Here is a 72,089-nt window from a genome sequence, read left to right on the forward strand (position 1 = left end):
CATCAGATAATGGTGGAATACCAACCTGACTGTCGCCTTCCATATGGACAGAAAACCAGTAGCGATGGTCCGGACTGCCATTTCTTTTAATAGGAGAATCCATTTGGTTGTCATCCACAGTACCCTTATAGCAGAGCGGCACGTCGACAATATTCTACGCCCCGTTATGTTGCTCTTATGGGAAACTGTCCTGGGCTTACGTTCCAGCAAGATAATGCCTGCCTGCACACGACGAGAGTTCCTACTTCTTGTCTTCGTGCTTTCGAAACCGTAACACAGCAATAAATGTTCATATGGTTCAAATGGCTCTGAGCACTATGGAACTTAACATCTATGGTCATCAGTCCCCTAGAACTTAGAACTACTTAAACCTAACTAACTTAAGGACAGCACACAACACCCAGCAATAAATGTCAACGGATCTCTGTCCACTTGAGAATTTTGGGAGAATTTTAGATAGGGCCCTCCAACCAGCTGGATTTTGACTTTTGAAAGCGCCAGTTGGACAGAATCCGACATAATGTCCCGTAGGAAGACATCCAGCAACTCAGTGTCAAGCTGAATAGCTGCTTGCATGAAGGCCAGAGGTGGGCGAACTCATTATTGAGTTTCTCAATTTGTGATGCTCTTTCTTTTAAGTATATCATCCAATAATTCTAAAATTATATTCATTTCTTTGCCTGTAGATGTACACCATATCTTCCGATTACCATATCATTCGTTTAATTCCTTCGTGGTGAGGCGTTTTCCTCTTGTCTTAGAAATGGTTCAAATGGCTCTAAGCTCTATGGGACTTAACATCTGAGGTCATCAGTCCCCTAGACGTAGACCTAAGGACATCAGACACATCCATGCCCGAGGTAGGATTCGAACCTGCGACCGTAGCAGCCGTGTGACTTCGGACTGAATCGCCTAGAACCGCTCGGTCACAGCGGCCGTCTTTTGTATTATAGAGTGCATAAATATTAGTCCTGGGAATGTCATTAATGTTTAGTTGTTCACATAGCGTCAAAAATTCACACAAATCCGCTTCTATATCCTGTTATTTTATTCACGTCCAACAGTCAGTGTCTTACTCTGTTAATTCCAAAGCACCTACCCTTGACTCAGAGTACGGCTTCCAATTCCAACTAGTCCGCAGAACGCCCACTTTATTCGTATATCATTGAATTTAGGACGGAGCGTGTGACATACCATGTACGCAACGCACCATGAAATGTGACTGTCTATCTTCACCGACCCAACACTCCTGCAAACTTATTGGGCTGACTGCTGAATAAGACGTGGAAACAAGACATTGTCTCATTTGATGGTCCTTCAACATTAGTAAGGACAGCTTGTTGGTGTGCAATCACGATCTAAGGATGAAACTAAATGACTATATTGCACGACGGCGCATGTAATTAACTTCTGTGTTTTACTTGCTTTTAAAAGCATTTCGTGAGAGATAGCCATTTTTGTCGCTCCTCCAGGGCCTGTAAAGAAAAGGGATCCTCCCTAATATTACTTCTGTGAGAAATGATTCTGACCAGGTAAGCAGTTAGTAATAAAAATGATCTTCCAAATTGAAGCAGAGCCTGTCTAAAATTTTAAAGGAGTGGAAGAACACAATGCATTTGTACTTCAACGAGCACAGATTGCATCGTAGGTAATGCTGGTACAAATAAATACATGAAGTTATGACTGTTCCCTGAATTACCTTAATAATAAATATTCTTAGACTGAAACTATTACTGGTATTCATCAAAAACGGAAAGGACGGTCCTACAAAGGCTGTTAAAAAGTCAAGAATAACAAGCTCTACTCAATACGTACTGTTTTAATTGACAGTGTCAACAATACGTAACCGCTACACCAATGAAAATCAATGTATTCTTTTCTGACTGGTCGAAGATAAAGGTTTATAGATGAATCCACTTCGACATGCATATTTACCGATATGAGGATTGCACAAATAAAGTAGTAGCAGCCACAGATACTAGAAATACTCATATATATGTGGTGAAAGGGAAAGAAAACATAAAATAGGAAGTTTCGTATCACTGCACAATGTTTAGTAATGCGTACCAAGTGTAAATACTAAAAGAGCGATATTAATCTCGAAAAACAGTATTTGGACGTACATTTCAGCATACTGTGAAGAATCAAAATTAATTACAGGTCAGTCTTTGGAAATTGCTAAAGAGATTTAAAAATTCTGGAAAGAAATTACATCAGGTCAGTAACAACAATATGATGTCGTGTACGTAAATTCAGTAAGAGTGCAGTACATTTCCTACCCACGCCTTTTTTGCAAACAGAATATCGATTTGAGGGCTTTCTAACAATCAGAATGTTTGATGGAAAACAGTGTCAGAAACTGTGTTTCGTCCTCCCACGTCGGTGGCCCACAAGGGATATTCCTATAGTGTAATCCGTATTAGGAATTGAAACACTAATTATCTTATTAAAGTCATGGTGCAGTAGAATATATGTTGACTACATCCTCCTGTTAACTGTAGCAACTAGATGACAATGTAGAACCTTTTGCCAACATCACTGCGCTTCATAAACATTTATCACCGTTGTTACAACTTCGTAGTTTTTTGGTAATATAAAAAACTAGTCGATGAGGGAAAGTATTTCAGCGAAATTGTAGGTCACCGCACGTCTTCAATATCAAATATAGGTCGCCTATATTCCTTTCTCTGACTGATATCGCATGAAGTATTTTGAAACCTATGACGTACATAGGTTTCAAAATACTTCGTGAGGTATCATTTCATAATAAATAAACCATGTGCAGCTTGACAACACCACTATTATATCTTAGAATTCGTCATACTGGACTATTTCGAAGCTATTGTGGTATCAGTCTGTGAGAAGATACATTTCAAAAAATTTACTCTTTACCTTTACTTTCCGCACTATGCATCGAGAGCAGTCTGCCTAGCAAACCTGTCTCTTCACTCTTCCAAGGCCATAGCTTTCTTTACTTCTTCAGACAATAAGTTTTGACAATAACCACATTGGTACGTACATGCACTATGTTCATAGGACGTGCTGCATCCGAAAACGTTCTATGATGCTGCTGCAACACACACCCTATTCCCTTGCCTGACAACTCCAAAAACACTAACTCATTAGTGCTACAGTCACATAGTTATCGACTTATACACATACCTGTCAATACAGAATCCTCTCTCGTACACTTTTAACAAAATTTAAATGCTTTAATACTATATTTGTACCAAAGTGATACGGTATTTTTAAGTACCAGTGGAAGTGGTTTGGGGATGGGGTTTTCAATTCCTGGCAGCGGCACAGTCCACTGCTCTTCGGCCAAACGGTTTTATAACATACATGGAAGGGGAAGGATCACAAAAAAGGGGGTGATAAAAGGGGACATAAAAAAAGCAAATGGAGAGGATTAGAGTGAAGATATACACTAATATGGAGACATGCACAGGGGGAGCGGCAGTTAAAAAATCGGCATAATGTTAATACAACACAGCTGGCAATTCGTTGCACACTTAAAATCACAGGAGTCAAACACAAGTTAAAAGTCGGCCACAGTATGAAAATCACACAGAGCGAGACACTTAAAAAACAAAACCACTGGAAACGATAGAACAGCCACAAAGAACAAAAACCGCTGGTAGGGACCAGCCGAGGGACTGTAGGTCGGAGAGGAGGGAAATAGAGGGGAGGTCGTATGGGGGCGGGAGGAAGAGGAAAAGGGGGTTCAGGGGGCGCACCAAGAGGCAGGAGACGGGAAGGGCGTGAGATGAAGAGGGAAGACAAAGCAGGAGGGAGTGAAGAGACACTGAAGGCGAAAACTGGACAGGGAAATGGTTGGGGGTGGGGGTGGTGGTGCAAGTTATCATATATATCATTTCTCACCGCTGTTCATTTTTGTCGGTACGCCATATCGCCCGCATTTCTTAATCAAAATTAATGACTGCGACGTCAGTTTCAAGATTTCGTTCACCAACAGTGACGAAAAACACGCAGTTATTTTAACAGTATTGCGTTCGTTAAAAAACTTTATTTTGAAGACATTTTCATAAAATCAGTGTGGAAGGCGACACCTATTGACAATCTGATAACCTAATATGCACGACAACTGTTGCAGTTGTTTAGATTCTTTACACATACGTTGTCTGTCACACAATTTAATCCATACATGTCGATATGAAGGATTTAGAAGATGCCAGCTCTTGTCAGTCTAATATTACTCTTACGCACAACAGCGCTTTGAGATGTTTACTTGCTTTAAGGAAGCAGTGTGCACCGCGAAAATGAACTGAATTACATCAATGTCCATCATAGTAAAGAACTATTTACTTCTACAACTTGATTAATAACGTAATTTATTTAACTTCTAATTCGTCATTACTGCATTTGTGAGGTTACGTTACGCTTCTCCTAACCTCAGTATCATTAATATGCATCAAAATTCCTAAATACTGTTACTGTTATTACCAGGGTCTTATTACCACCATTTTCAGTGCCACAGATATAAAGAGTCGAAATTTTTACCATTTTTATTCAGTGGATATTCTGTGAGCAAAAAATCGTGATTATACATCATTTAATGAATACATCATTTCCAGTTTGTTACCTGGAGAGGCAGTGCTTCAATTCAGTGCCCATCCTGCCCGACTTGAAGAAATAAACGGCGTTTAGTTGTAAACCGCAGAATTTTCGAACTCTTTCAATCCTCCCGGTTTACCACCTTTCAATTGCTTTTAAAGAAAAATGCTATTATTATGCTAATTTGAAATCTTAACGTTATTCCGACAATAATTAATGTTGTAAGATTTGTGGTAACTCACTTAGAAGAGTACATGACCACTGCTAAATTCATTGACTCCGATGAAACTTTTCATTCTCTGCATTAGCCTCTCACCTTTTGATAGAACCATGCCTTTCCATAAGATAAGACAACAATTCCCAATAAAAGTAGTCTTGGCTTTGACAACTTATAATGCAATAAGGTCAAACGCCTCATAGGGCAGGATTGCATTTACCAGAACTAGTTTCTCGCTTGCACATTTATGACTTTCTCGTCAGTTCGCACATTCAGAGATATTCATATTTGTGCTAAAGAAACATAGAGGCGAAAAGTAAACGATGAACACATTGTAACTGCTAACGTTATATTTGTTTCTACTATTCAAGAAATTCGAGAGCTGTTCAATAAAGAATGGTCATAATTTTTTTTTGACAATATGCCTTTACAAATCCTCATAATTTGAATGGTCCTCCTCAGAGTAGTCTCCCATGAATGCGATGCAGTTGTCCCAGCGCTCTTGCAACTATTCAGATACATGCTCGAACCATTTTTTGAGAGGTCCTTCAAAATCGCCTCCGCAGTCTTCACCACTGCTTCTGATGATTGATAATGTTTCCCACGAAGGCGTTTCCTCATGTTAGGGAATAGAAAAAAAGTCACATGGGGCTCAATCCGTAGGGAGGGTGAAGGATGCACTTCACGTTATTCAGCAAAAACAATGGCAATTTGCGGTCGCACTTTATCGTGGTGCAGCATCCAGCCTGCTTCAGGGAAATGTGGTCTTTTGCGCCTGATACGGACTTGGTATGTTTTCTGGACATCCCTGTAGTATTGTCCAGTTATTGACGTGTGCGCAGGTACAGCATGCTGTTAAACCACTCCATGAATATAAAAGAATGACATGACCGTAACTTTCCCTGAGAAGCAACCAATTTTGCTTTTTGGGGATTGGTGATAAAGGAGATTTCCAAACTGAGCTTTGCTGTTTCCTCTCAGGATCAAAATGATGTATCCAAGATTCATCTTCAGTGATCACATTTGTAGGTAACTCCGGATCTTCCTCTAAAGCCAACATTAACTGCATGCAGACCTGCACATTTGTAAGTAACTCCGGATCTTCCTCTAAAGTCAACATTAACTGCATGCAGACCTGCACGGGAAAGTCCTTCCGTTCGGTAATCAACAGTCTTGGAACCCACCGAGCACAAACACGTGTCATGTGTAATTTTTCCATCACCAATGTGTGGGTGGCACCCAATAAAATGTTCAGTTCTTCGGAAAGTGATCTTAAGATTATTCGTCGAATCTCTCTCACAATGATAGCAGCAGTGTTGATGTTTTCTTAAGTCAGAGCAGTAACTGGAGCAAAGGATTCAACTTTCTTTGAAATTGATTGTCTCCCGTCTTTAAAAATTTTAAACTACTTTCGAGCTGTGTTGCAGGGAAGAACAAATTCGCCGTAGCCCTCCTGTAACACTGTAGAGGCCTCATACGAATATTTGTTGAGGCGAAAGAATTTCAGAGCCGCTTTTGTTCCTCGCATGTTACCACCATTACAGCGGCAGGCGATTCTGAACACGTCTAAACATGCCTGCCTCTCACAGACGGAAACCAGGAGTCCCAACAATGAAACTACTACGGCGTGTTTTTTGCACATTAAGCTAACATAATATCGAGTCATCAGGATAGAGTGCATAGGTCAACTAGTATATTTTAACAGTTAACACAACATTATCTCCGAGACAAAAATTTTAGTGCAGCACCAAAATGAGTGCTCTTGGTATAAGGAAACTTATGAAACAAGAATGAGGTATGTGTAGAGGATAAATTTAAGCTGAAGAATCTTCTATAAAAATGGTAGCAATGTGTCCAGTAATTTCAATAAGAAATCACGCCCACAGGCATTACAATTGATACAAGTAATCTAAGGTACAAGGAAGAATCAGGAAGTTTTGTCGCTACTTTTTTCCAAATTAAGGCTGTAAATGCGAAGCTAGCATATTCACTGTCAGTGGTGGACCTTTATTGGCCTATCTCGGCCATTTCTGACGGCAAAACTGTGGCATAGTGCTGCTGTCAGATGTTGGAAACGGCTATTGTGCTTCACACATCTGTGGCGTACTAGCAACGAGGTGTGATTCGTTTTCTATGGAGCGAAGGACGAACGCTCATTTAAATCCACAGGGCACTGCAGCCCAAGTACGGGCAAGTATGTATCCTTAAACTGGGGATCTAGAAACGACGGAGAAGCTTCGTCCCGCCGTAGCCATCAGTGGTTCACAACCCCACAACAGGTCACAGCAGTCCTCCTACCCCACAGCCGCCCCACACCGACCCAGGGTTATTGTGGGGTTCGGCCACCAGTGGACACCTCCCCCCCCCCTCCCCCCCCGGCCCACATCCCCGGGAACATCTCATACCAGACGAGTGTAACCCCAAATGTTTGCGTGGTAGAATAATTATTGTGTATGCGTATGTGGAAATGGTGTTTGCTGCAATCACCGACGCATTGCAACTGGGGCGCAATAAGGGGAATCAGTCCGCAATCCGCGAGGTAGGTGGAAAACCGCCTTAAAAACTATCAACGGGCTAGCCGGCACAGCGCACCTCGACACTAATCCGTCGGGCGGATTCGTGCCTGGGACCGGCAAGCCTTCCCGCTCTGGAAGCAGGGCGTTAGACCGCGCGAATAGCTAGACGGGCTTCATCATTATATACACGCAGTATATGTCATCTGCGAGCAATGATCGCGGCCTCCCTGAATGCTCGTTGTAATACAAGTCTTCAGCATCTTTTGTGAACTCACACTACCGGCACCACGAGCATCCCCCCCACCCCCTTCCTTTCTCCTCCTCCTCCTTCCATCCTCCTCCTCCTCATAATGTCAAAGTGAGATACTTTCCCTGTAGCCGGCCGGTGTGGCCGAGCGGTTCTAGGCGCTACAGTCTGGAACTGCGCGACTGCTACGATCGCAGGTTCGAATCCTGCCTCGGGCATGGCTGTGTCTGATGTCCTTAGGTTAATTAGGTTTAAGTAGTTCTACGTTCTAGGGGACTGATGACCTCAGATGTGAAGTCCCATAGTGCTCAGAGGCATTTGAACCATTTTTTTTTTTTTAACGGGTCAGCGTGTGCACCTCAAGGACATTTCTCGGGAAATTGCTATTTTGTATGGGACAGTTTACGACGTAATTCATGGTCCTTGGAGTACCGGAGGTTTCATGATGGTGTGCGCGTAAGCAGTTGGATGACATGATGAAAGACAAGCGAATGAGTTCTTCACAGAAACATCCGAAACGGTGTGCCGAGGAGTGTGGCAGTTCGCTGGAACGCACGGTTATTGGTGATGATACGGATATGCCGCATTTCATTCTGGAATTAAAGCAACAGAGCATGATGCGGAAACATCCTGATTAACCTCTAACAAAAAGTAAATGGTAGAGTGCCATCTGCCGGAAAATTGATGTTAACTGCCTTCTGGGATCCCTGTGAACCGCTTCTGCTGGATTTCAGGGCAACAGGGGCATGTTCCACACTTTAACATCTGAGGACTGCCATCAGAAAGAAGCGACAAGGAATTGTCACTGGGGAAAAGCGGTTATCCTCCACGAAAATATGGGGTCACATGTGGCGATTAGAATCGATGACAAGCTCCGGTCACTTCACAGGGAGACTCCGGACCAGGCATCACAGTTTTCAATGTGAATAAATTTCACCAGCAGCCGTATACTTAAAAATATTTTATTTTATTCAGAAACCAAACAGATTCGGCATTCCATTTTGCCGTCTTCATGCTCCATACGCTTTTATCCAAATAAAAGAACTACCCGTTTAGTGTCATAAATCTCTAGACATCGTGAATTCTAGTCGTTATACAATTGCTTCATATGACTTTATTTAACTTCTAATTCGTCATTGCTTTACTGCGTTTGCAAAGTTACGTTACTCTTCACCTAACCTTGTGTAATTGTGCAATGGAAAAGGTATTTCTAAGTTTATATAAGACTAATTAAAAATACATAGTACCAATAAAAGAATATCCTAGTTTTCGTGGTAATAACAGTTTCATTTAGACTGTTTAAAACAAAGCATACATCAAACTGAATGTAAACTAACCTAGTTTTGTAACATACGCTCAACACGCGCCTCTTCAGTTATACAGTGGACATCCAGCCTAAGATCCAGCTCATTCCGTACTTTTGTTAACATGTCCAGAGTAACGCAGACTTCTTCAACTCTGTGTCTCAATTGCGTCAAATCATTAGGTCGTGGCTGAACGTAGACACGATCTCTAATACAGTCCCAAAGAAAAAAATCGTATGGGGTGATGTCGGGTGAACATGTAGAACATAGGAAAAGATGTCTTTTATATTGACCATTACGACCAATCCAACAGCCAGGGAGTACTCTTGTACAGGCAGATGCCCATTTGGTGGGGCTCCATCTTGTTGCCAAATAAAAGTTTCAGGTCCACATTTTCATTGGGGAAAGAGCCACTCTTCCAACATATCCAGTTCAACCACCAGTTTTATGCCACTTTCAGCGCAAAAAAAGGCAATTTCTTTTCTACACTGGACTGCGGGACACCCCGCATAGAATGTTTAATTTTGGGCAATGTCTTTGATATTGCACACTGTCTTGAGTATGATCTGAAGTCCAGATACCAACATTAACAGTATTTAACTTCCCACTCGAATGAAAAGTTGCCTCACTGCTGAACGCCACTCATTCAGGAGGGTCATCTTCCCACTGCATCAAAAAAAACGGTTCAAATGGCTCTGAGCACTATGGGACTTAACTTCTAAGGTCATCAGTCCCATAGAACTTAGAACTACTTAAACCTAACTAACCTAAGGACATCACACACATCCACGCCCGAGGCAGGATTCGAATCTGCGACCGTAGGGGTCGCACGGTTCCAGACTGTAGCGCCTAGAACCGCTTGGCCACCCTGGCCGGCCCCACTGCATCACTTAACCCAAAACTTATAACGTACACCGTAGTAATCTGGCTTTTAGCATGTACCAACTGCAGCAGAAATGTACACATGAGTAAATGTTATCGTAAAGCCTTCAACACTATCGTCTTGGGCAACCGAGGTTCAAAACTTGCTTTCAGAGCAGAACACTCTCAGGACTAGGAAGATGCTCTAATACGGTCTAAATATTTCTCAGATACGTTTTGTTCTCCCGTTATTTCCCCCTTTCCCTTTACACACACGTCTAAACTTTTCGAATTCCATCGGCGGATTTTTTCCCATATGGGGATCATAACCGTGCTTTAAACGAAAGACACGTTGTACTGAAACGACAGATTAACTCCTAGTGAACTGCAGAACACTGTCAGGAGTCGCCATTTTGCGTATGTGGCGCTAAAATCGGGAAAACAACGAAACAGTACTCGCACGTGCGCTTCCCTAAAACTGTTTGAGATACTCTTTAGTTGTGATCTCGAACCAACACTCTACAACGCTTACAGTTGCCACTATTAAAATTTCCATCTGGAACATTATATTATGGACTCTCAATTTGTGGAGCGGGTCGCACATAGTTTAATTTACGTCGTTAGATGAGCATCTCCAGTGAAGGGGTGGTTAAGGCGTTGGACTCGCATTCTGGAAAATAGTGATTCAAACTACCGTCCCTCAATCCACATTTGCATTCTCTGTGTTTCCTTAAACCACCCTGTATCCATGTTTGGGAGTATTCCTTGGAAAGGTTATGTGCTGTTTCCTGACTATTTTCTCTCTCCTAAGGGTGTAGGTCAAGATAGCTTTACAATTTAAAGTAAAACTCTGATTATAAGTATATTCGCCATACGAAGTAATCCGGATTAGACAAAACAACATGATCTAATATGGAATTCTTGAAGTCATAAAAACAAAGTTTTGACATCTAATTCACATTATCTTACATACCGCTATTTCCATTACTGTCACCATAGCCACTTTATTGGAAATACCATCTGGCAGCTTGCAGTTTCACCTTTTGAAACAAAATAATTCATCCATAGAAAAACTCTGTTTCTGTTCGAATGTCAGCTGATGAGAAAACAGCTGTAAAGACTGGTGATCTCTAATAGGGTATATTAACGGTAAGTAACTGGTGTGACACAATGCTGAAATTAATACCTTCGTTTTTTGATCTACTTTTCAAGTACTTTTATACTGATGGAACATCATATATTTCATCATTTTCATTAGTATAAATAAAGCAGATATCATCCTCATATTCACAAAATGCGTTTATTGTAAAACACTTATTGTTAGGGATTTGGATAAAATGTCATATTGTGAAATTAACCTCGTACGGCAGATTTCGAATTTGTTATTTGGGTTGTCATTCTTCTCACTGGTTTGATGTGACATCTTTTCTAGCACCAACCTCTTCTTTTCACAGCAACCCCTTCACGCAACAACTTCAGGTATTTTGCTCCTTAATTCCAATGTATGATTTTCCCTCTAATTTGTTTTCTTCTACAGCCACAGTAGTAACATGGGTGTCTTAAGAATGTTCTATTATTCTGAGTTTACTATAATTGTGGATAGACAAGCCAAAATATGGTTCACAAAGTTCCATTATCATAGTCTTAATGCTGGGAGAATCCCACAACGATTTAAAATGGCTCATAACCTATCAATTCTAAAATAAGAACAATCTCGTAGCATCAGAAGAAGTTATGATCTAATAAATTTACCCATTTATATTGTAAACTATTAAAAAGTTTAATTTACAGCGGAATATAACATACATTTATACACAAAATAGTACCCCCAGAACTCAGATCAAACTGAGGAAGCTGTTATCTCGTCTTAGTTCTAAATTCGTTTATTTAAACCTGCTGATCTAACTGCAGACTAAGATACTGTGTACCTAGGTGGTCTAGAGCCATGCTTTGTCTACTACAGAGTGGGTATAAATAGAAATATTTTCAAGTTCTACATCAACAAATGTACTGTGTAGACGACTGTGTATTATACATTATAAGTTTCCTTTAACTTACGTCAATGGTCACAAATTTTTTTTCTTAACAGATAACCGGTTTCGGTCTTTAATGGCCATCATCAGATCTGTTTCATAAAAACAAAGCCCTAATGTACTGCAGCCATAGTGGCATCGTCAAATGTTAAATGCGGAATCAGCACCAGCATCGTCAAATAGATATAAATAACATCACATGCACGAGTCACGTTGTCAGTAGGGAACGTACTAGCTTCCCTCTGTACTTCTTATTAGGGCCTCATCATGTTCCATTCACATATGGAGCATGGGAGGTGTGACAGATTAAATACCTGTGTATATAGGATAATCAGTTTAAACTTTCCTACATAACATCTACAGGAGTAATAAGCAGAAAGTAGCACAATACTCCTAGATTCCTTACTTAAAGATGGTTCTTGAAATTATTATAAGAAGTCTTTCAGTGAATGATTTGGATTTGTCTTCAAGTGTCTGCCATTCAGTTTTAGCAACATTCTCATCATACTCTCCGAATGATAAGACAGATCTGTAACCATTCATGCTATCCTTGTTTAAATACATTAAGTACCCCTCAGTACTTCCTCCTTTGCTCTCTGACATATTCCTTTACACGAAGATTTTTGTATATAAGCTTTCTGAAACTTGTTGCATCCATTGTAGCTATTTGCCATTTCAGCAGCCCACAATGTAGGATCTCCCTGCATATATCCTCCTACTTAATTTTGTGGCTGGCACTACAGCTCTGGGAATATATTCCATGAGGATATTTTATGAATACAGTAGGATGTACGTCTTTATTCTTGTTGTGAATGTTGCAAATGAGTAGTTATATTTCATTCTGTGGACACTCACATCATTGACTGAAACAATGCCAGGTCCACTCATGTATTTGGTCTTATGACTTACAATCCGTTCTCTTTTGGCTTGACAGTTGAATAGTCTGCATAACTAGGCTGCATTTTCCTGTCCTATTCACTCTACATTTTAGTTCACCTAATAACTTGGCATGGATTGGGTATCCATCTTCATTCCTCCCATTCGAATTTCATACAGCAATCATTTTACGATCAACACCAGGACCCATGATTTTATTTTAGTTTCCGTCGCCAATGCTGTGTCAGATATCTCTAAAATATTATTGACCTTGCTATCATGATTCGTTTCATGTTCTTCAAACTTCTGATCATAATGCCTCCTCTATATTGGCGGCCGAAGACTTCCAGCGAAAGAAGAAAACCTCATTCTGCCAATGGCCTTGTCAAAGAGGGTGGAGGAACAGACAGAGGTTCAGGGCACTCTGTTATCCTGGGGGTGGGAAAAATCCCCTAAAAGCGGAGTAATTAGCAACAATAAACGGTATGAGGCTGCAGAAGGCAATGGAAACTATTGGATTACAGACACATAATGTGTATCCACAAGATATGTGGGCTGTAATTGAGAATGTGTCATATGATCTCTCCATTGACCAAAGATGCGGCAATATTTGGACCTCTGGGAGGGGACTGCCAATGGGGAAGTGACCATGAGAAAAAGATTGAATATTCAGCGAAAGAATAACGTTCTACGACTTGCTCTGTGAAATGTCTGATGCTTGAACGTGGTGAGGAAGCTAGAAAATCCGAAAAGGGAAATGCAAAGGATCAATCTAGATGCAGTCGGAGTCAGTGAAGTGAATGTCCGCCTCCGGTAGCTGAATGGTCAGTGTGACGGATTGTCAATCCTCTGGGCCCGGGTTCGATTCCCGGCTGGGTCGGGGAGTTTTCTCTGCCCAGGGACTGGGTGTTGTGCTGTCCTCATCATCATCCTATCATCCTCATCGACTGCAGGTCGCCGAAGTGGCGTCAAATTGAAAGACGGGCACCCTGCGAACGGCCTGCCCAAAGGGGGGGGGGGGGGGGGGGGCTAGCCATTCGATTAAATAAATAAATAAGTTAAGTGAAATGGAAAGATAACAATAATTTCTGATCATTTGAGTGAAGTGTAATATCAACAGCAGCAGAAAACGGTATAACGCGAGTAGGATTTGTTATGAATAGAAAGGTAGGTCAAAGAGTGTGTTACAGTGAACGGTTCAGTGATAGGGTTGTTCTTATCTGAATCGACAGCAAACCAACACCAACAACGATAGCTCAGGTATACATGCCGACGTCGCAACCTGAAAATGAAGAGACGGAGAAAGTATACGAGGATAATGAAATGGTAATACAGTACATAAAGGGAGATGAAAATCTCATAGTCATAAGGGACTGGAGTGCAGTTTCAAGGGAAAGAGTAGAAGAAAAGGTTACTGGAGAATGTAAATTCTGGGCAAGGAATGGGAGATGGGACGGACTAATTGAGTTCTGTAGTAAATTCCAGCTAGTAACAGCGAATACTTTGTTAAATAATCACAAAAGGATGCGGTGTACTTCGAAAAAACCTGGAGATACGGGAAGATTTCAGTTAGATTACGTCATGGTCAGGCAGAGATTCTGAAACCAGGTACTGGATTCTAAGGCGAACCGAGGTGCACATACAGACTCAAACCACAATGTAGTAGTGATGAAGAGTAGGCTGAAGTTCAAGAGATTAGGCAGGAAACATCAGTACGCAAAGACGTGGAGCACGGAGAAACTAACGTATGACAACACGTTAGAAGCTCTCTAAGGCTATAGATACAGCAAAAAGGAATAGATCAGTAGGCAGTACAGTTGAACAGGAATGGATATCTCCAAAAAGGGCCACCACTAAAGTTGCGAAGAAAAACAAAGGTACAAATAAGGTAACTGTGAAGAAACCGTACGAAACAGAAGAAATACTTCTATTGATCACTAAGAGGAGGAAATACAATAACGATCCGTGAAAATAAGGAATACACAAATACACGTCACTGGGGAATGAAATAAGCAGGACGTGCAGGGTTAATGAGACGAAATAGCTGCATGAATAACGTGAAGAAATCGAAACTGAAAGCACTGTCGGAAGGACTGACTTAGCAAATAGGAAAGTCTCAACAACCTTCGGTGAAAATGAAAGAAGGGTGGTAACATTAAGAAAGCAACGGGAATTGCACTGTTAAACGCAGAGAAGAGAGCGTATAGGTGGAAAGAGTGCATTAAAAGCCTCTACGAGTGGGAAGGTATGCTTGATACAAGAAGAAAGGAGTCGATTTAGAAGAGACAGGGGATCCAGTATTAGAATTGGAATTTAAAAGAGATTTGGAGGACTTAAATCAAGTAAAGCAGAAGGGATAGATAACATTCAATCATAATTTCTAAAATCATCGGGTGAAGTGGCAACAAAACGACTATTCAAGTTCGTGTGTATAATGTATGAGTCTGGCGACATACCATCTGACTTTCGGAAAAATATCATCCACACAATTCCGAAGACTGCAAGAGCTAACAGCTGCGAGAATTAGCGCACAGTCAGCTCTAAGGTCATGCATCCAAGATGTTGACAAGAATAACAAACAAAAGAATGGAAATGAAAACTGAGGACATGCTAGATGACGATCAGTTTGGATTCAGAAAAGGTAAAGGCTCACAACAAGCTATTCTGATGTAGCGGTTGATAATGGAAGCAAGACTAAAGAAAAGTCTAGACATTTTCATCGGATTTATCTATTGGAAAAGCATTCGACAATATAAAATGGTGCAAGATTTCGAAATTCTGACAACAGTAGCTGTAAGATATAGGGAGAGACGGGCTGTATACAGTATGTACAAGAGCCAAGAGGGAATAATGAGAGTGAACTACGAAGAACGATGCGCTCTGATTAGAAAGGGTGTAAGACAGGGATGGAGCCTTTCCCCTACTGTTCAACCTGCACATTTGCAACGTCCCCTTAGAAAAATTATACTTGACTGTGCTTAAACTGACACACAATATTTTTAGCGCAACGCAATCGGACTTTCAATAATCCCTACAAAAGACTGAAAAAAACTACAAAGGAAATTCTCTCTATAATTACGCGCTAGCAATAAACAATAGCTACACTAATTACACAAACTATAAGAAAAAAATCAGAAGATTCCAGTGAGGTATCCTTGGCTAAGGGTCGACATATGAAACGTCCCCTAAAAAAATGATACATGACTGTGCTTAAACTGACACACAATATTTTTAGCGCAACGCAATCTGACTTTCAATAATCCCTACAAAAGAATGGCTCTGACTAACATTAACCTATACCTTTCACAAATCACTTACCTCACAAAAATCTTCGTTACTCGAACTACTGCAATACAGCGAGCGCCACTACTGCCAGCTAAATAAAAGATTCAAACTACTGAAGGCACTAACTACTGATAAGCATAGTTAGCAAATGAAAGATTTTGACAGACAACAAACAATGTATTTACCTTAATAGTGTTGAAAAGTCATAATATATATAGCAGTTCATGACATCCAGTCTTACAAACGTACTGTCTCTGACGGACACACGTCCAGATCATCCGCTCTCAAAACTCCGCCATCTCTCTCCCCACATCCACCACTGCTGGCGGCTCACCTCCAACTGCGCAACGCTACGCAATGTTAACAGCCAACAGCCCAACACTACAATAGCGAATATTACAACAATGCCACCCAGCCACAGACTGCACACAGCACAGCCAGTGATTTTCAGACAGAGCGCTACGTGGCGTTACCAATATAAAAACTTAAACAGCCTGCTTACACATTGAACAAGCCATCATGAAAATGAAAGAAAGGTTCAGGAGTGGAATTAAAATTCAAGGTGAAAGGATATCAATTATAAGTTTCGCTGATGACATCGCTACGCTCAGTGAAAGTGAAAAAGAATTACATGATATGCTGAACGGAATGAACAATCCCCTGAGTACAAAATTTGGATTGAGAGTAAGTCGAAGAAAGACGAATGTAATGAGAAGTAGCAGAAATGAGAACAGCGAGAAAATTCACATCAGTACTGATGATTACGAAATAGATGAAGTTAAGTAATTCTGTTCCCTAGGCAGCCAAATAAGCAATGACGGACAGAGCAAGTAGGACATCAAAAGTAGATTAGCACTTGGAAAACGGTATTCATGTCCAAGAGGATTCTACTAGTATCAAACATAAGCCTTAATTTAAGGAAAACATTTCTGACTATTTACGTTTTGAGCACAGCATTGCACGGTAGTGAAAAACGGAACAGGAGAGACTCTAAGCACTTGGGATGTGGTGCTACAGGCGAATGTTGAAAATTAGGTGGACTGATGACGTAAGATATGAAAAGGTTTAGCGCATAATCGGAGAGGAAAGGAATATGTGGAAAACACTGACAAGGAGAAGAAAGAGTATGACAGATATCTGTTAAGACATCAGGGAATGACATCCATGGTACTAGACGGATCCGCAGAGGGTAAAAACTGTAGATAAAGACAGAAACTTGAATATATCCGGCAAATAATTGAGAGCTTACGTTGCAAGTGCTACTGCGAGTTGAAGAGTTTGGCACAGTAGAGGAATATATGGCGGGCCGCATCAAACCAGTCAGAAAACTGATTGTCCAGAAGAACAAAAACGGTATTGATCTGTTTCTGTTTTGTACTGGTGAAACACCTTTTCCTGTCTTGTAATTTGCGTTATATTTGATTACATTTCACATCTAACATTTCTTCCACTTCTTAAACCTAACTACAAGCCTTGCAGAAATTTATTTATTTATTTATTTAAACGTCACGTTCAGTAGGACCAAATTGAGGATTAAATCTCCAGGGTCATGCAATGTGTCAGTACATGAAATTATAACGTAAAAGTAATACCAGATAAAAATAAAATATTTATGAATCCGAAAAAAGTCAAGCCATAAGTTTAAGTAAACATAATCATCAATTAATTTTTCAAAGAACTCCTCGAAAGAATTGAAGGAGTGACCCATGAGGAAACTCTTCAGCTTCGATTTGAAATCGCGTGGATAACTGCTAAAATTTTTGATTTCTAGTGGTAGATTATTGAAAATGGATGCAGCAGTATACTCCACGCCTTTCGACACAAGAGTTAAGGAAGTATGATCCAAATGCAGGTTTGATTACTGCCGAGTATTAACTGAGTGAAAGCTGCTTATTCTTGGGCATAAGCTTATCTTGTTAATAAGAAATGACAGTAAGGAACATATATATTGAGAGGCCAATGTCAAAGAACCCAGACTCGTGAACAGGAATCGACAAGAGGTTCGTGAACTAACACCACTTATTGCGCGAACCGCCTGTTTCTGAGCCAAAAATATCATTTTAGAATGGGAAGAGTTACCCTCAAATATTACACCATACGACATAAGCGAATGAAAATAAGTAAAGTACACCAATTTTCGTGTCGAACTATCACTCACTTCAGATACAGTTCGAATAGTAAAAATGGCAGCATTAAGTCATTGAACAATATCTTGAACTTCGATTTCTACGACTGTTTACTATCTATCTGAACACTAATCGTATGCCAATTCGGTGAAATTAAAACGTCAGGTTTGGTTGAATTACGTGTTAGAAACTGTAAAAATTGCTTCCTACTATGAGCTAGCGTTATTTATTTTCTACAAGCCATGAACTTATTTAATGAACTGCACTATCTGAGACCCAGACAATGTTGCACACAACATCCTTTACTACCAAGCAAACAGAAATATTTTGGCGTTACTCATAATATTAGCGGGTATGTCATTTATATAAATAAGGAACAGGAGTGGCCCCAACACTGATCCCTTGGGCACCCCCCCCCCCCCCCCCCACTTGACCATACCCCACTCAGACTCCACATCACAGCCATTCTCAACACTGTGAATGATGACCTCCTGCTGTCTGTTGCCAAATTAAGAGGTGAGCCAATTGTGAGCTATTCACCATATTCCGTATTGGTCCAACATCTGCAGAAATATTGTCCGCAGCTCGTGGTCGTGCGGTAGCGTTCTCGCTTCCCACGCCCGGGTTCCCGGGTTCGATTCCCGGCGGGGTCATGGATTTTCTCTGCCTCGTGATGACTGGGTGTTGTGTGATGTCCTTAGATTAGTTAGGTTTAAGTAGTTCTAAGTTCTAGGGGACTGATGACCATAGATGTTAAGTCCCATAGTGCTCAGAGCCATTTGAACCATCTGCAGCAATATTTTGTGACCAACACAATTAAACACCTTAGTTTAATCAAAAAGTACGGCTAGCGTTTGAAACCTTTTGTTTAAAACATCCAATACCTCACAGAGAAAAGAGAATATAGAATTTTCAGCTGTTAAACGACTTCTAAATCCGAACTGTACATTAGATATCAAATCGTGTGATATAAAATGATCAATTATCCGTACATACACAGCTTTTCAGTAACTTTAGCTAACGTTGACGGCATAAAAATAGATCTTAAACTGTCTGCATTATCCCTTTCTCCCTCTTTATAAAGCGGCTTTATTACTGAATACGTTAATCGTTCAGGAAACCGACAATTCCTAAAGGAAAAGCTACGAATATGGCTAAAAACAGGGCTAACATGTGCAGCACCGTACTTTAATATTCTGCTAGGCACTCCATCATATTCATGGGAGTCCTTACTATTCAGTGGTTTAATTATTGACTCAATCTCCCTCTCACTTGTCTGTATCACAGAAGAGTATTTCAGGCATCAATTTCGGAAAGAGATATCTGATTCCCTGAAGAAACTCAACTTTTATTTAATTCTCCAGAAATGCCCAGAAAATGATAGTTGAACACTGCACATACATATGATTTATCAGTAACAGAAATATTTTTACTGCGATTTGAATTTGTATCGTTGACCTTGTGCTGCTGACCAGACACTTCGTTCAAAACTGACCATATGGTTTTAATTTTATCCTGTGAATTACCTATTCTGTTTGCGTACCACATACTTTTTGCTTTCCTAATAAAATTTTTAAACACTTACAGTACTGTTTGTAATGGGCTGCTGTAGCTTGATTGTGACTACTTCCAATATTTTGATATAATTCCCCCTTTGTTCTATATGATATCCTTATCCCACTAGTCAGCTACCAATGCTGCCTTTTTACTGTTAGTACACCGTTTAGAACGTTCTAATGGAAAGCATGAGAAATGTGTTAAGGAAAGCATTATATTTGTCATCTATGTTATCGGCACTATAAACTTCCTGCCACTCTTGTTCCTTGATGAGCCATGAAAAACTCTCTATTGCTGAATGAGATTTTCACTCTGCGAAGGAGTGTGCGCTGTTATGAAACTTCCTGGCAGATTAAAACTGTGTGCCGGACCTAGACTAGAACTCGGGACCTTTGCCTTTCGCGGGCAAGTGTTCTACCAACTGAGCTATCCAAGCACGACTCACGCCCCGTCCTCACAGCTTTACTTCTGCCAGTACCTCGTCTCCTGCTTTCCTAAATTTAGAGAAGCTGTCCTGCAAACCTTGCAGAACTAGCACTGCTGAAAGAAAGGATATTGCAGAGATATGGCTTAGCCACAGCCTGGGGGATGTGTTCTCTACATCTACAGCTACAAGAGGCTCCTCTCCATTCAAATCTGACAGTTGGTCAAATCAATTGCATTTACGCAAAGTATAACTGTCTGAAAACCTCCTCTTCGCCCTAGCTGCCTTCTTGCCAACTGCCAGTTCACATTCCCCACCACCCTTCATAGTCTTCAACCTATCTAGTTCCTCCATGGAATGTTATCCTCGTTCACAGAAATGTCCTTGATTTTACGAACTTCTTCGAAAATACCTTTACCTTAAATAACTTCTTCCAGAATGTCTTTAACTTTGATACCCTCTTCCGAAATACCTTTAACTTTGCTAACTACTTCTGGAACAGAATTTATTTTTGCCATTTCAGCAGACACTACCTCTATTTCCTTTTTCGGAAAGATAATTAAGCTTATTTAGTTGCCGTTCTAGCAATTCTTTTCTCAATGCGTGGATAACACAAATTTCTAATTTGAAACACACCAAGTATATTACTCTTCAGCAGTTGTAAAATCAAATCATTTGTACTACTTTCTGTAGTGTATGTATTCTCATGCTTTCAACAGTGATCAATACTCGTCGTGTGGCTGTTGTTTGTCATTAAAGTCATTGCTTCTACTCCTCTACAGTTTTGCACAAAAGTCTACTGAAAAAAATCCTTCGGTACACACTGCTTAGTAATATTAAATTCTTAACTTGCGCTTATTGCGTCCTGAGCTCTCCTGTGGTCCAAATAAGCACAAATGTTACATAATTATTTTTCCGAGTGTCGTGAGGTCGTCTAGTCGGCGTTGAATTTCTTGTAATAAATAAAACAGTGATAATAACTTCCTCTTTGGTAAAATATTGCAGAAATAAAATAGTCAGCCAATTAGATCTCCGGGTAGGGACTACTCAGGAGGATGTCGTCATCAGGAAAAAAAGTGGCATTCTACTGATCGGAGGGTGGAATGTTAGCCCCCTTAATTGGGCAAGTAGGTTAGAAAATTTAAAAAGGGGAATGGTTTCAGTTGAAGTTAGATATAGTGGGAATTAGTGAAATTTTAGCAACCTCCTGTAATATCGCATCTCAGAAGCTTAGCTTTAACATTAAAGAAACTGTTCACACAGTGATACGTGTTCCTTCGAATATTTATAATTTCTTCACATGTTACACAACGTGGAATCTCCTCCTGTATAAGAGAACGAAGTACTCGTACGAATCAATCGTCTGTAATTTAAGTTGAAGTACTTATAGGATAGGACTTAACGCTTAAAAAACGTTGACAATTTATTAGCTGAAAGTATGGAACTGGAAAGGCATTCACACGAAACACCAAATGAAATTTCTGATATAGTTTTCATTGCTTGGCATTAGCAACTTTGCGTTATGACGCCTATCGCGTCGCGCAATATATGTGCATTGAACATATATGAGACATAATCGAGAGGTCAGTTCGGGTACAAAATCCTGCACCAGCAATTATTTCGCAGAATTATGGGCGGCTATAGAGGCAGCATGACTCAAAGTTTCTTAGGTACTTTCAAAGACTTGGTGAGCCCATGCCACTTCGGGTTGCAACACTACGCCCGGGACACCAGAGGATCAACACTGTTTTAGGAGGTATCTTGTGACTTTTGTCGCCTCAGTGTATGTTGGAGGGTAATTTTTATTCACTGTACTAAAACTGACCAGATGATGTACTTACCCACTTCTTTACCATCATGGTAGTTTATTGGGTTACGATTGTCTTTACTGTAGTGCGCTGTAGGCTGCAGTTAGTAGGATGCGGTTAAAGCAACTAGACGTATATGTGTGTGTTTGTATGCATTTAATAGTCTCTCCAGTGGTTCATTGTTAACGGTCTAATTCGACAAGAGACAGTGTCACATGCTGAAGATTCTTTGTTGTGGTCTTCAGTCAAAACACTCGTTTAATGCTGTTCCCCACGCTAGTCTGTACAGTCTGTACTAAAAACTAGATGCACTTACTGCAGTCAAGTTTTGGTCTCGCTATAAAGATTTTATTTCCCACAGTTGTTATTATTATTTAATTTATTACTTTGTTTTTGAATAGAGCATTTTGCATCATTTAATGGCAAGTTTGAAGAAGACTGTCTGTGGAAGAAATAGATACTTGTACAATTCACTTGTTTTAGATATAATCACAGAACGATCATTACCAGTTGCGTCTCAGTGGTGATACTGGATTTGTAATTTCCTGTCACAAAGTCATACTTCGTAGTAACTGACGGAAGACATCGACTAGAACAGAAGCGATATCTGACGTTATCCAAGGAAGTGTTTTAGGCCCTCTACTGCTCCTACTATATGTAAATAAATACTTTAAGACGCAATCAGAAAAGTGTCTTAGTTTGTCCGCAGATGTGATGTCATTTATCATTTTGTAAAGTCATCAGATAATCAAAATCTATTGCAAAACGATTTAGCAAGATACCTGTAACTTGCGAAAAGTGGAAATCGACGAAGAATGACGAGAAGTACTAAACAGCAGCAGTTAAATATCAGTTTCACCATGTATCACACAGATCTAAAGGCTTAAGGATTGCAAAGACGAATAACTTAAGCTGAACAATCACACTGATGTTTTGGGAAAGGGTACCGAAAAATATGTTTCATGGGCAGAACGCTAGGTCTGCTAAATAGACTCACTACACTACAAAAAACAATAACATCACTCAAAACTCAAGAACTATTAAAATTATCATACGAAGTGGGTTAGGTCGTCAACACAATACGTCACTGTCTCCCGAATGTAATTATACTTTTAGCAAAAAGGAGACTCTGAGAGAATGCAGGAAAGGCATGTTTGTTAGCTCGTGAGACATGCTGCAAGAAACTATGTCTTTCACAAGAGCATATACAGAGAAACGAATGTAGCAGTGAACAGGCTGTTAAGTGAATAAAGAAAAAAAGGATCCACGTTGTCAATATGAACCAAGCCTCACACCAACCTCCTCCAAATACCCCAGGTCTCCAGCTATCATCAGACGTTTATCATTGAGATCGATGGCTTTCACAATAAAGCACTCGATTCCATGATTACAATACTGTTATTAATAAAGTCCTATAGATCCAGGACAATCCACTGGCCGAAGATGAAATGATGGTCTCCATTTCATGAACTTCATCCTGCTCGTCGCCTTTCATCTACCGTTAGAGGAACTGACTGTCCTCCAATAACCCCACATTGCAGAGTGCTGCCAGCATGGAACCTCAACGGGGAAGCCAGCACAGGACCTCCACAGTCCTATTCAACACTCAGGCACTTCTGGGTGCTGAAACCTAGCTGAGGTAGGAAGAAGATGAACCGACCACATGGCTACTGACACCAGGTACATCGCGGATGGGTCATCGAAAGTCATCATAGAATTCGGAGTGGGACTGAGGACACTGAAGCACCGATCCGTGGATCACTTCGTGCTGGGCAATGAGCGCCGCTGTTAGACAGCAACTCGCCAGCGTCACTGACATCTTCTCCTGGATGTGCAGAAGTTCAGATGACTCGACGGATGTCAGCTAGAATTCAACACGGGACTGAATGAGCAACAGATGAGGCTGGGACACTAGAATAACAACTTTCAAACATTGTGATTAAATGATTGCACTCTAATAAGAGTTCTCTATCGTCGAAGACACTTCACAGGTTCCCAGTAACTATTGTGACTTCACGCAATGATGTCTCTATTCGGCCCTCTGTAAGTTTTTTCTCAAATGGAATAGTGGGTTCTGTGTTAGTTTTGTTGTTGTGGAACGTAGAAACTTCTGTCTTCGTAGTATTTGTTGCAGTCTCTATTGGCGGAAGTCATGCATGATATCTTTCAAGTACTTTTTCGTTACGTGCTCCATAGCATCTATATCATTATAACATAGAACAAGGCCATAACCGTGGGCATATTCACATTTCAGTGAGGTGGTTTCAGGCATATCAGTTTTTGCCACGGGTAGGGTATTTACGGTACACTTTAACTCCCAAATCCCCAGTTCTTCACGCCAGGGCTAGTATTGCGCTCCAATTGGAGGGAGTAAGAGCGAATCGTCAACTGTAACGCTACGCCGAGGTTAGCTGTCACGGTGCAATAGGTAACTGCAAGACCAGAACGGAACCGCCCACATTTTTTGCGAGCCAGGGCCGGATCACCATAAAAGAGATAGACAAATCGGCAAATCATCTCTCGGAGCTGACTTAGGCGATGACCGAGAATGTATCGTATCCGAGAAATTACATTTAACACAGTGGCTTACCAACAATCATTCTTCCCATGGGCCATTCGCGAATGGAACATGGAAAGGAGGATCACATTGTGGCACCTGAACCACCCTCTGCCACAAACCGTCAAGTGGATTGCGGAGTATAAATGTAGGTGTAGATTTAGACGTATCGGTATGGTCCGCTCAGGATGTGCTTTTGTCTGTACGGTTACCTTTGACGGATGAAGGGCGACCAGTGGTCGTTGTGAGGCAGCCATGGTGATACAGGAGATGGAATCCGCCTGTGGAAGCGAACACATTCTCGCGGTACTCAACAGTGCCGCTTGGAGCAAATAGCGTGGAGGGAGCAAGGCAGTTCCCAATGATCAAAGGGGCCTGGGGTCTGTTGTCAAAGTGAAGTATTATTTGGTAGGAGCAGGAGGCATTGTATGTCTCAGTACGTTAAGAGGATATGCATGCTAGGAGCCAAGAAGTGCCTGGGGAAGAATATTTTCCATCATGATCATTGGAAGATTGTGTGTAAGAGTGACTTGTGGCTTTTTGTTGTGCTGACCTTCGAGTGTCTTGTGGCAATTGTGTATTGCCAAGGTTTTGAACTCATGAAAACATGGTGCTGATGCTACGTGGCCTGTTATTTGAGAAACAGTACTTTTTATAAGTACTTTAACGATACACAGTGAGGCCGTTAGAGGCCTGAATATTTTAGGAATCGTATTTTAGTGATAAGCTTTAATGATTCACTTTGCCTCCTTATTTGCCTGAATAAATGACGCATCTTTGGCTATTACATCACTGTACGTTGTGTATGTTGTCCTTGTTATCTGCCCATGTTTCCATAAGGTGTTGTAGTGGGGAGTCCTTTAATTTATACAGAGGCTGGAAAACCAAACAGCCCGAACAGATCACGACTGAAGGTCATTGTTCAGCTTCATTTGTGCTCATTTAACTGCACATGATCATTTGAATCCACTGTTACAGAGCATGACCCTGGCAAGGTAGATGGCAGTTTTACAGTGGATCTCCCTTCACGAGTTTGTCCATTAATCCCATCTAACCCGTATCTTGTGCTGGTGTAAGATCCCTAAAAACGGCCAACGTTTTACTTGTTTTTATTAACCTGGTCCTATGACCATTCTTGATGAGAGAAATGGATTCGAGAAAGTTCAATTATGACAGAATCCTGACAGTTCAATTTGGATATAAGTATCTCATAGCTATTGGTGTTACAAGGTAATCTTTCCAAAGGTTTCAAATCATGCTGAGCAATGCAGCTGGTCTTTAGTTTTGCGGGGAACCATTTATTTCCTAGTTTTAAGATGACTATGACCTTAACTCACTTGAGGTGATGGGGAATATGGCCTCTGTTAGGTATCGGCGAAAAACGTGACAAGCCACAGTCTTGTACAGTTAATGAAATGTACTAGGAACTAAGCACGAATGATACCGAAACCAGGAGATTTTCCTAATTCCTGAAGGGTAACTGATTTCTTACACGTTGAAGTACATCGAATAGTTCTTTTCTGTGTTGCAGACTGCTTCGACGTTCTTGGGCTGTTTTTAATTTTAATTGTTCGCTCTTGATCTCGTGGCACTCTCGAAGTGCTGACATAGAGTTGCGTACAGCACTAACTTTTTAAAATCCAAGTATCCTGGGGTCTCAGACCAGTTTTCACATCTCGCAGCATCGAGGTTACGAAATAATTCATCTACAATTTCGCGCTCTCTGCTGGAATTCCTCATACGTGTTCTCGCATTCGACAGTCAATCGAGGGATGTAGTCCTTCCGGTGACCTCTAGGAATGACGCTTCTCGCTGTACTCATAACCGCCTAAGTAAACCTCTGCTACTTCCTATTCACTGTATGTATCAACCCTATGCATTTATCTGTGCTACCAGAGGACGTCTCCCACTCAGCTTTTTTAAAATTCCACCTAGGTCATGGAAAAGGTCGTGTTACTGGCCACTGATACCATGTTTAATGTGCACTGGACTATGCTGGCTTTGTGAGAAATTCGAGGATACTTTACGTGTCGCTGCTGCTGACTGGCTGTTATCGGAGCACAGAAAGGAGAGGTCAGGATAACACTCCGGCTGCCAATCTGATGATTAGAAAGTTCCTCGATTTTTAGCGTTAAAAAAAAAGTTGTGTGGAGTGCTCTCCAGACCAGTCAACCAGACGGGTACCACTCCATGGTTTTCTTTACACTAACGACCTGGCCTAATCTGGCCGCTTCGCGTCAGGAGGGTCGGGAGAAACGGCGAGGGAGAGGGCAGACTCACGGCGGGACGTACTGTCGGTGGTGGAAATGATGCTTGTTTATTGAAGCAGTCTTATGCAGCACATTGCCGGGACTAAGGACTAGACTGTATGCATACAAATACAGCCGTTTGTGGAATGCTCTGGCGCTTTGATCACGCTGGTGATATCTTTCGTCGCTTTGATCGCGCTGGTGATATCTTTCGTCCTCGGTCGTGGGCGGCTGCTGCCGTGACGCCGTGTGGGTCGACAGATTGCGAAGCAGGGCGGCCCGCTCGGGCTCTCTGGAGAGCTGACAGCTATGAGTACCCATTGCCCCCATGTTGTGCGTCTGGGGGCGGTAGCTGGCACTGAATGTCCTGAATCTGAGCAGCAGTGTCAGAACCACTCCCCAAGGACAGTCAAGACGGTGGCCGATGACGTCTGGACGGCTTGGAGGCCATATGGGCATCCCTCTCTCCAGCAAGATCGCAGACAGTCTGCAATGGACCAATGCCCCTTAGAGGGCAGTAGGTGGCTAGAAACCACATGCATGAATCAATGAGGTTCCTTCAAGTCCTGCAGCTGTCGAGCCACAGGTATGGTACACTTCATGCCAGAAGTCAATGAGTTAATCGGTAGACAGGTAGCCAGCCAATCTTCATCAGCCAGTGTTTGTCACAGGTTCTCTCAAACTCAGAAGCCTATTATTTTCTCTGACTCAAGACGAATACAGAATGTCAGCACGACTGATTGCTTTGAGCCCCAAGTTTTGAGCCACTAAGCTCGATTACTTATAGCGGTACAATTACGCCTCTGACATGGTTCTGCTGGTGGCGTATGGGGTGGAGTGGGGGTGAGGGGCGGGGAGTAGTAACAGGTTAATTATATACGAGTCCTGTCAACTTTTCCTATCTCCCTCTGCCCTGAGAATGGTTTGCTAGGTTCAATTAAATTTGCAACTTGTGAGTTTCTCAGTAGCAAGTGCTTACAGTTACAAAACATCCGATTTACAAAATATTACTTCTTTCTTGGTCACTTTGTGTTGAGGTGTTGGTGGTTCTATGCAGCTTAGGCCAATTAGAAGCAGGTGACACGTTTACGTTAAAGACTGTGTTCTTGCCCAGGTTCACAATTACTTCATGAATATGGTTGTCACTGAAAGTGGCAATATCAGACTAGTTCAGTATTCGATGTCACATACATCGCTAAGCCATGTGCTCTGTCGTAAATAGCACCCAGAACATAAAATCCAGTTATTTTCCCCGTTGATGGTTCAAATGGCTCTGAGCACTATGGGACTTAACGTTTGAGGTCATCAGTCCCCTAGCACTTAGAACTACTTAAACCTAACTAGCCTAAAGACATCACACACATCCCTGCCCGAGGCAGGATTCGAACCTGCGCACGTAGCGGTCGCGCGGTTCCAGATCGTAGAGCTTATAACCACTCGCTCACCCCGGCCGGCTTCCCCGTTGAGATAAGTTTTCTCCAGTTTCTGTGAGTGTCTCTTGTGTGGCAACCAGGTCAATACTCATGTCACTTAAATGTTTTTGCGTGATTAGACATCTAACTGTGCCTATTTCCTCTATACTAATCTGGCAAACTCGGAGAGTGAATGCGAGATTAAGTCATGAGGTTCTTAGAAGATACGCTGTCTCAAATTCTACAATAAAAAGCCAGTCAAATTCCAGACGATTATATGGAGTATAATATCATTCACAAGAAGGTGAACTCGGATATTTGGAAAATAAAAGAGGATTATTGGGAGCTATATATCAAAGGTGTGGAGTGAGACCTTTATGGATCGCAAATGAAACTGTGATGGGTGCTCCAGAAGCAAAAGAAGGATTTTAATGCACACCTTCAGATACAAAATGTAGGCAAGATTCATTGGAAAAACTATTTTAACTTACAGCACAAGGACGTGGCAAAATTGGAAGTAGTCACCAAAGCACAAAAACTTACAACCAAACAGACTTCCCATTGGAGGAAATGTGCACTGCAATAAAAAGTCTTAAAAACAGAAAATTTTCATTGTCACATGGAATATATAATGATTTAATGAAATACAGGAAGCAGGCATTATATCAGCAGCTCGATACTTTGTTTAGTAGTATCATGAAGGACGATAGGATACCAAGAGAATAGAAAGAAAGAATTACAATTCCAGCGTTTAAGAAACGAGATAAGCAATTATTTGATAATTACCATGGAATTACCCTGGTTGCCACCACCTTAAAACTGTTAACACTCAATAATAGAAAACAGAATGCAGCATTACATAGAAATAGTACAAGAACAGAAAAGACTCAGGAAAAGCGGGAGCACAATAGATGCTGTTATCGCTTTAAGACAGACTGTCGAGAAACCCATAGTATTTAATAAGACATCAAACCTGTGCTTCGTTGACTTGTCAAAAGCCTTTGACAGAGCTAGAGAAAAGAATATAAATCAAACCTTAATCGAGAGGAGAGTAGCAGTACGTCTAGTGAAAATAGTAAAAGATACGTTAAGAGATAATAGAACTAGAATTAAAATGCATCATTGATTCAGAGATGAAATTAATCCATATAAAGGAATTAGACAAGGACATTCTCTTCCTATTGGACCACTTCATTGATGATATAAGGAAGAAACCAGGCTGCAATATTGGAAATAAAGTGATAAATATTACTTGTTATACCGATGATGCTGTACTGGTGGCAAATACTGAGGATAATTTACGGTCACCTCACCAATTTAATAAAACAGTTAAGCAATATACCATGGAAACCTTATCTAAAAAACTAAAGAGTCTGGTAATATCAAAAGCATCTATACAATATAAATTAGAAGTAGGTGGTGTGTCAGTTGAACAAGTGATAAGCATTAATAATCTAAGGACTGTTATCATCCGCTATGAGGACTTAACGAAGCGAAAAATCAAGTGACAAAAGCAGTAAGGGTAGCTGGATGCCTGCCAAATAAGGTATGGAGAATCAAATTTATTACAACTGAGGTGAAATTAAAAATATATAAAACAATGGTTCTTCCTGTTTTGGCATACATAGCCGAAACTCGACCAGAGACGAAAGAGATAAAAGTTAGCATCAGTGGAAATGAAGGTACTAAGACAGATCCATGGAGTAACCATGTGGGACAAAAGCACAATTGTGTCGATAAGGAAACAGTGTCGATTACTAAATATAAACAGGTGGGGAAGACCATAAAAAGAAATTCAAAGCATCGTGTGGAAAGGATGGACCCTTCAGAACCAGCTAAAATTTACAAACATGGCAAAACAAAAGCGAAACGATTATCTGGACGACCACTCAAGAGAAGGAACAGGTTGTGGTTCAGTACATTCACGGAAAGAGGCAAACACGATAAACCCTGGTGAGAAGAGAGAAGAAGAAGAAGAAAATCAGAAGCGGAACGCATGGCAAAATGTGTGAAGCAGTCAGGAGAATTATAGTATTGAGTTAAAATACACTACTGGCCATTAAAATTGCTACACCAAGAAGAAATGCAGATGAACGGTTATTTATTGGACAAATATATTATACTAGAACTGACATGTGATTACATTTTCACGCAATTTGGGTACGTAGATCCTGAGAAATCAGTACCCAGAACAACCACCTCTGATTGTAAAAACGGCCTTGGTACGCCTGGGCATTGAGTCAAACAGAGCTTGGATGGCGTGTACAGGTACAGCTGCCCATGCAGCTTCAACACGACACCACAGTTCATCAAGGCTACAGACTGGCGTATTGTGACAAGCCAGTTGCTCGCCCACCATTGACCAGACGTTTTCAGTTGGTGAGAGATCTTGAGAAAGTGCTGGCCAGGGCAGCAGTCGAACATTTTCTGTAACAAGAAAGACCCGTACGGGACCTGCAACATGCGGTCGTACGTTATGCTGCTGAAATGTAGGGTTTTGCAGGGATCAAATGAAGGGTAGAGCCACGGGTCGTAACACATCTGAAATGTAACATCCACTGTTCAAAGTGCCGTCAATACGAACAAGAGGTGACCATGACGTGTAACCAATGGCACCCCATACTATCACGCCAGGTGATACGCCGGGTGATACGCCAGTATGGCGATGACGAATACACGCTTCCAATGTGCGTTCAGCCAAACACGGATGACACCATCATGATGCTGTAAACAGAACCTGGATTCACCCGAAAAACTGACGTTTTACCATTCGTGCACCCACGTTCGCCACTGAGTACACCATCGCAGACGCTCCTGTTTGTGATGCAGCGTCAATGGTAACCGCAGCCATGGTCTCCGAGCTGATAGTCCATGCTGCTGTAAACGTCGTCGAACTGTTCGTGCAGATGGTTGGTGTTTTGCAAACGTCCCCATCTGTTGACTCAGGGATCGAGACATGGCTCCACGATCCGTTACAGTTATGTGGATAAGAGGCCTGTCATCACGACTGCTAGTGATACGAGGCCGTTGGGATCCAGCATGGCGTTCCGTATTACCCTCCTGAACCCCCCGGTTCCATATTCTGCTAACAGTCATTGGATCTCGTCCAACGCGAGCAGTTATGTCGCTATACGATAAACCGCAATCGCGATAGGCTACAATCCGACCTTTATGAAAGTCGGAAACGTGATGGTACGCATTTCTGCTCCTTACACGAGGCATCACAACAACGTTTCACCAGGCTACGCCGGTCAAGTGCTGTTTGTGTATGAGAAATCGGTTGGAAACTTTCCTCATGTCAGCACGCTTTAGGTGTCGCCACCGGCGCCAACCTTGTGTGAATTCTCAGAAAAGCTAATCATTTGCATATCACAGTATCTTCTTCCTGTCGGTTAAATTTCGCGTCTGTAGCACGTCACCTTCGTAGTGTAGCAGTTTTAATGGCCAGTAGTGTAGTTAATTACTGTGTTGACCAATTTCTGTGCTGTACTACATCGTAAAGAAAGGAACCTCTGTGATATAGACAGCAAAGCAAGCGTGAACTGCAGGTCACCTCGCAATGGGACACAGCTGCTCGCGCACCAGTTTGGCAGCAGAGGAAATTAATGGGGGCGTCGACGTCTGGACGCTACTGATTGGATCTGAATTCCAGGGAGTGGAACAGACGTGCCTCACGGGCCGCCTTCGGCGAGGTTCGACGAGGCTATTAATCAGGCGGCACTCCAAGGCCCGGTGACCGGCACGTGGGTGGTGGGGCGGGGAGAGGTGGTGGTGGGGACGGAGGCGGCGCTTGATGAATAGCGGCCACGCCGTCAGAGGCGCTCATTTGTCTCGGCGCTGCTCAGCGCCCGCCGCGCCCGCCTACATCTGCCGCGCCACACTGTGCCGTTCTTTGGGACGCGTAAAGTCGTTGGCACTGTCGAAACTTAATTGGAGCAAATCCATTGCGAATCAAGCTGGAACTCCGCATAGATTCGGGGAAACATGAATCTTCGGTTAAAGCGTAAATTTCTTGACACTGAAACTGCGTAGATACAAGTGATAGTAAACACACTGTCAAAAGCTGCTGTTCGCTTCCTTTATGACATCAGTTGCTGGAAAACAGTCCGTGAACTGACGTCTTTCTTTTAGCCTTTTTTCTTGCGTTTTACTTTCTCCACCTGCAGCTGGTGATATCCTGAGGGGCAATGGAAATGTAGACGACAGTTTACATTGCATAATAAACAACCTATGTCTCACTTACCTGTGAGTGGATCCCCCACAGCAGGGGCGAAACAAAAGGCGCAAAATATCCCTGACACTATGACATAGTTTCAAAAATTTCGGTCTGGTTATCTTGAGTCTCGCAACTCAATTTGCCACTACAAGTGTCGTCTAGGGACATTTTGCAAACTGTGTAGGTCATTCTGTACACAACAATCTGCTTCCTGTTGGGAAATTCTGTACGTGTGCCTAATGGACAAAAAAAAATGTTCAAATGTGTGCGAAATCTTACGGGACTTAACTGCTAAGGTCATCAGTCCCTAGGCTTACACACTACTTAACCTAACCTATCCTAAGGCAAACACTCACACCCATGCCCGAGGGAGGACTCGAACCTCGGCAGGGACCAGCCGCACAGTCCATGTCTGCAGCGCCTTAGACCCCAAGGCTAATCCCGCGCGGCCTAATGGACTTTCCAGGTCATTTGCACACGCAGGTACTGCTTAGCGGCGGAGAGCAGATGCTCCAGGTAGCCTGAAGAAACCGTAGCGGACGGAATTATGTCTCGACCTGCTGAGAGCTAAAGCGGGCAGAGCTGTGCAATTTGTAATGTATTACAGAATAAGGCATTTTATATAACTGATCACCGAGTGGAAATAAGGGGAGCGCAGTAAGCCCCCCTTCGTACTATTGTGGGGCGGCGGTTGAGTTTGTAAAAATATTTTTGTTTGCTGTATATAAATGCTTGCATGTAGAATCTGTTTCTGGCTTTTAGAATGTTGTTAATGCTGTCTTTCGCCGTTCTCAACACTGGCTCTCTATTTACTTTTTGGCACCCAGAAAGTGATTTAATAAAACGTGGAGCCAGTACTTAGAGATCCTAGTGCCCACTTCATTTGAGATACCATTATAGCTGCAGCTTATAGCTCTGAGGAATTAGAAGATTGTCCGGGATTTCTAATCAAAAACGGTTTTCCAAAATAGTCGAGTATATTCTGAAATTCACTGATAAAAAACACAAGTATCCCTACAACCTGACTAACAGCAGTTCAGAGCCTAATGCGCTGATGCAACTATAAATGTCCGAATTAAATGTTAAAAACAATGCTCGCCATAATTTGATGAAAATACTTCATCAAACGCCACGCTAAATATTTGGTAGAATGTCTGTCCCGCGACGGCACTTGAAAATACGACAATACGCAAACTGAAGCTAGATAATGAAAATCATCCCAGAATTAACACTTCACTTGAAATGTTTTCATGGTTCCGCGTATCTCTAGTAACTTAATACGGCACCCGAGACTGTTTGTAGTAGTGACACTGATGCGACGCGACTCCCGACACAGATGGCGTGTCATTCAGCGTCTGGAGAGAACTGGGGCCTTCCTTCCTCGCGCAGCGTCCTTATATATAAACCCGCGGTGCGGACGGCGAAGGGAACGCCTGATCTTTTCGGCTCTCTCGACTAGCCGCTGGGCTAGTAACGCACCACTTCAAGTTACATAATAATTTATAGCTTCTTTTGCTGATGGCCGAAGAAGCTCTTAATTTAAACGTGGATTCAGCACGCAGGTAAGTATTGATAATAAAATTTTGACGTGGCTAAGTTAAATATTCTGGGCGAGAGAATTAATTAAATTACACTGTACGCAGTAAATGAGCTCTGAACTGGCCCTTTTGAGATCCGCTATCGCTATAATTTTATAGGTATTCAAAAGAAACTTTTCACATCTTCATAGTCATAGCGGACCTCCAACCTATTTAAATCTAAACATCCTAGCCTTATTTATTAACCTACTTAATCTATCTTGCTTCCTTCAGTTTTGAGATGCAAACCAGAAAATCATGAATTTCCACTAAAATCTTAATTTGTGAATTCCAAAGTACTGTTTTTATTAAATCATTATGCAAGATGAATCTAAATATAAATTTTGAAGTCTCTAGCTTTTTTCTGTTGCGCCAATGATTTTTTTTTAGAGAAACGTCCAAATTTCGAAAATGACTTAAGTTATCGAACTGATACTTAACACACATTAATTTAGTATTATTTCTGACATGCTAGAAAAGTTTTAGGTCATTTGCTTGATTTTTAAAGTATTGCGCAACATTTATGACGTCAGAGCTAGTTACAGCAGACTGGCTGGCACACAATGGAAACTGATGTGAATTTACTACAGCGTGAGTAGGCTGCTTCCCTACACTATACGCACAAAAGTTAAATGCAGCAGCGTGCGACTACAGTCCGACAAGTGAACTGAGTACACACTACGAACCAGAGCCGCCAAAAACCATTTATATGCGTACGTTGTGGCTCCTATTACTATACTAGATCGATTTGTTCAGGCAAACACCTGTTTACAGCTTACCCTCTCGATCTCCTCGAAGCAAGAATGTCTTCAGAATGAGATTTTCACTCTGCAGCGGAGTCTGCGCTCATGTGAAACTTCCTGGCAGATTAAAACTGTGTGCCGGACCGAGACTCGAACTCGGGACCTTTGCCTTTCTTGGGCAAGTGATCTATCACCTGAGCTACCCAAGCACAATTCACGCCCCTCTCGAGTTCGAGTCTCGGTCCGGCACACAGTTTTAATCTGCACGGAAGTTTCAAGAATGTTCAAAATGGTTCAAATGGCTCTGAGCACTATGGGACTTAACTTCTGAGGTCATCAGTCTTCAAGAATGTCTTTACTTAAAAATGAACATGAACATTCACAACTACCAGAAACTTTTTTTTATGAGGTTACCGGTTTCGGTCTGTGTTAAACCATCTTCAGACCTGACACTGAAATATAAACATACAACAGGATTAGAGGGATTTACACTGACGTCCAAAATTAAAGCAGCAAACGGAAACTTTGCAAGGTTGCAATTATTTTGCCACAGAACAGTATAAAAGGTTGATAGTAAAGCAGAGACATTGTAAAGTGTACAGAACGTAAACAACTGCAACATACATACCAGTAGACAAAAATGTTCTTCCATTTTTCCAACTTTACGGATTTGCACGCGCAATGCAACTGATAAAAGCCCTCAGTATGATGTGTTACCACCTCTGGCAGCAGCACAGGTCTAACAACGACGGAACATGCAGTGAAAGGTGCCATCAATCTCTTGTTGAGGCGATAACGCCGTTCTTCCTGCAGAGCTGTTCGCAAGCCTTGGGGAGTGATTGGTGGATGCTGATGTGATGCAGCCAGCCTCCGCAGTGTATCCCAGACATGTTCTATGTAATTCAAATCGGAAGAGCGAGCAGGTCGCGCCATGCGTGCAATATCTTCCGTTTGAATGAAAACATCAAACACCCGTTCTCTATGAGGTCTAGCATTATTGTCCATCAGCACTAAGTCTGGGCCCACAGCACCTCGGAACAGCCGCACAAGAAGACCCGAGATCTTGGCAAGATAACTGACAGCAGTTAAACCTTACCGGTTCACTCATCATTCTGTGAGGAGCTGTTCGAGAGAGGTGAATTCGTGGGGAATCACTTCGCAGACCAAGTCGGCACTCATCTGTGAGAAGAACATCGGCCCACTGTTCTGCCGTTCAGTTGGCATTTTGACGACTCTTCTTCTTCTTCTTGCGTTACTGCCTCTCTATGACCACGGGTAGCCCCTTCGTAAACTGGATTTTCCTCTTCTTCTCCCAGAACCTCTTCATTCTTTCTCCCTCTTCTCCTCCCGCTCTTCTTCCGAGATCTTCAGTGTCCGTTTCTCTTGTCGGCTCCACTGGTTACACTCTAATCTTTTCCTATATTCTACTCTGTCATTGATGTCCGGCATACTGGTCGGTGTATATTTGTTATTCCATTTTTCCTCTCCTTAGACCTTGATCCCCAATTCTAACCTGTCCTTCCGAAGTTCAACAACCCGCTTGGTTGCTGTCTTTCCCCTTGTCCTCCCTGTTGTTTCCCACACTCTCTTCGTCATTCTGTCCATACTCATCCTAACTACATGTCCAGCAAACCTTGACCTTTTCAGTCTGATTTCCCCGGATATTGTTCTCATGTGCCGGTACAATTCTTCCCTAGGTCTTCGCATCCACCTCACTCCACCTCCTTTAGGACCTAGTATTTTATCATTATGTATCTCTCTTCTTTCTCTAGTTTTTCTGCTCCATTTCTTCCTAGTGTCATCGTCTCAGCAGCATATAATACTGCATTCCTCACCGTTGCCTTGTAGTGGCTTATCTATGCCTCTGTATATATTCTTTTTATTGTATATCTCTTTCGTCATGCAGAAGGCTCACCTCATCTTCTTTATCCTCTGTTATTTCCTCCTTTCTTCTATTCCTCCCTGTTATAAATTCTCCCAGGTATTTGAATTTGTCCACCCTTTGCACAGTGCCTTCCGGCGTTTCCCAGTCTTCAGTGCCATTTAATGTCTTTGTCTTGTTATAGGAGATCCTCAGTCCCACCTTTCTGGCTACCTTACTTAAGTTGTTGAGTTGTATCTTTCCGTCTTCTTCCGTCTCACTTACTATTGCTATGTCATCTGCAAAGGCTAGGCAGTCCACTTGAGCCCTGTTGTCCTTTATGTCCCCCACGTGGGTCTTTGGTATTCCCATTTCCTCGTTTATTGCTCTCCACTGCCTGATCACTTCGTCCAATGCTATACTGAACAACAATGGTAACAATCCATCTCCCTGTTTAACACCAACCTTGATCTCAAATGCCGGCCGGTGTGGCCAAGCGGTTAAAGACGTACAGTCTGGAACCGCGTGGCCGCTACGGTCGCAGGTTCGAATCCTGCCTCGGGCATGGATTTGTGTGATGTCCTTAGGTTAGTTAGGTTTAAGTAGTTCTACGTTCTAGGGGACTGATGACCTTAGAAGTTAAGTCCCATAGTGCTCAGAGCCATTTGAACCATTTTGATCTGAAATTCTTCTGACACTGCTTCTCTGGATCTCGCCCTTGCTTTTGTGTCTGTCAGAATTTCTTTTATGAGTTCTTGTGTAGCTCCATCAAGTCTTCTGTTATTCGGGATCCTAACAAGAATCTGTCTGTCGATGGAGTCATATGCCTTTGTGAAGTCCACGAAGGTTATTACTGTCTTTTTGATTTTTAAGGCCTTACGTTCTATCAGTTGCTTCAGGATAAATATCTGTTCTATACAACCTCTTCCCTTCCTGTATCCCGCTTGGTAGTCGCCAACTGCACTTTCTACCTGTTCTTCTACTCTCTTGAGCAATCGGTTTGACAGCACCTTGCATCCGATCTCTAGTAACGATATTCCTCTGTAGTTATTTGCTGCTCTCGTTTCCCTCTTGTTATGTATTTGTACTACAATTGAATTCTTCCATCCTTCTGGCAACTTATTTGTTCTCCAGATCTGGTAAATTATGTTGGTCATGTCGTCTATTGCTTTGTTGCCTCCCCACTTTATCATCTAGGGCCGGCTGGTGTGGCCGAGCGGTTCTAGGCGCTACAGTCTGCAACCGCCTGACCGCTACGGTCGGAGATTCGAATCCTGCCTCGGGCATGGATGTGTGTGATGTCCTTAGTTAGGTTTAAGTAGTTCTATGTTCTAGGGGACTGATGACGACGGATGTTAAGTCCCGTAGTACTTAGAGCCATTTGAACCATTTATCAACTCGGCTGCTATACCATCTTCTCCAGTTGCCTTATTACTCTTTAGATCGCTTATGGCATGTGCGACTTCACCCTGATTGGTGGGCATGGCTCTCTATCTTCTGTGTCAGTCCCCAGTTCCAGCTCTTCTTCAAGTGCTTCTTCAGTTCATCAGGTCTCGAAAGTGCTCTGCAAAAATTCGACAGTTCTCCTTCGCACTAACAACCAGGTCTCCTTTCTTATCTCTTATAAACAGTTCTCTTTTTGAATTTCCCGAAAAAGTTTCTGCTGTTGTTTTTACTGAAGTTGGCCTCAATCTCGTCCAGTTCCTACTTCATCTACTGTCTTCTGGTCCTTCTTATTGTTCGGTCCGCTTCCTTTCTTGCTCCTAAGAAAACTTCCCATTTTTCCAGGTTCCTCTTGCTGCTCCAGTCTCTCCAGGCTTCCCTGCGAGTTTCTACCGCTCCCTCATATTCCTTGTTCCACCACCAGTGCTTCCATTTCTTTTCTATTTTTCCCCATAGTTCAGCCAGTTTCACCCTATTTCGCTTCATCTCATGCCATTCAGTGAATGATTCAATTCCTTCCTCATATCTGGATCTAATGTATCTGTCTACTTTTATGTTTTCTGTTCTTCTGTTCGTCTGTGGCAGTCTGTCACTGTTTGGAATCCAAAAACACTGAACTTCAGTAAGATAGTGATCCGATTCTATTCTTGTTTTCTTCCTGACCTTTGTGTTCATGATCTCCTTAGTATTTGTCCATCTGATTGCTTGTGGTCAATTTGGAATTCCCCAAGGTGGGTGCATGGGTTTGCCCATGTCTTTTTCTTACGCAGTTTGGCCCTGAAGTGTGTTGTCATCAATCTCATTTTGTGTTCTCGACACAATTCAATTAGTCTTTCTTGATTTTTGTTTCTCCGCTGGTGTCCAGGGTACTCGCCCACAACTCCTTTATCTTGTTTCTCTCTTCCAATCTGTGCATTATAATGTCCTGCGAGTATCTTTACATGTGTATAAGGTATGTTTTTCAGTGTATCATCTACTTCTTCCCAGAAACTATCTGTAACTTTCTTGTCTCTCCTGTTCTTGTCATTTGTAGGGGCATGCCCATTTATTAGTGTATACTTTTTGTTCCCTGCTTGAAATGTCAGTGTTGATATCCTTTCTGACCTGCTCTTCATTTCAGCATCTAGGTGCAAGTCTTTCCTTACCCACTTTGACTCCTGGCTTTCCCTTCAGTATTATGGAGCCCTATGACTCCACTGTATCTTCGTCAGTGTATCTTGTTTCTTGCATTGCTAATATTCTAGTGCTTCTCTCTTTCATCTCATCTATTACTTGTTTAAGTTCACCAGTCTTAATCATTGTCTGTACATTTATGATTCCAATTCTGAAAGTCTTTTTAGTTTTAATCTTCTTTAAGGTTCTTGGGAGCTCCGACTCTTCCCTTATGCACTTTCTGGTAGGTCCCCAGAATACGAATGCCTCCTAGCGTCGACCTTGGTCAACGGGGGATTGTCCCCCTGGGGTAATCTCGATTCCATAGTGCGATCCCATCCATGAGCTAAAAAAAACTTTTTGATGGGACGGCTAATGTCCGTCCAGTTATAGTACTGAAGTTGTTAGCCCCAGAAGATGTGTTCAGGCCGCCCCTGACATGCGGACACAGACGCCTTTGGTAGCCGCCACATGGAGTACAGCAGCTACCTGATATATTTCAGTGGCTCTTCCGCTCTCTCTGCCGTTGGGAAGCGACGTTCCTCTTCCGCCTTCGAGACCGTTGGCCGGGCTTCACCTGTAACCCTAGGTAGGGGCCCTAACTCGGTGCTACCATCCGCAGCCAGATGGAGCAAGGTTTTTTTATGAGATTGTTACTCCTCCCCCTTCTCCTTCCCCATGACTTGTGAGATGGGGCCCCGGGCTTGGGACCGGCAGTGGCGGAGTTATATTGACGACTCCTCTGTAGACGTTCCCTTTTTGTGATTGCACGTATGAAGTATACATACAGCAAGTCTCCGACAGTGAAGGGAACTCTGTCGGAGGCTCTGTAGACCGTTTGCCTCGATACAACGCGTCCAGTGGATGCTGCGGGGTCTGATGGCAGTAGAGATGGGCAAACTGAAACACGTAACTGTTTCGAAACAAATGAAACAGTACAATGTAATGTTTCGATACGCTGTTTCGAAACAGTGAAACAGTTTGTGTGTTGTAATCTAATAAACCTAGACATTTTATCACCTTGAATGTCTACTGTATAGGTATGTCCATATAAACACAAATGAGGTGCGAGAGCGCTAATCATATCGCAGAAAGTATAAAACTATCACTTAGGCGTCTTGGCAGTTTTGTATTTCAAGCAGCAAATGCGCTGCTTTCGTGTCGTGTGACTTTCATACTTTTCAGTTGACTGAGGACAGCCTTAGCTGAAGACAGAAGAACCACCACGAACGGAGCTGGAGGTGGGAGCGAACTGCAGAAACAACGGATATGGTACTGGGATTCCCACATTCCGCTAGTATAGGAATATACCCATCCTGCTAATTCCCATGCACACAAAGGGAATCATTGCGGATAATAGGCACAGTGACTATAGACTCACAAATAATGCCAAATAATTCGAATAAATAACAAAATATAACAGAAAAATTTTTGTCTTTCAAGGTGTTTCGAACCGCAACTGTAAATTGACCATGTTTCCCAGCCCTTCCCGTTCACCATTACACTATCAGTGATATGTCAAACAGATTGCTTGCAATTATACCTACATTAAATTTATGTATATGTATAATAACTGTCACTCTACGCCTTTTTTTTATTCAAAATGTTCTAGGCTTACTTGCGTTTCTTAATATGATTACTGTACTTGAACAGAGAAATGTATGTTATAAAAAAAAGTGTAATTTAACTGAATGATTTTCACATATTTATTATTTTAATGTGAATAGTATGCGTTGTTTTATTGTTTGGTTAATGTTTATAAAGCAAATGTTACGCTATTTTCGGAATAGGACAGTCATCTAGAAACGAAGCTTTATTTTCGGATATCTTAAGCTTCATGCCATTGCTTGTCAAAACGATTTCGACACTCTTGAAAGTGTTTCACGAAGTGGTATGTTGTGTTTCAGTACCTGTGCCGAGCCCGAATCTCGTCCGACACAGGGCGGAATGAAACATCACTGTTTCGATACAATCAGTCCGTTCCAAGCACAGGTGGACTGAAACAGCTTTATTTTGAAACAACGTTACAGTTTCTGTGTCTGGCTCGAGATCGAATCTGGTCCAGATATCCGAGACAGGGGCGGAATGAAACACCACTGTTTCGAAACAGTGAACCACAGCCGTTCCGAAACACTGAAACAGTTCCACGTATCGATACACTGTATCGAAACATAGAAACAGTGGCCAAGTCTAGATCCCAGTTACCGTGCAGTACCAAAGCGGTACTTTTGTGCGCTTACAGCTAAAAAACGTTGTTCTTTTCTGATGTCACATGTGGTTGGCCCTGACATGGTCTTTGTGATACAGTTCCGGTCTCTATAAATTGTCACCACGTCCGAGAAAGAACAGAGCGATTCACTTTAAGCCATCAGGCCACATCGGTTCACGACTGTACCGCTTCCATTCCTCCATCTCTCCAGTGCAGAGCGTCTGGCAGGCGTCTTGTCTGTGCCATACCGAACCGTCTGTGAGTGTGACCACAGCGACTTTGGATGTGGAGCAAATACTACCCCGTTTATTGGGTGCCCTGACGTCATCGCTGGCGTGATTGTCCGTTGACCTAAATGACATCTTCCGTGCAGAACACGATCATACGGACATCAGTTGACAGTTGGTATGATTATATCGTGACTTTGACACAGGAAGAGAAAATAGAGGTTTGTTGCTTTAATTTTGGGCACCAGTTTAGTAATATATAAAATACATCTTACATAACAAATAATGAAAGAAGAAATTCTGCCTATGATGGCAGATGGTGGCTGTGAATGGAGATGGCGCTATATACACGCTAACTGCTCTTATGTCGTAGTGTCAGTGAAAGTACTGCTTCATCGACGCTGTTATCTATCATCGTAGAGATGTGGAGGCGACGATGAGCACGTTTCACAGTAGCCTATTTCAAAGCTATGACAGCGACTAGTTATTACCAGCTATTGGCATTCAAATAGAACAACTGTCCTAATATATATCAGGTCTCCTATATGACATTAACCAAGTAACTAACAAGACGACAAAAAAATTATAATACCTTAAGTATCAAAAAGGAAAAAAGAATACATAAGTTTCATCAAAAGAAGTATGGCAGATATTATCATTGAGCCATCGAGGTAGTCGAAGACACACAACAATGAGCATGAGGAAACAGATTTAAAAAACTTGTTAACATAGTAGTTTACAGACATTCCATAAAATAAGTGTACAAAATGTACGACATATTACATCATGGATCAATTTAAACAGTCATAATCGTAAAGTAATTGCATAAGAGTCCAAGGTTAAACGATACTGTGACTACAGTTGCTTACAGTCACGAAGAGTCCGTAAAATATCAAAATAATGAAGTTAAAATTATTATTTGGAGAAACAAAAGAAGCATAAATACGAACTGAATAAAGACAGTTCTTTAGTTTGCTTAGGGCACGATAATCACACTGCATGATGTGAGGCACTGCTCACTAACTGGGTCTTTCAAGATAGACACGAGTAAAAATTATAAGAAATAAAGTATCCAAGAGTTTAGAATGAAGTGCATGATGTTTATTACAGTCATGAAGATATTCCGTAAAAAGTAAAACACAGAATAAAAAAGAAACGGAAGAGCAGGAATATTCTATAGCAGGTCTCCCAAAAGATCACAGAAGTATTGTTCTCTGAAGTCTAGTTGCTCCTTAGGTATGTATGACTGTTTGCTTTTGTAGTGAACATAAATTTCCACCTCTTCTAATGCACCAAGTAACAATACTTTAGTTGTATTGTGAAGGAGTTTTAAGTTACTCATTATGTTCCTTCTGTGTGATTGTGATGTGATAGGTGTTGGCCAAATACTTATTTATTACGAGATGAACCTGATGTGTGTTCCTTGTGGCGAGTAGTGAAGTTCCTACCTGTCTGGCCAATGCACTATTTGTCACAATCTTTAGATAATATTTTATAAACACTGGAATTAAGATAGAAATTATTGAAGTTATGAGTTTTATTTTTCAGCCTACTCTGCGAAAGGTTATTAGTAGTAAAGGCTATTGTCAAATTGGTATTCTTGAACAGTTAATTAATGTTATCAGATATTAAGCCCATGTATGTTATTTTTGTAAATTTGCTTTTAGGGTTGGTAAGAGTGTTGTCGGATTATTGCAATTTACGAAACCAATCAGTAGTTGACTTTGACAATTTGATTTAAAATGTGTAGCTCATTTTGTATTTCATCTGGTTGCAGAGGTAATTTAAGTTTTCTGTGAATCATAGATTTGAAAAAGGCTTTTTTGTGTTTAGAAGGATGACATCAATAAACATTAATAATTATATCAGTAGCAGTCGACTTCCTGTAAATGGAAAATCTATGTTCCCTGCCGCAATTTAAAATGGTTAGAGCGAAAATATGAATGATATTATTGTTCTCTTGTAAAAACAAGATTATGATGAATGTTATTTAAAATGTTAGTGGGTGAGTCCACCTCATTTCTGGAATCTTCCTATAACAACGAAGTATCATCAACATATCTCTTATAATATAAAATTTTATTCAGGACCTGTGGATTGTTTACAGGAAATTGTAAATCTGCATGATTTACAAATCTGGTGGCTATAGTACCTGCCAGTGAATTTCCAATTGCTAATCCGGCGTTTTGTAAATAGATTTTGCCATTGAATGAGAAGTAGTTGAAGTAAGAGTATTTCCAAGTAACTCAGTGAACTCAGTTATATCTCCTGTACTCATAATCTTATTTTGAAGTAAATTACTTTTAATAATGGCTATTATTTCAATGACTGGTATGTTAGTGTACAGGTTTGTAATGTTTAATGTGGCAAATCTTGCATTGTCAGGATTTCAGTAATATAGATTGACCATGCTAGTTCATAGCTGTTCTTTACCATAAAATTCTTGTCGAAAATACAAAAATCTTTCAAAATATCGTTGTTTTTTGTTTAGATTGTGCGATGGGCAGTTCATATTGTTAACAAACGCACAAATCGGCGTATTAGGCTGATGTAGCTTTGATTGGGGTCTTAATTTACGTAACTGAGGATTCACTATCTTCAGTGAAGTTTTTCCTTTTGGCAGACGAAGAAAATTATCATCATTAATCAGTTTTTTAATCGTATTTTGAAATTTCGGAGTTATATCTTTGTTAATTTAGGTAATGCTTTTTCACTTAAAAACAAGAACGAAAGTATTACCTTTATCGACCTTTGTTACAATTGCTTTATTAATTGTTATCTTGTCATTAATATTTTTAACTAATTTAGATACATTATCTCTTTTACTTTTCCTTTGCTGATTATGTTTTTAGTCGGTAAGGCAATTATGCAAGCTTCCGATTTACTGAAATGGGAACATTTCGTCGCAACTTTAATATCGGCTATTATGCGCTTAATGTTTACATCGTTTAGAGTAGATGTTCAGTTATTTTTGTCCCCTTGTTTAAAAGGGCTGGTTAAGAATGTCTTTGGTCCTGTGATGTGTGCGTGTTCGATCTCGATTAATCTCAGAATTTTCCCAGTGTTGTGACGTTAGCTTTTGCTCAACCCAATACAGGCAGACGATTTCGAGGGAAAAGGGCACGCTTGCACACCACAGCAGCTGTATGCTGTAGCTTGAGTTAGCGATTAATAATACTATTTTCAGAAGCATTATGCGCACTGCGGGATGACCTTCATCCTTCTTCTCGTTTGAGCGGTCGAGAATATTAACACTGTGATTGTTATTTGTATTATCTTTCAATCACACAACCTTTTTTTCACAATGTTTCTCGGAAAATACGTTAAGCTACGTCGAGAAGCTATTCCATGTTTTGTTGTGCCAAACGTTTCGTGTGTTTACCGATCTATTTTGCTAATTATGTGGAGAAATTAAATTCATAATCTCACAGAATTACTCACGTGAGTTTTGTGGTTACACAGATGTAATGAAACCTACACATTTAATTTTTAATCTTCAGCTAGTGATTACGTTTATTAAGACTAATGATGTGAGGTGGACGCTCCTTTGTGTGTGTTTCTGGACAGAACATAGATGAGTTAACGAAAACTGCTGTTGACATGATTTGGTAACCCAAGTATAATCTTCGGACCTTGCCCTCCACTGTTATATCGCATTTACATCCACTTCCTAGCATAACACACCGAACTGGTTTCACTGGTTGATAATTCTGAGTCAGATTCAGTGTGAACTAACATGAACTTCACCCCCTTCTAAGGGAAATTACTATTTTCAGCGGGATGACTTTAGTCTTACATGCAACAGTTATTTCTGTCGGTGCACATGAACATACCACTCACTGTTAACGGATAACCAGACGTGAGCACACATGCACATTGCACAGTCCTGTTAACACACGACGATTAAGCACATTCGTTCGAGACTACGATGTAATGCTGCGAGTTTCAGTGCTATTAATTCTGTTATTCTGACTGCACTCACGGTTGTTTTCAACTGTCATGGAAGACCTATCTAGAAGTTGTTGTTGTTGTTGTGGTCTTCAGTCCTGAGCCTGGTTTGATGCTGCTGTCCATGCTGCTCTATCCTGTGCAAGTTTCTTCATCTCCCAGTACCTACGGCAACCTACATCCTTCTGAATCTGCTTAGTGTATTCATCTCTTGGTCTCCCTCTACGATTTTTACCCTCCACGCTGCCCTCCAGTGCTAAATTTGTGATCCCTTGATGCCTCAAAACATGTCCTACCAACCGATCCCTTCTTCTAGTCAAGTTGTGCCACAAACTTCTCTTCTCCCCAATTCTATTCAATACCTCCTCATTAGTTACGTGATCTACCCACCTTATCTTCAGCATTCTTCTGTAGCACCACATTTCGAAAGCTTCTATTCTCTTCTTGTCCAAACTAGTTATCGTCCATGTTTCGCTTCCATGCATGGCTACACTCCATACAAATACTTTCAGAAACGACTTCCTGACACTTAAATCTATACTCGATGTTAACAAATTTCTCTTCTACAGAAACGATTTCCTTGCCATTGCCAGTCTACATTTTATATCCTCTCTACTTCGACCATCATCAGTTATTTTACTCCCTAAATAGCAAAACCCCTTTACTACTTTAAGTGTCTCATTTCCTAATCTAATCTCCTCAGCATCACCCGATTTAATTTGACTACATTCCATTATCCTCATTTTGCATTTGTTGATGTTCATCTTATATCCTCCTTTCAAGACACTCTCCATTCCGTTCAACTGCTCTTCCAAGTCCTTTGCTGTCTCTGACATAATTACAATGTCATCGGCGAACCTCAAAGTTTTTACTTCTTCTCCATGAATTTTAATACCTACTCCGAATATTTCTTTTGTTTCCTTTACTGCTTGCTCAATATACAGATTGAATAACATCGGGGAGAGGCTATAACCCTGTCTCACTCCTTTCCCAACCACTGCTTCCCTTTCTAGAAGTATCTAGAAGTACAAGACAGGGAGGAGATACGGCTGTTAAATGTAACAGAATTTATGACTGAAGCATTTTATCCCTCATTGAAGGTAATCTATGTCCAAATGACACGTGGTCATTAGAGAGGGATATTAAGATCGCATCTTTCCAGAATTTGGTGTCCTCAGTCCCAGGTTAGACTCCTCAGGAAGAGACAGAGCTTTTCATCTGTCCATGTGAGATGCCGAAATCTGTTGTGATAGATCTTATCGCCATCAGTTATATGCCACAGAAGATGCCAAATACAGCTCCCACAAGGAGAGCTCTTGGTTGGGACGAAACACTCAACAACACCGCTCAGGAATATTTCTGTGGTGACTAGTTTGTTTTGGCTGGCTTTGGCGGTCTGTTGCAGTTGTTTCCTCCACATTTTTTGGGTCTACGTCCTGGGTTACCAGGATATTACCAGTTCTCAATTTGTTAATGGCTTGACTTCTCTCGTGTCACTCATGAACCCTGCTGATGGTCGTCCATATTATGGTGACCTTGATGCAAAGACTAATGATGTTAAGGAATTCATGTCATAGTATCTTTGTGCTATTCTTTATAATTTAGTGATATTATGCCCTTTAGATTCGAAAGGCTACAAGAATCGCAGCCCATAGTTGACATTAGAACGGCCATAGTGAAGTACTCCTGCACTAGAAAATAGAGCAGTACTCTATGCAGCCCACTAGAGCGGAGGTGATCTGTGACCTGTGAATTGGCGAGGATCCATATGCGGCTTGGTTGGTATCAGACAGGATACGATCCGCCCATTCCCGGACACGGTGATTACAATCAGGCACAGTCAGTTTTTTGTACAGCATCCAGCGAGCATTTTCGAACGTCTGCGTTGGCTTGCTTTAGAGCACTATTTCAGTTGTACTTGGGTCATCCTCATCCCAGAGAGCAGTATCAGTATTTAGAGAGAGCGATGAGGGAGAAGCAGTGCAAAGTGGGTGCTGTGTCCCATGATAACAAATTTTTACTATCTTTGTGTGAGACTGAACATCTGCTGTAGCACTTTAGCGCTTTACGTGCATTCAAATCTGTACAAGAGAGCCCCGCTGTGTGCAGTTACATTAAGGGCGGTTATAAGGCATAAATGGTCTCCCTAAATGGAATGTGCACATGCTTGTATGCTGATGTTGCTCGAGAAAGGACCAGACTTGCAGTTGCCACTGACGTTTCCGGCCACAACATTTTAGCCTTCTCTCATCTGAGATCTCGCTTTTTATAGAAGTGGTAAATCGCTCCATCACTGGTACAACATAGTGTGTCATTTGAAAACATAAACCTATATAGTAGGTCCCACTGGTGTGAAGTGTCTTGATATGAATACTATACTCGTTCAGGTTCCATTGAACTACGTTTTCTATTCACTAACGAGATCTCTCATTCTCCTTCCGCTCCTGATTCCATAAGTATGGGGTGTCAGCGATAATTTCAAAAGACTTTATGAAAAGTTGTAAAGTTGTCTAAAGCAAAAATCGATGTCTATATAATCTACAAGATCTTTGGAATCAGAACCCTTAGATGAAATCTATGTTTAGTGTTTTGACGGCATGGTACAGTTTCCCTTATACCATTGTTTTTAGCAAACTCCTTTTCTTGAAAGAATGGAATGAGTGTTGCCTGACACTCAATCATCTTTAGCACTGATTAGCATTTGCGGCTGATGTTTTTATCATACTGACTTCATTATACTTCGTTCCATATAGGAGGGCTATTCGGAAAGTAAGTTCCAATCGGTCGCGAAACTAAAACCATTGCAAAATCAAAAATGTTATATTTGCAACAGTTAGCTACGCCTTCCAGCTACTTCTCTGCATAACCGCCGCTCCGTCGTAGACATTAGTCATCATGTTGCACCACCTATCGAGTACCGTCGCCAATTCTCCACTCTGGTCTACAGCTTGTTGATTGTACCAAAATGTTGTCTTCATAACTACCGGTTAAGGTGAGCAGAGATGAAACTCAGGGCAGACATTTAGGGATTGTATTGTGTGTGCTCCAATTCTTCCCATCGAAGACGCTGCAGAGGCACCTGCAGAGTGCGACCAAGAAGTGTCATGAAGCAGGAACTGCATGAGCGTTGAGTTACGTGGGATGCATGACATCAACCAAAGTCGCTCACCAGGCCGTCCTAATTGGTAGCGTCATTATTTGCTCACTGTGCACTTAGAACTGAAAAGAGGGACGTGACGCTATCGACGGGCATACTAGAGACGCTGCCCAACACAAATGTGCAAAACTTCATCTAACTTTCACAGTCTTTTTAATTTGGCGACCTATCGGAACTTACTTTCCGAACAGCCTATGTATATCTGAAGTATTCCGGAGTTGCAGACTCGTATTACACGAGCACCGCAGGGGTGCAATACAATGTACTCTTTGTTGTACTGAGCTATTATTTATGGAATAATCTAAATAAACTCGTGTTCCTGGTTCGCCAAAACAGTTCATGCAGGATGGGAGTCAAAACGGTTCAAATGGCTCTAAGCACTATGGGACTTAACATCTGAGGTCATAAGTTCCCTAGACTTAGAACTACTTAAACCTAACTAACCTAAGGAAATCACACACATCCAAGACCAAGGCAGGATTCGAACCTGCGACCGTAGCAGCAGCGCAGTTCCGGACTGAAGCGCCTAGAACCGCTCGGCCACAGCGGCGGCGGATGGGAGTCCCCGGCTCACTGTTAACGTTCAAGACAAACTAATCCGCAACTGTTCCAAGCTGATTTTCATCTCGGTTTTATGTGGCTGTAGGCTACTTCGTTTCATTTAGAAACATCGCAACAGGTTCAGTATGACAGACCTGACCCAAAGGTGGATAACACCAGTTTTGATACATTCCAGAGGTGTCGGTGAAACGAAAGTATGAATTTAGGCTGAAGCTTATTATAACCCATTGTTCATGCTGTTCCTTTTCTAGAAATTGAGTTTGTTTCTGGTAAAGTATATGTTCTGTAGCAGTGAAAAATTTCTCTGTGATGGAATTACTTTTGTGCCACTGGGTCAGTTTGCGCTGCAGGTATACTTTTATTGCTATCAATACGAATGGCGGAGTGTGTTGTTGTTGAACACTATTACAGGAAAACACGTTATTTTGAAAACGTAAGTGGTTACAATCTGCTTTTTAACTAATTTCTGTTGAATGCTAGGTTTCGTAGACACCAACGTAATTTCCATAGCGCATACTGTAGAAGGTGGTGGTGGTGGTGGTGGTGGGTGTGGGGGGGGGGGTGACTTCATACCCAACACCAAAAATATTTACAGAATGAAACAGACCAATTTTGTTTGTTATTATTTGTTAACAACACACTTTTTAAATAGGTAATGATGTGTAAGTAGGGTTCGTAACATGAAAATTTTATAACAGTGTAAACAAAACCAACGATTATTCTATAACTAAGTGGCGATACATTATGACTACCACAAAAAAATTTCATAATATACAAATTTCATTAATTTTCGTTGACTTTTATTCACAACATACTTTCTAATCATATGTTGTTGTATAAAGCGTCCTGAAAGTGAAAAAATATATGAAATTTGTTGTGAAAAGTCAGTCAACTGTTAACACTTAAATTTTATAGGTTTTGTTTTACTAAATGATTTAAAACAATCCCGAAACATGGTAAACATATAATAAAAAATGATAATTTTTTCAAAATTTTAAGATATAAGGTTCATGACTGGATAACAATATTTTGAAAAGGTGGCGCGAAGTTTAAGAGTAAGTCTACATATACAGAGTGCATTTATCTCAATATCTCTGAATTTCTGTTGAAACACTTATAATACAGTTAAGTGGTGCATTATTCAAACGTTCTACCGACTCGTTCCTTATCAATTTTATTGTTTTCAAGACACTTTAGATGAACTGCTAAGCATAACAGTAGAGGCGAATCCTCTCTTGCTCGGTGTAGATGTGTCAGACGAGGAGGGTGCTCGTCAAGGAATGGAGAACATTGATCATCACCCCACAGGTAAAGATACGACTATTATGGTAAGGTAAATGGTTCCTTGGTGTAACGCAAGTGCTGGAGCTGATGAGGAACTGTTTGTGCAAAATAATAATTTTGGAGGAGCTGGTAATACTTCCACATGGCTCTGTCTCCAGAGGCAACACAGACAGAAGAAACCTAAAAATAAGAGCTACCGTTTACAAAGGGTACGTTCCCACATTCGTCTAACCATTGACGAAGAGAATTAATGTACACTGAACCTTTTACTTTCAGAAAATACACGATCATTTTTTTTTTAATTTTCGTTTATGAAGCATAAATCAAGATTTCTGCTTACACCAGTCAAAATGATATGAACATTGATAACACGCAGGTTCAAGTTCCAGCCTTTTAAATTTTACTTATCTGATTATTTCCAGACTCTTGGAATAAATATGTACTGAAAAACGTATGCCGGTCAGAATGAAGGCATTTCTAATACTAAGAACTGGAAGGTGTAACGCCGGAAATGCATATTCTCGTATTTCCATTTGCTGCACTGTAAATTTTTTTCCTCATTTTGTTACCTGAAGATATTACATTTCTGTGTCTTTATATATTGTAATTGTTTTACTGTTTGTATATATATATATATATATATATATATATATATATATATATATATATATATATATATTTATTTATTTATACCTTTATGTAGGTTTGTTTTGTGAATATTATTTCTATTTATACGCTGGGTCTGGCCTAGGGAAAACTATGCTATCGAACGAATACATCGATAGGTCGTGTGGAGAACCAAAGTGTTTAGTATCTTTGGTAGTGTTAACTCTGCTCGCGTGGAGCGCGGACAGAGGGGGAGTGTGGCTGGAGTAGTGCAGTGGAGCAGTGAAACGTCCCCTTAGAAAAAATTATATAAGACTGTGCTTAAACTGACACACAATATTTTTTTTCAGCGCAACGCAATCTGACTTTCAATAATCCCTACAAAAGAATGCCCCTGACTAATATTAACCTATACCTTTCACAAATCACTTACCTCACAAACATCTTCGTTACTCGAACTACTGCAATACAGTGAGCGCCACTACTGCCAGCTAAATAAAAGATTCAAACTACGGAAGGCACTAACTACTGATAGGCGTAGATAGCAAATGAAAGATTTTAATAGAGAACAAACAATGTGTTTACCTTAATAGTCATAATATATATAGCAGTTCATGACATCTAGTCTTACAAATTTCAAAACTCCGCCATCTCTCTCCCCACATCCACCACTGCTGGCGGCTCACCTCCAACTGCGCAACGCTACGCGCTGTTAACATCCAGCTGCCCAACACTACAATGGCGAGTATTACAACAATGCCAACCAGCCACTGACTGCACACAGCACAGCCAGTGATTTTCATCAGAGTGCTATGTGGCGTTACCAATATAAAAATCCTAAACAGCCTACTTACATAGCCCCATGCCCCCCACAAAATTTTTTACAAATTGTTTTGGGCAGTGGCCAATAATGATTTGATAAAATTTTTCATAATTACAACAACAAAGAAATCAAATGCATACACATATTGATACAATGTTGGTCAAAAGCTGAAATTTTCTCACAGTCCATAAAGACAGTCCTGATCATTCATCACAGTAAAATTGCAGTGTTTCTCTCAAAGTCTGAGCAGTAAAAGAAAATGCACACGGAAGTAGTGGATATCCATGCAGTCTTGAAGAAGTAGTGTTGTCCTTCCCACGGAAAGACAGTGCTGACTCTCGACATGCAGACAGGTAAAGGGCCACAACAGAGCAAACCTACAGCAGAGTCATTCGAAGTTTTGAAGAATATTGGTAGGTAGGTCATCACAGAGCAGACCCAGTGTAGTCCTGGTAGAGAGTATGGTATTGGTGGGCCACCAAAGGTGCAGACCCACTGCAGTCCTTGTAGAAATAATGCTATTGATGGATCATAAAAGAAGTAGACCCACTGTAGTCCTTGTAAAGACGGCCAGCAGCCATCTGCTGCGACTGTGCAGGTGCACAATCACCATCGAAGAGTCGTGCAGACAATATAGCAAGTCATAACCACCACTTGTGCACTCACAAAGACTTTGGAATTGTCCTTAGAACCAGCAATGCTGTTATCCAGTCCCTTGCTGAATTATTAAGGGGCTCCGGAACGCCCTATACTTGCAATGTTAAAATAACGCTCATAAATTACATCTTTCCTCACAAAGTTTTTGAGGTAGGAAGTTGAACTTTTTACAGATTATTTATTGGAATATGGGCTACAACTTAACAAAGGGATTTTACAAAATTTTAGTTCAGTTATTGAAGATGATTTTTTTTAATTGTAATGAAAATTCACAACATTTTTTTGCAACTTTTTATTTATATATTAAAAATATACGGTTTTTTGGAAAAAGGCTGTTTTAAATTATGCAGAAGGTACTGTGTAACATTTACTGAAAGTTTGAAACAAATATGTTAGTAAGATCCTTAGAAAACATGTAATTAGTATGAGAAAATAAAAGTTTTGGGAATCGAGCGACAAAGATTGGATTAACTTTTTAGTGCATTCCAGGTCCATAGGACTGATTATCTTCATCCTCTGCAAACTTCTCCTCCAGCTTCCTCTTGTTCCTCCTCCTGTTTACTCTTGCTTGTATTTCTAGACTCTTTACAGCCCTGTCTGCAGCCCGAAGGCATTCCTTGTCTAAAGCAAGCATCGCTCGTTATTGTGTTCGTAGATTTTGCTACCATTTTCTTCAGTTGCAGTTACTGCAACACTGTTCCAAAAGGTGGTCATGTATGAACACTTATCACATTTCAGTTGTATTTCACTAGCAAGTCCTACGTGCTTCATTATGGAGAGTTCCAGACCAACTTCACTACAATGAATACATCTCACACAGTTTGAAAAAATTCCTTTGAGAACCGACATACCAAATATTTCATTCATATCCGATTCGCCCATAAAACATTCATAGTTTTCACTCATTGAACCAAGCTTCTTCTGTGAAGTATTTTCTTCCCCACTTTGACTGCTATGGGCAGGTGTACTTGAGAGGTTAGGTTCACTCACTTGGTTATCGTCTTTATTGTTTACAGTAATAACACATACCTTTGGCTTTCCAACATTTCTCCTTTTCTTAAAAGCCTTCAGAGGATTTCTAATAACTTTACTTTTACTCATTATTATACTTCAACAAAACAGAGACTCAAGAAACAGAATTAATTACGAATATTTTCGAGATAACAACAGAGTAAATAAACATGAAACAATCGACAATCACACCAGCGATATATATTGAACCATCACAGGTTAGCCATAACACATACTTTATCTCACATCACTAAAATGTACCTGATGAACACGGACGTTAATAATAACACCATTTGACAGCAGTTTAACAGCGCCACAGTGGGTCACGCCCATGTAGAACACATTTCAAAAAAAATTAAAAATAGTTGTAGTCTTCGGAATTGAATAAATTATATATCTATTAAAAGGTAATAGTCTGCAGATTCAGAAAACGCAAAAAAGTAAAAATTGAACTTTTCATGATTTTGAGCCTTTCCGGAGCCCCTTAACACACGTGCAAACACTATCAGTCCCTACTTCTCACATATTGTCCTTATACTATGACCAACAGAAATGTGTGCAGTGAAATGAATGCTTACAAGTTACTTAATTTGCTGAACTGCTGTCAATTACAATTTTATAACATAAGAATACAATAACAAAGGTACAAAATACATCATTAAGGAACATAACAATACAGATAATTCTGTAGTAATACAGGCTTTACAAAAGAATAGAAATTGACATGCACATCAGTGTTACAAGAATTATGACATAAGTACATACATAAAGATCAGAATAACTTTTGAAACATCAACTTCACATATGAGCAACAAAACAGAACAGATAAATAATGTCTAAACATCTTTACAAAGTAAATAACATAGTATTAGAAAAATTCTACAATGTAACTCATATCAGCTAAACACATAAAGACAGGAAAAACACAAATATACAAGAGTACACAAACACATAGCAGAATAACACAAGAGGAAAGGGCAGGGTTTGTTTTCAGTGTAACATTTGGTACTGCAGTCCAACCTAAAACTTCATTCCATAGATCATTCGTCTTATTTCAACATTTGTTTCCACCAAAAAAAATCCTATCCAAGCATACTTTCTGTATTTATATGTTCACATATTTCTTACCTCGTCATTTATTTTCCATTATCTTACCTCATCATTTATTTCCAAGAAAATCCTACGTAAACCTGTTGTCCCTAAACCCTACTTTTTTGCTCATATCCTCTTTCAAAATACTTTTTTGGCCAAACCATTTTTTATAGCTTCTCAATGCATTTCTTCCAATTCATCACAACTCGTTCTCTCATATAGCCTACCCCATCTTAAGCTAACTTAAATCTACTGAGCTAGGATGCTAAACTAAGCAACGAGGCAATGCAGCAGCACAAAACAATTAACAAAAAAAGCAATGATACAAAAATGCAGAGTGCAAAGTAAGCAAGAGTAAATCTAAATTAACAGATAAAATGCAAAATTACAACTAACATGAGCCAATGTGCAGGAACAAGAAAAATAAATCAGTAGTAAAACTGGCTTAACAGAGTAATGTAAAGTGAAATTTAGTAGCACTATGCCTGGCAAACAGCAGCAGCAAACGCAATAACTTACATCTAAACATGACATAGATCAAGCAAAAAAAAAAAAAAAAATAGTATACTAAAGACAACAATGCAGATAAGGGAAATGTATTTTCACATCTTAATGTCTATGTAATTAAAGTGGTGCACCACAACTTATTCTATAAAAGAAATTACCAAGTACTTGCAGAGAAAATTATGTATGCAATTACTGTTATTAGTCCCTTCTTATTGTTCTTTTCTTTCCAAGTACATCCAGCTGCCCAACACTACAATGGCGAGTATTACAACAATGCCAACCAGCCACTGACTGCACACAGCGCAGCTAGTGATTTTCATCAGAGCGCTATGTGGCGTTACCAATATAAAAAACCTAAACAGCCTACTTACAGCAGGTGTGTTGTGTGACGCTCCCGCGAGTTGCTGCGCTTTCGGGGTTTGGCAGCATGCATTTGCGCTCGACTTGCTATGATAGTTTCTGACACGGTGTCGCGGACGGGAAGCATTAGATGGCGCACATCAAGAGCCCGTTTCGCCTGGTGATAGTGTCGAGAAGGAGGCGCGCCAACATCCAGCTTCTGCAACAGCGACGGCCGACAATGAGTGACTGTCGCCTTCTCCTCGATCGACTGCTTCAAACCTTCAATCAACCAACAAGGCAGACTGGAAGCACATAAAGCTTTAGAACTGTATGGCAGACCTCACCTTTTCAAACTGTTCCATTTTCATAACTAAATTACAGCAACATAGCATGAACCTTTGTTGCTCATTGCCCCAATTGCATTACCAAGCAGGGTTCCTTCCTTTTCCGGAATGAACCTGAGTGTCGTTGAAATTCAAATGCCAGCATTAAAGTAATATCATTCGATTTCACTGCTTTAATTTTAAAGTTCAGTTAAGGTATTCATAGCTGGCTACAATATTTAGATTACACAAGCACAAATTATGAGTGCGAGTTTTGTTACCATATTTTAGCTTACCTGTGACTACAGATCAGCTTGGTACGTACTAAATTTTACTATTGTTAATTGTCCAGAATCATTTAATTCAAGTTCAAAGTTAAATCTCTTATTTCTAAATTGCGTAGATTCAAGTAGCTTTTGAAATAAGTGTTGAGGTAGCCCAAGACTAACAGTATTTTACTAAATTTCGTAGTGCATCAGAAACAAATCTCACTGTTAAATTCAGTCACTAAATTAACTTTCAGTTTTCCGGTTTATTAATTCTTTTGCTCAATTAAGTCAGAGTGTCGCGAAATTTAATACTTCTGACAAACTTTCAGTTTTCAAACAACACTTGTCAACCTTCAGTTGCCATGCTTTTAGTGCTAATTATATGTGCAATAACCTTTCTTTTTCAGTCATTATAGTAGTTGTCCATAGGACTGGCGACCATAATTTTCCCCAAATCTCAAATATCTAATTAACGCCAATTAATTGTTAATGTGACGACCGCACATTTACTTTCTTTATTGATTTTACCCTTTTCTCAAAACTAATTTCCACCAATTTCATTTGTGTTTTTCCTTTCATTTAGATGTAACCCTTTCCTCCCTATTTACCAACAGATTAACTACGGTGACGATTGCTTTTCCCAAATTTCCATTAGGTACATGCGGTTTAATTTTTCACTGTCATTAAGGTCGATAAGTGAGGGGGAGGTTACAAAGGTATTCTGACAAAGTACGAGAAAAATTCACGTTTCAGGTAAAGATAACACTGATCAAAATAATAAGTTATCTGAATGAAAAAAGGGAAACGTAGCTTTGTTAGTGAATGAGGCAATGACAACGCATTTTGGAAGATATGGAGCAAAACAACATACATATGGTAAGCTAACTGACTGGTTGTAAGAACTGTAGCCTTTCTTCTTCTGTTGGATATTTAATACTGTCCCCTATATATGAAGCCACAACAAATGACTATAAAATAGTTTGGTGTGGGAGGATCTACTGTTTTGGACCTTGTCGACAGTTTGGAACGGAAAATCAATTGCAACCTCTGTTCCGATAACATCATCAAATTTAATAATTTATTAGAGGGACTGATGAATTCAAGGCATAATGGCTCCTGTACCTTCAGATGAAACGTTTTGGAGAGCGCATCGCTGGAAGACAGCAAATAAATCAGCAAGAGAGAGAAAGAGGTTGTCACTGCTGGGTGACATCGTAAAAGCGGTCCTACTTTAGGTGATATACAATGATAATGATGTTATTAAAGCTGGATCAATCAAGAAAGCTACAAGATGGAACAAACATTTAAGGAGAAATATAAAATCCATTTAAACACATAGTTACTCCTTACAGCGAATAATGAATGGAATGGATCACTTAGATGAAAATGTTAGCAAACAGAAATATTAATTATTTAAAGAAACTGATATTGACACCTGTTAACATTCCCTTTTAATGCATTTGTAGTGAATGCTTGGCAACTCTGCAGATGGAATATAAAGAGTGTGGAAAAAACTTTAGATATAGCATGTACACAATGAATACCCAAGATCTCGTGAAAAAAGTTTTATGAGAAGGCTCACTGTCAGATGTGTAAGTTGCCTTTAAGAGAGTGACACACAAGAAGGCGGTTATGTGAACGAGGGACGCAACATGACACAAAAGGTCACAAGGATCCGATATGGACAGTGCCAAATGAATTAAACTACGAAACGCCTAAAGCGTAACGTTGCTCTCCATGTAAAAGTGTTACAGGTTTCATGGGAATTATCTGTATTTTGTTTTTTAAGTTGTTCCAGCAAGATTTTAAAAAATTCGTGTGCAGCTAGAATTTTCGTGTGTAGTACTTATGTCCAAAGTAAAAGAGTACATTATATGGCACGAGTTTCGAAAAACAAAATATCCCAGAAGAGTTAGAGATTGACCTTCCTTGGACTATTGTTTCAAAACATAGGCATATATTTTTAATTGCTTTAATTTCTGTGTGTATGATGTTTTGTTCGATCTATTGTTCTGGAAAATGCAGTTATTTAGGAATGCGAGGGAGAGGAAGACCCAGAATTAGGTGGTGACATATCGGGCTGGAGACATAGTTAAGATAAACATTAACGCCATATGAGCAGACGGTGCACTCGACAGTGTTCTTAGAGCAAGTGTACTACCGGAAAGGCCCTTGCCACATGCAAAGCAAATGTAAGGTTTTGCATGTGAAAGAGATAGAAAATAATAACAGGAAAACATAGAATCTAAAAGTAAATTAATACCAAGTGGGTTAATTACAGTTTTGACTGTAGGTAGCTTTCATTTTTCCACCTATTTTGGAATAGAGATGTTTGTTTGTTATCAGATCACTTGTAACCGAACCCGCCGATTCCACGTGTAACTGATATGCCTTTCTATTTTAAATGTCCAAATCGCGTGTAATCGAATTGTTTTTTAACGTTATGTAGCTCTGAAAGCGACGCTTTTAGAGTACGAACGTGGCAATATTTATCTGTATGACTCCTATATATTGCTTAAAATGGAAGTAATAATGTGCAGAATAATATTTGTATCGTTCAGTAGCGTTGGCCGCACTACGGAAAGTGAATTCGTATAGCGGTTGGGTTTAGGCCACCCACGCGTGTACCGCTACCTGCCGGTACTGGCTAATAAAAAACAAGCACCTTCGTCCCTCCCGTGTTGACTAGGTATCGCTTCTCACAAAAATACAGCTTTTGTCCGCACAGCAGAACATTTTCATTAAAATGCACGCTATTACACCTTTTTACTAAAATTGAGAACAATCTGTAACACTAATTTTGACACATGTTGGCTAACAGAATACTATTACTAGCAAGGCACCTATTTATGTTTTTAACTTATCTCCAAGGCAAATTGTGGTCTACCTGTATTTTGTCTTATCCGCACCACTGTAGCAAACAATTGCATCTATGTAGTCTTAAATAACGACACATCTACTGAAAGAAAACTATATCTACAGAGATTGATAGGGTCGCCAGCTCTGATGAAGCAATTTCCTTACTTTATTTCAGTTTATACTCGTTTAATGTGCCAGATGTAAATTTACTCTAATGACTTTCGTGGAACAGTTTTACTTCCAAATAAGATGGAGGTAGGCTGAGATATTCTTACTTGGCTTAACAGCAGCCATCGTTAGTTTGAATAACAATGTAAAGTTAATATTCTGATAAAGCAATTTAAAGCTAAGAAATCTCATTAAATTGAACTTTAAAATGACTTATCAAAGCGACCACACTTCTTGTCTCCTCAAACTCGAAGTAAACAATTATTCCTGGACGTTACTTGTATATGACAGGGCAAGGTCGTCGTAACACCAACCACTACGATCTTTCGACTGTACAGTGTGATACAAAATTTACATTTATCAAAATGGACAAGGAACCTTGGGTTGGCATATGACTTTGGGACAATGATTCTAATAAATTATTTCAAAACAACTATATTAGGACTTTGGCAAATCATGAGGTTTAATGGTTACATTCTGATACACTGCTACAGACTGTTAATACGAAAATGACTTGCCTTGCTCGTTGAAATCGTATTTGTGTTGAAGTTGTGCTTGCTGTATGTAAATTTGGATAGGCTCTTAACGTCTTCAGTGATGGAATTACTTTATAACTACCACCCACTTGCGGTAGCCATGTTAACTTTTGTTATCATCGGTTCCATATTCCATCATCTAAAATCAATCAGATATTCTTGCTTTCCGTCAGAAAATAAACTGGAGACGGCTTCAGGAACTATAAACCACTACCACACCAAATATTATGCCCTGTCACTCCTGATTGTTCTTGCTTAAAGCTCACATAGTCAGACATGGCAAGCCACGATAACTTCAGTGTCAAGGCTCGACTGCAGATGCTCTGGTTTTCCGCCCTTTCGTCCCTTGCGATGCTGCCCCAAGGTCATCCAAAACACTGGCTGTCGAAAACCCATAGTGAATTCCATACATTTATCATATCTTTTTGATTAACAGTATTTATATGTTCTAATACCCTTTGAATGTTACAGTCAGTACATAAGGAACATTCATTTCTATTTTTTATTTTTCATGAAATCAGTAATTTTTCATAAACTACTCTCTCCATTCAGCGAACATATATCACAGACATCGCACTTTTAGATTTTTACCTACTTAGAGGTTACCTTAACGCTAACCTTTGCGTAAAATCGATCATTTACTCGGTCGACTTTCACTCTATACTGTTTAAATAAATAAAAAATTTCAGACATTTAACTGTATCATCGAAATCCGCATGCAGCTAACCCTTTGGAGTAGATGAGAGCATTGTTTACTTAACTGTCATTAGTTACTCAGTCAAATTACTTGTATTTTGTATGGAAAACATAAGCTGAGAAGCTGTTGTTTGCACTGATAAAGAAGCGTTATAAAGCCGTTTAACTTCTTGTAAATCAAGAATTTTGCATTAAGAAGTCGCTTAATTCCTTTGGTGATCCAGAGATTTATACGAAAGCTTTCTGTGCACCATGGCTACACTTCTTTGCGAAGGTCTATTGATCTCGTCGATTTATAGAAATAGAATTATCATACGTTGTATGTCGTCAGTTTCCGTTTATAGGAGAGGTTTTCAATGAAATATCTTCTAGTGTACAAGGAACATGCACTCGCTTAGGTGCAACGAAGTGTTCTTTAGGAAAATGTTGTGAGCTCTCATTCAGTCCGACAGATGTCGAGCAATAAAAGACCGATCCAGGCAGAGCCTTGTGTATTTGGACAAGCCAAATACAAATGGCAAGCAACAGGTGCCCTGTATGTTTCCTATTAACGACTGTTTCAATTCAACCGCTGTCCATACCAGTGGCACAATTTTGGTTTTCTATTCTTTCATCCTCTACCGGCGATGGAGTCTGGCGTGATGCGAGAGCTTATTATACATTCAGTTATAGGACTTCTTGTTCTTTTGGGACTAAGTTCATTTGCAAATGGTTAGCAAGGAGGAATTTAAATTCACTGCCCATCTTTCTTCTCTTATTATGAGTTTTGATTTTCTAATTTGACTTTGATAGCATTTCTTGTGAATAAGAGAGTATTTTTTCGTGAAATACGTTTTACCATCACGTACAGAGATGGTCGCCGAAGAGAGAAGATGCGATTAGTAGTCCGCAGTTCACTATCCCTTATTTTCATACATGAAAAAAATGCTTAACCAACCACTCCTTGTAACTACTCTTAACCCCTGGGATCTGGAATCCTCGCCGCGTTTGATTAATCAGGGATATCTGTACTACAAAACAGGCTAACGCGTAGCAGAGTCACAGCTGCAAGTTGTTTATCTAACAGCTTTCAGGCGCTACAAAAATTTGATTTTAAATATTTGATACATTTATTGACGACTGAATTAAAAAGAAATTAAAAGTCGTTGCCTTCTACTATTTTAAACATTTAACGCAATAAGTGAAGCATTACAGAGAGAATCTGTGTATTCTCCTTGAGGCAGTGTGCCATTTACCCAAATAATTTTTATCCATAATTTGAAAATGAGAGCACTTAGTGACCTCAAATAATCTTTACATTTGATTTCAATCCCTTAAAGAACTTTTCCTCGCTGACACTTCCCACAAAATAATGAAAGGGAATAAGTTCATCGCGTGCTACATTTTCGCTGTCCCTGGAATATACCCGCAATATCAGGCAAGACGCTTTAGTCTAATACTTCTTTACTGCTAACTATGTTCCTAAAACATTTTTTCAGAAATTATTCACATATACCAATGGGTGCACATGTAAAATTTATACCATTCTACAACACTTAGTTTGGGAGACATGATATTTTACACGTGGTTGTTGCACTCTAGATAACAGGGGTTTGGATTGACTGGCAGAGAAGATCCAAACAAGAGCGGCGCGTTTAGTTACGGGTCCGTTAATTAAGCACGAGAGCCTTAGCAAGAAGTTAATTGAACACCAGTGACTGACTGCACAGATCACCAAGAGGTTAATTTAAGTGGGGAGCGTTCAAGTAGTATATTACTTCCTCCTACTTTCACGTCACGAAATGACCACGTATAGAATAATCCCACACTTACAACTAATAAGAGGCTTATTGACAATTTTGCTTCCAACACATTACTAACGAATCGAGTAAGGGAGAAGGAGAATGATATTGGTACGTAAAGTACCTTCGACTCCACACCATTAGGTGGCGTTCCGAGTAAACTCATTGTAATGCAATAATCTTTACAGTTCGAAAAAGTTTTTCCTTCTGCTGACTATGAATTTTTCATTATAGCCTGATGTCATTTAGAGTGGAGTGTATGAAGTTTTTTTCAGACATAAAATGCCGTAATAATTTGGACTTTCACAACGTTGTTTGAAAAAATTACATACTGTCCAGAGATTGATTATTTGACTGTACTTTTATGACACAATTACAAAAGAATTTCATAATTAGGTAATCTATTTTGATCAGCCAGTGATAAACATCACATCGGCAATATATGAGAAATAGGAGACAAAGAATCGCTACAGATCCTATAAAATCTGCTTGGTAGTAATCTACGTAATTAAATAAAAGAAAAACAGCAATACCAGTGACGTAGCGTTACCGCTGCGCTGTTATCGTATTTAAAGGCAGCAACAGGCATAGTTTCAGGTTTAATACGTACAGTGAAACTTTCTCCATCAGTCAACACATTCGCAGAAGTAATAACTAATTGGCAGATTTTATAGTTATATTCATTAGAGTGTTGAGACATGATTTTGTAACCAGTTTTAATGTTGGTTAATATTTTAAATAATAATAAATTTCAAAATTTGTGAGCTGTGGGGAAGAAATAACGTAGATGTAAGTAACAATATTATTTTACAGCAGTAACGACTACGCATACCAAAGCACTGTAGGAAAGGAGGAAATAACTCTTTTTTTCCTTTTTAATTCAGTCACCTCAGCAGTAATGTCAATTGCGACTACACGAAAATAATGACAACGTTACACTCCGTTCCCAAAAGAAGTAAACCTCGGGCACAACTAGGAATTGAACCTGGGTCCTTCCGTTCAGCAATCCGCTATGCTGACCGCGTAGCTACCGAAACGGATGTGACGAGGAACTCGCAGCATGCCAAATAGGAAAGAAGGACGCATGGAGGTCAAATGCCGGTAGCTCGGCGTCAGGCAAGAGCGGGTTGTCCGAAATGTCAGGTAAAGACACTTACTGTTGCCTTTATGTTGAGGACGTAACGAGAACTGAGCGTGATTGCATAAAGCATATGTTTTTGGGTATAAGTTTATTATTGTTTTATCTTCACGTATGTAGTTACTTAGCAGATCCTGTTATTATTCTGTGTCACTTCTTTTGCCCAGAGTCCCCATCTGCGGAAGTTCGGCACCTGAGTTGCAGATCAGACGCGCTGACCACATTTAGAAAAAAATATTCAGTCATTGACATATTACTCGCTTCGTCTACTGAGTAATCATATTCGTCTCATGGCACGTAAAGGCTTCGGGCTCCTCCTTGCGTTGACCGTCGCCCAGGTGAAGATTCAATACAATGAAGACAATTCCTCCGCCGCGCGAATGACAATCGTTATCTTGTATAACAATTGCCCAATCGAGTTACAGCTATAAAAAGCTTTCCTCCAGACCGGATTCAAACGGGCGACCTATGAATTTCTGCTTACAGGGCCTCTACAGTCCATCAAAATTCTTCAAGTCCTTAGTTCGAGGCTTAATTTCTGTCTGAGTTACTTTGTTAGTTTCATTTATAATTACTTGCAATGTCACCTGACCAGCGTGCGAGGCATGACAATTCAACTTTAGGCTGAGGCCTTTACCTAACATAGCAGCCTCGCGGTCCACGGAGTCCCCACCGTACTTCGCCATCAGCAGCTATCCCTTAGTTGTTGCCATCATCCCTATACGCTCCACAGCAGTAAATTGAGCAGCTACTTGTTTGCTATCTTACACTCATCTTTTCTTAATGAATGTTTGGCGTATTTCCAAATTGTTCTCTTAATGAGAGTCTGCGAAAGTACTCTTTCTAGATATACGTGTGGAACTTAAGTAGGCTGTCATCTCCTCTCTTGTTAATAATATAATTGATATAATTACCGAACTGGTACATCATGGTCTTAACAGCGGCCGCATGTAAAGCTGTGTGAGAGCGTGTCCACAAGAAGGCAATTTTGACATACGCTCATCAATTAAGTATAATGCTGATACATGGTGAAACAACGCTCTGGTGGCCGGTTTGCGGTTTTAAATCACCTCAGGATATGACCAAGCGGTGCGTTTGACCTATGGTCGTCGCACGGTGGCGCTGGCAGCAGTCCACAGACGCAGAGGTGTGTTGGTGCATGGCAGAGTACCGTGCAGCAAGTAAGTGTGCAGACGTTTTCAGACTTGCTAATGGTGACTGTGTGTTGATAATGGCTCAAAGAACACATATTGATAACGTTATGTGGGGTAGAATGCTAGGGCGACTGGAGGCAGGTCAAACACAGCAGGTCGTAGCACAGGCCCTCCGTGGGCCACAAAGTGTGACCTCAGGATTGTGGCAACGATTCCAGCAGACAGGAAACTTATCCAGGCGCAACAGTACGGGACGTTCCACAGTGTACAACTCCACAAGAAGACCGATGTCTCACCATCATTGCCCGCATAAGGCCACAGAGTACTGCAGGTAGCCTTGCACGGGATCTTCCGGCAGTTACTGGAACAGTTGTCTCCAGACACACCGTCTACAGACGACTGAACAGACATGGTTTATCCGCCCGGAGACCTACAAGGTGCATTCCACTAACCCCTGGTCACAGGAGAGCCCGTAAAGCTTGATGTCAAGAACACAGTACATGGTCATTGGAATAGTGGTCCCAGGTTATGTTCACGGACGAGTCCAGGTATAGTCTGAACAGTGATTCTCGCAGGGTTTTCATCTAGCGTAAACCAGGAACCAGATACCAACCCCTTAATGTTCTTGAAAGGGACCTGTATGTAAGTGGTGGTTTGATTGTGTGGGGTGGGATTATGATCGGTGCACGTACACCCCTGCATCTCTTTGACAGAGTAACTGTAACAGGTCAGGTGTGTCGCGACGTCATTTTGCTTATGTTCGCCTTTTCAGGGGTGCAGTGGGTCCCAGCTTCCTCCTGATGGATGACAATGAACGGCCCCACCGAGCCTTGAAACAGAAGATATCAGGCGAATGGAGTGGCCTGCCTGTTACCCAGACCTAAACCCCATAGAACACGTCTTGAATGCTCTCGGTCGACGTATCGATGCCCGTCTTCAAACACCTATGTCACTTCAGGAGCTCCGACAGGCACTGGTGCAAGAATGGGAGACTATACCCCAGCAGCTGCTTGACCACCTGATCCAGAGTATGCCAACCTGTTGTGCGGTCTGTGTACGTGTGCATGGTGATCATATCCCAAACAGATGTCGGGGTACATGCGCAGGATATAGCGGCGTTTTGTAGCACATGTGTTTCCGGACGGTTTCCTCAACTTATCACCAATACCGAAATCTGTGTCGTGTGTGTTCCCTACGTGCCTATGCTATTAGCGACAGTTTTGTGTAGTGCCACGTTGTGTGGCACCACATTCTGCAATTGTTCTTAATTTATGAGTGTGAGTGTTGATATGTGTCGCATAAACCAATAACAATGACCTAGTAGATAGTGTCGGAAGTCCCATGCGGCTTTTCGCGGTTGATGCTGTAGTATACAGAGAAGTTGCAGCATTAGAAAATTGTAGCGAAATGCAGGAAGATCTGCAGCGGATAGGCACTTGGTGCAGGGAGTGGCAACTGACCCTTAACATAGACAAATGTAATGTATTGCGAATACATAGAAAGAAGGATCCTTTATTGTATGATTATATGATAGCGGAACAAACACTGGTAGCAGTTACTTCTGTAAAATATCTGGGAGTATGCGTGCGGAACGATTTGAAGTGGAACGATCATATAAAATTAATTGTTGGTAAGGCGGGTACCAGGTTGAGATTCATTGGGAGAGTCCTTAGAAAATGTAGTCCATCAACAAAGGAGGTGGCTTACAAAACACTCGTTCGACCTATACTTGAGTATTGCTCATCAGTGTGGGATCCGTACCAGATCGGGTTGACGGAGGAGATAGAGAAGATCCAAAGAAGAGCGGCGCGTTTCGTCACAGGGTTATTTGGTAACCGTGATAGCGTTACGGAGATGTTTAACAAACTCAAGTGGCAGACTCTGCAAGAGAGGCGCTCTGCATCGCGGTGTAGCTTGCTCGCGAGGTTTCGAGAGGGTGCGTTTCTGGATGTATCGAATATATTGCTTCCCCCTACTTATACCTCCCGAGGAGATCACGAATGTAAAATTAGAGAGATTAGAGCGCGAACGGAGGCTTTCAGACAGTTGTTCTTCCCTCGAACCATACGCGACTGGAACAGGAAAGTGAGGTAATGACAGTGGCACGTAAAGTGCCCTCCGCCACACACCGTTAGGTGGCTTGCGGAGTATAAATGTAGATGTAGATGTAGAACATAAAATCTCTCATTTGTACTTATATCATTATTGACGAATCTGTACCAGCAGTCCTTCACTTCACTTGATACGTCATTTGTGACGAGATTTTTCCCGATTGTAGTCCAATTCTTATCTGGATATTTCTATTCAATTTTGTTCCATTCCATACTTCACGTTATCACTTGTACCATCGAACTGTTGCCTGAGTCTGACTGGTTTCTTTGCTTGATTCTGAATAGCCGAGTTCGATGTAAAATTGTCATGCATGTTTTGATTTATGATTGGTCGATGCGACATTCGTCGGTGGATCGAAGCTCTTGGGCTCTGTCGCTTTCAGAAGTGCAATAGTGACGACGTCCAGATGGTTTTTAACGCATTCTAAATTTCTCTTTAAATACAAAGCTGTCCCGTCGTAGGTTCGAGTCCTCCCTCGGGCATGGGTGAGCGTGTTGTCCTTATTGTATGTTAGTCTAAGTTAGATTAAGTAGTCCGTAAGCTTACGGACCGATGACCTTAGATAAGACCTTACTGCAAATTTCCAAATTTCCTACAAAGCTGTTGTTTTTCTGAAAAATATCTCTTAGACCTAGGCCTCCTTCGCCCATCTTTAGTGTTAAAGCACTAGATGCGACGTAGACTAGGTGCCCTTGCAATATATAACCACCTATTTAAGCCATTATCAACTTTGCAAACATTGTCCTGAATAAAGGGCTTTTGTCACAATATTTATAATAAGAAGTTGAACCAGGTCTCTGCATCTGCTTTTTACTTTGGCGGATCTAATATTACTTAACATTGCCTTCCAATGTATATCATACATTTTAAGAGGGCACTTACAGAAGACAATACCTAGGGACGTGTGTTGCTCTGCGTTTTTTTTGGCCACTGTTATTGCATGTGTGCAAAACTTCTTGAGTTTTGCGAAGAAATTTTGGTCTCACGGATCATTGCTCCGGAGGCCTGATTGTACTGGTCCAGTGCATTTTTCAAACCACTTAGATCTTCTCTGCTCCTAATTAACACACCTAAGACGTCAGCATAGGCGTTTGTAACTTTTTTAGTGCCCACAACGGTGATGCCTTGCAAGTCACTGTGTAAATTCCTTAACAATGAGTCTAATGCTACCACAAAGAGCAACATAGATAGCGGGCTTCCTTGTGAAACACCTCTTTGAATGTCGATTTGTTTTGTGCACTAACCATTTATGATTATTTTCGTTGAAATCCCTCTCACCATATTCCCCATTACTTGCAGGAGTCGGTTTGAAAAACCCATTTTAAACAATGTCTTGAATATCTACTTACGACTCACATGGTAAAACGCTTTTGCGTAATCGATAAATACTATGGCTCCTTTGAAGCTGATCGCAGAGAGAATGGCGGTAATATCTCCATACACAGCTGCAACGACACTGCGACCTGGTAGCAGGTCTGGCTCCTACTAATTAATAACGCGCTTCGTAACGTTCGTTAAACGTGATTTGGTGGCAAGAGGTATCAGCTTTCAGCCAGTATTCAGCAAGGATTCTGGGTGTGTTTTACTGATATCTTTGGTACCCGTCCCTTTATGAATACGGTTTGTAAGAGTTCCTTTCGAATCTCTGGGAATTGGCACTCCATTTAATGCTTCATTTACAATATCTGCAAATTTGATACCTACAATACCACAGAATAATCTATAAAATTCGATAGGCAAACCGTTGGGACCAGGTGTTTTCTTCGAAGAAGCAAAAATTGCTATGTCCAGTACATCTTCATTTGCGAAGCGTGTCACAAGATCCGTGTTTACTTCTGGTGAGCCGCTCTCACTGATCCGTTCAAGCAGTTCGTGTAAAGAGTGCTCAATGTAAGCAGTTTCACTTTGTACTGTTGAGAAGAAACGGTGCACCCCACTGATTACATCATTTTGCTCTTCAAGCAACACATTGTCTCCAAAGATCATTTTGTCGCGCAAGCCTCAACAGTTCATATAATGAGGCAATCTGTACTTGAAGAGTCGTTCTGGGTTTACATCGTATTGTTAGACCTTCGAGCTGTTTTCGTTTTAAAGCTATCAGGTTCACTTTGATCTATTAGTTTCCATGTAGTGCGCAGTGGAATGCGACGGTTGATCGTGGACCTCCGTGAGACACGTATAGTAAAATTCTGTCGTGTTTTTTTGTGAACAGAGATCTTTCTTTCCCATACTTAATAAATGCAGATCTTAACTTCTTCTTTGCTCACGATGTCCACCAAGCAATATCAGAGCTGTATCTAGGACGGGCTCTGGGACAAGCATCCCAAATGATTCGTATGAATTCTTCTAACCCGTTGTAGTCTAGTATACTCGCATTCAGCTTCCAATGACTACGCCGCCAGTATGTTTTCTGTTTGCTCAGTTTAAAGCAACATTTCACTGCACAGCGATCTGTGAAACTAGCCGGAATTACTTGAGTAGAAGAAACACTTCGTTCCAGATTACGTATTATATATATTCTGTCCAGGCGGCTTGCTGACACGTTGGTGAGAAACGTAAACTTGACAGTAGATTGATATATGAATCCGCAGTCATTCTTCATTTGGAGATTTTTAATTAAATCAGAAAGTTCGAGAGAAATTGAAATTTGGTGTCTGGTCCTTGTCATTAAGTACAATGTTCCAGTCGCCAATTATTACTATGTGTTCGGCGGCATCATTCAGGAGGTACAAAATCTCTTGTTTAAAGAACACGGCCCGTTATTGTTTGGAATTATTACCAGATGGAGCATAGATATTGATAGACATCAAACGAGAAATCTGACAACTTATCCCTCAACCTAATTCTACATATTTTACATTTGCAGCCGGCCGGAGTGGCCGAGCGGTTCTTGGCGCTACAGTCTGGAACCGCGTGACCGCTACGGTCGCAGTTTCGAATCCTGCCTCGGGCATGGATGTGTGTGATGTCCTTAGGTTAGGTATGTTTAAGTAGTTCTAAGTTCTAGGGGACTGATGACCTTAGAAGTTAAGTCCCATAGTGCTCAGAGCCATTTGAACCATTTGAAAAACACGCAAGCCTCGCGAGCGACACCCGCAGAGACGTTGGAAAAGCGTTCGGCTGTTTTCAGGCACCCCCGCTGCCGCCGATTACAATGTCGCACTCGCTTGCCGACACCGCAACCACACGTCAACAAAATTTAGATATGAACTGATAATAATTAGCTTTATTTTTCAATATTTTTCACGAACTACGCGAAAAATGATGGTGGTTGACGTTGCTAACCAGAGATATTCGTTGACGCCACATTCGGTGACTTGCGTGTCGACGATGTTGAAACGGTGATGAGAACAACACGACAGCCCGGGATTCGAACCCACGTCCGCTTTATGATAGTCGGACGCGCTGACCACTCAGCTAAGCGGACGGACACTCTAATGATGATAAGTAACTGATCAAAGCTGCTTACATAATTGCGGAATGCATTTGTGATTGTATCGTAATAATGATAGGAAGACTCGTTCCTGTCTTACACATCTTATTAATACGAATATATCTTTCTTGGTCTTCCATTATTATTTCTCATTCTTGATTCTTATGCATCTTGTACATTACCTGTAGTTCTCTGTACCTTACATCTGTATGTATGAACATTATAACCTTCGTGCACCATTAATTGTCGAAAGTTTTTCACCATTTTAAGAAATGCTACGAAGGGGTTTTGTAATTTTTTAGCTCTTCCTGTATCAGTTATCCAGTGTAGTGGATAGAGATGTTAGTATCCGTTGACCAGACACTTTTGTGAAGAAAAATGATTGTGAGGTACAAAGAGATCGAATAGTATCGGACACGTATGCATTTTAGATACTCAGAAGGTTGTATTGGGACGTTCTTCACACTACAGTGATACATTACTTGACAGAATTGCAAAACTCAGTCTAATAAGAATTCATGTCCGTTGATTTTTTATATGTTTACGCAGTTGGAGTTTTGGTTCTTTATATACATATGTGGTTGTATCAGCCATAGAATTCTAACGTATAAGAATTAATTTTCGTTACAGAGTTTTTAACAGGACTGTAAATAATTATAAACGTTAAAGTAAGTGCAAGCTATACGACTTATCCTAAGTTCCTGTTTCGGATGAAATTTTTTAGATGTTCGTTTATTGAAAGCGGATGAAAGGCGATGCGAAATAGAGTTAATGAACTGCGGCTGATTCCGTATTAGCTGGACAATTAACCTCGCTTGTCAGTCGTCTGTTCCTTCGACCGTGGTGACAATAAGCGTCTTCTAGTACGGGTTTCAATTTGGTAAGTTGAAAATTACTGATATAGGGCAACAGGTGTAACTTTTCTACTGTTTTAATCTTGTGAACTGAAGCTGGAATAAACTGAAGTGCTATTCTTTATATTCGTGTACGAGTATCTGTGTGTTACGTTACTTACGGAAATGCTTCTGGTGAACTCAGTCACCAAAGCTAAAACTGTTTAACGATATATTTAATTACCTTTATCAAAACGATTAGCTTATTATTTTATCTTACTACATCAAATAAGCTGGAAAATTCTATTGTGCAGTACAGTGAAGTGATACAATGCGTGACGTCACAATATGTGATTTGCTCTTCTAACGCACAAAGCTAACAGAATGAAAATGCTACATAAATCACTAATTCCATTTTGAAACAATGATTCACCAAAATGTTTGTATAGAAATGCCCTGCAAATTTACGAAGACATCCGACTGCACAAAATTCCAAAGGGAGTTTAATTCACACGAAAATATGGTGCTGCACTATAAAAATAAAACATTTTTTATAAGAATTTAAATCTGACCTGAACCTAGCTGCAACTGACCTGATAATGATGTTACTGTGTTGCAAAACTGGCCCTAAGAAATTTCGTATGGCCTATATATTGCAACAAAATACACAGTGGAGCTGCAAGCGAGCTAGTCGTACATAAGAGAAAGCTTTGCTCCACTGCAGTGCAAGGACGTGCAACTATTCTAGAGAGATTATGTCACAGGTTTAGCCACTCTTTTCCGCAGAGCGCAACGCGCCGGCACATATAATCAAAAGATACGAGGTTAATTCATGACGAGATGGTGGTGGACTTTGAACTTGCTGAACAATTAAATGGAAACAAACATTTGGAAACTATATTGCAAAAAATGAAACTCATTGCTATTACAAGCACCTCTGTAAAATTAATTCTTTATAACAAACTTCTCTCTACCACGTAATTGATTTCTGAAAATGGTAAAGGAGTGATAAAATCTATAATCTCTGAGTGCAACACCTGTGAACTGATAATTTTACTTACTCAAACCTGAACAATAAGACTGACTAACCCAAATCAATAAATAAAAATACACTAAAATTTTACGTTATCCAGACATATTTTAACTATGCGGATGCAAGCAGTGCAGCAACATTATCCTTAATTTTCACTTGTCCAATTAATTTGTACCAATTAATAACTCACAATTCATCCTACGATGTATTTTATCCCTGTGCTCTACAAGCTGTTTAGTGTAGGCAATACCTGACCCTCAAATTAAAGCAACTAAAAATGCTTCCACCACA

The sequence above is a fragment of the Schistocerca serialis genome, chromosome 4 (genome assembly GCF_023864345.2).
Source record: "Schistocerca serialis cubense isolate TAMUIC-IGC-003099 chromosome 4, iqSchSeri2.2, whole genome shotgun sequence".
Taxonomy (NCBI): Eukaryota; Metazoa; Arthropoda; class Insecta; order Orthoptera; family Acrididae; genus Schistocerca; species Schistocerca serialis.